Below are 64,607 nucleotides of genomic sequence, written 5' to 3'. Positions count from 1 at the left end.
TGGCTAACAAGCATTTATGTATGCAGCTCCATAGATGTGGAGTCTGCTACAGTTTTTCCTTGTGGTAATCTCATGTTGTGGTTGTGTGTTTCATATTGCTTTTTTGGAGTTGCATATTTTATATTTTGTATGTTTGTTCTATGTTGCTGCCTGTCTTGGCCAACACACTTTTGAAATGGGAGATTTTTAATCTCGAGAGGTTTTCCCTGTTGAATAAAAGTTAAATAAAACAAAGGAGGAAGGAAGGAGGAAGTGCTGCTTGGCTCTGATGGCTGGATGGTGAGGCAGGTAAAAGTACAAGAAAGGGTCATTATTAAACGCTGATGAAGACCTAGAGTCGATACATGTTGGTCTGTTGATAGATGAAGTGTCTTGGTTTCTATTTCCATCAATGTCCTCATTTATTTTAGACTGCTGGGATCTTGTTTTTTTATGTCGCTACAACTACTGGATGGATGGATTGCAGTGAAATCTCCCACAGGGACACATTTAATCTTTTATTCTTTATTAGCTCCATCGTCAGGTTCAAATTCTAATTTGTCAAATACCTGCAAAACAAAAAACATTCCCATCGGCCTCAGCTGCACTTTGGGTTTACCGCTAAACAGCAAATGTTAGCATGCTAACACGCTAAACTAAGATAGCTAACATGGTGAACATCACACTAGCTTTTAGCTCACAGCAGCACTTTGCCTGAGTGCAGCCTCAAAGACTGAATCCAGATGTCCACCCTCTGGACCTGCAGGCCGAGCCCTCGCAGACTTCAGTCGTACGCTCTGTGACAACTTCACCATCATCACATAAAATCTGAGGGCAGAGGCCGCAATCTAACAGAGAGCCCTGAAGACGGTTTTACTCATTGCCATGGAAATGCTCAAGCAACAACTGCAATCAGTGTCTGTTCATCTGACCCTGCAGATAACAAGATATAGACCTCACATACAGGGCTGTTCTGTGAGTCAACAAAATAAAGTCTGTACAACATGCAGACTGCAGACATTCAGATACAGAGGTGTTTATGAATCAGGGCAGAGCTAGGACTAAATAAACTGGGTCGGTCTATTTGTGACATCACAAGATCTTTTGTTGTTTTTCAGACAGTTTTCTAGCCTATATATATATTCAGCATTACACTGCACATAGGCTGCAATAATACAATTCATTTTGAGTCCCTATACATGTCTCTGTATCATGATGTTGTTGAATATTATTTCTGCTCTACACCATTAAGGTACTTGGTTATTGGGCCACAGTAACTGTTTCACAGATCCGTAAGTTTTGTTTTTTTCGGCTATTGGAGAAATAAAACAACGTCACGTCCACACTGCAATAAATTGTGGGCAATTAAATCAGTGAGGTCTGCTGAAGTCTGCACCCCAAGCAGACTCTCTGGAAGTCTGCAGAGAGTCCGCTTTAGGCCACTTGTGGACTGGAGGAATTGACCTATGGCTAAGCCCCACCCCCAAACATGATGAGCCAATCACAGTGCGTATAGCCATTCCCATACACTGGGACATTCTCTGCCTGGACGTCCATTGAAATGCATTACAGAAAGTCAGTTTGTTCGGTTTTATGAGCTTTTTCTGAGATTTGAAGTTTAAAAATGGTCAAACGGTGTGCATGGGGTACATGCAACTCTGACACAAGGTATCCTGAGAGGCTGGGCGACCAGGTGTATTTTTACACTTTAAACCACATCTCAAGCGAGAAAAGTGTCTCCTTTGGATAAAGTTGTGTGGTAACGTTAGACCACAACATCAACTCAACGTGAATAAGATTAACAATGATGTCTACATCTGTTCTAAGGTAAGTCAACATTGTGTTTGAGGCAACATATTGTCACTTTGCTGGAAAGAAATATAAAGTTATCTTTAACATCTCTAGCTAACGTTAGCTAAAGTTAGCCTAACGTTAGCTCCTAGCTGCGTTGTTCATCATGTCACCTTGTTTGCTGGGAGTTCATTAGCCTATTTTGTTCTAGTTTTGTACTTGGTGATCGTACATCATTGTTAGCTGTTGTCCAAAGGGCTCTAGTTAAGCTAACGTTAACTTCTGGAGCTTAGCTTCATTAACTTATCTGTAATGGCAGAGATAACAAAGGTTGGCAAACGTTATGCTGAATGATTCAGTGTAAATACTGTAGCACCAAACTAACGGAGAGACACTCTTGGTAAAGATGGTAAAAAGGCCGTTATCCTTTTCTCATATTCTGAGCCAAAAACCTTAACTTCAGTGGCACTTTAACTTGTTATCTTTGATGGTGACGGCAACCAGATGCGGTTCACAAGCGTACACTGTGACCTGTAAATTTTGGCTTGTAATTTAAGCTTTTCATCGACCTTCTCAACAATAAAATGATGAATATATCCCTCCAATGCGTAGTTTAGGCCCTTTTGGTTACTTCTCAATGACATCTGATCGTTATGTCCCCAAAAATCATCAGTTGCCTCCTGTGAAATGCCGTGTACTGTGACACCTGCCATAGCGCCGGGCACTGAATGCTAATAGTTTGTCCGAATAAATGGAAGGGGGCGTGGCTTAGCCAAAGTCCGCAAGTCTGCAAGGATGGTGAAATCCAGACATTTGGATTCGGCCACCGAGCTGCTAGCATGTCGTCACATTGTTGTATGGCTACTTTTACTCAAGAGTAGGATCTGAATTCTTTTTCTGCAGCTACATGACTAATAAAATTTAAGGAAAAACACTGAAATGGTTCCATCTATGAGTTCAAACGTGACAGAAGTGAGAGGGCGGGTCTTTGATTGGGGAAAAATTGAGATTTTTGATTGACAACACCAGAAACCAATGGTTAGTTTTGCAAAATTATGAGAGCTTACAAGGGTTGCACGCACAGCTGAACATTTCTCAGCTAGTATTTTCATGTTGGGTTTGGACAAAATAAGCTCTTTAAATAGCGTCACTTTTGGTTCTGGGAAACTGTGATCGCCTTTTTGTGACATTGTCTAAAAACAATGATTAACTGATGATGAACAGTGACGGTTGGTTGCAGCCCTAGGTGCGTGGGCGTACAGACTTTAAAGGGATATAAAAAGAAAAGCAAACAGGTGTGGCAGATGTTTGTATACTGGATCATTTGCCTACGACTGAATGTGTAAAAGCAAAGCTTGTTGCATGCTGCATCCACCCAACAGGGCTTCATCGCATTTGTAATTAGGACTAATGACATTAATAACAGCTGACCATGTGACAGTGACTAACGCTCAGAAACAGCTCAAGTGTGAGAAACACTGACAGAAATGATGTGGAAAGGAAGCTATCAGACTCAGGAAGTCTGAGCGTTTATCATCTGTCACTGCGTTTCTCTATGCAGCTCCGTCCAGCCTCTGTACACAGTTTACTCTTGACAAGCTGCTGGAGTAAACTGTTAACTTTGCTGTAGGAAGAGGAAGGATTAGTCAGACATGACAGCATCGCTGGGACACGTGTGGCAGTTTGTTCAGGCCTCGTACGGTCTGAGCTCAAACGCTGACAGTGAGACATACACTCTGATGCAGCAGGTGACGAGGGCGTTTTTATTTTTAGCTCCACACATCAAAGGTGTTAACAAAGCTTCTCACGGTGTTTACATCACTTGCATCTGGTTGTTAGATCTTTATCACCTCATCAGTTCACCGCAGAGCGACGTGAACAGCTTTAGAAAACTGTTTACTGAAGGTTGGAGCCAACAACGAAAACTGGAATGGCAAAAACTTGTAGGTGGACTGAAATTGTGCCGTCCAGTGTGGATGTTACTTAACTATAACGCACGCACACACACACACACACACACACACACACACACACACGTTTGTAGCCACATCCTTTGTTTCTGTTGCAACTCATGTAACAGTACAAATTATACGACCACCAAACCCTTTCAGCACAGAACCTTTGGAACCAACAGTAACCCTTCAGACATGGTAGACCCATCATGATGTAAAGTCTATGGGCTGAGCGAGAACTTGTGGGCGAGGCCAGCAGGAGCAACACTACTGCTCAGGTTCAGTGGCTCTACTAGAATGACAAGGCGCCATCTTGTGGTCCGGTATCCAGATATTATTACACATCTATGGCACAAAGTCACAAAGCTTGATTTCCACGATATAAAATGACTCAAATCTTCTTCATCGTGGGGCCCGCCAATTTGCGAATCCTTGGATAGCAAAGGAACGGCCCACTCTACTCTGCCTCTGATTGACTCACCCTGACATTCTTACCCTGACCCTAACCAATCCAGTCAACCATGGTAGCAAGTACCAGCCCTATATCAAGAGTAGGGTGGGTCATTCCCTCGCTATCCTTGGATTTGTAAATTTACGTTGGGCCCACAGATTATGTGAACTACCGACTTCTGCCGGCCGAGCGGCTAACTTCCAGTTTAGCCCTCTGCTAGCTTGAATAGGGATAAAATAATATAATCGCACAATCAACTCCTCTCAAATCCTGAATCAGATCAAATCCCACTTGTGAAAAAAGTCAGTCTGCAGCTGTTGTGATGCTCAAAAATATGTATCCACTGATTTACAGAGATCTCTTTTTACAGTGTAAGTCTATGGGAAAAAGTCTGTCTGGGCCCCAGGGCATCACATGACGCACCCAGCAGTTTTAATTCCACTGTTTGGCCACTATGTAAAATTAGCTTCAAGGCGTTTAAAAGGCATAACAACGCTGTAATCATATCCTTTATACAGAGTGGCGAGGTGGAATAACCGTGCAACATTCCCGCCTTGAATGGGCAGCATAAGGGCCGTTTCATAGTCGACGCACACAACGTGAGCAAGCGACACAAGTAACGTATTTTCTTTCATTGTCAACACATTGAACGCGAGCGACGCAGGCAACACTTGAAATGCAATACATCGCTCGCGCAATAGGGGGTAGCAGAGTCACCGGTACATTCCGGCTAGCTAGTACTGCTGTAGCTAGCTAGCACTGCTATTTTATTAGAGTGCAGGGCACTAGAACTGTCATATAAATGGGGGTGTGCCCGTACGAGTTTGCAAAGTTTTTCCTACTCGCCCGCCATATTTCATACCTGCTTCTTCTGTGAATAACAAAAAGTGGTTAATTACAAGTACTTCGCTTGCATTACCACCCCTGGCAACGCTGCATCGTGTATCAAAAAAATGGACAACACATTTTGAGACGCAAGCACGCATCATGGCAGCTAATGCGTCCCAGTGCGTTCGCGTCTGCATGCCTTTGCGTTGACTATGAAACGGCCCTAAAGGGGGCTAGTGACAGAGCCAGGCTAACCCGTTTCCTGTCTTTATGCTAAGCTAAGCTAACAGGTATCAATGTCATTTTCATTCACTGCTGCTCATTATTATCCACTTCTCATTATTATTATTATTGTTATTGTTATTATTATTGTTATTTATCACTATTTCTTGTATTTTTGTACTTATTTTGCATGCCTAGTTTTTTAAGTTTTGTTTTTAAGTTTAAATTTTTTAAATCTTTAATCTGACTCTTTCCCCCTGACTGCTGTAACACTGGAATTTCTCAATTATGGGCTCAATAAAGGTATATCGTAGCTTATCTTATCACCTCACTTTTGGCAGGAAAACAAATGAGTTTATTTCTCAAAGTGTTACAGTATTTCTATGACGGGCTCTCAGGCAAAAAAAATCTTCTTTTCCGACCTGTCGAGAGTGAATAATCTTGTGAGCCAAGTGTTTGATAAAATAAAATAAGGTGCGTCCTCTCTACATCTGAGCTCTGAATTAAGGCCTTTTGGGTTCGTCTAAAGTTTGAACACAAATATCCTGCAAGTTAAAATGTTTTGCCAAGTCATGAATCTAATGTAAAGATGCTCAGATACTTAGAAGGAGTGAAAAGAGAGACTTGTTGCTTCATCTCCACACTGACCTCTTGTTCAGGGTCTTACCTTTAAGGTCAAATAGATCACGCCTGTGTTTCCAAAATACGTTGTGTGATCAATGTATACAGGACAGGTGTACAGGCTCACATCTGAGACAGGTAGAGGTCATAAAATCTGGATCAGTGGTTCCCTACCTTCTAACTCACGTGGTGGAAAAGAAATGTTTAGATACTTTAATTAAGTGAAAACATTTTTTTATTATTTTAATGAGTTTTTAAAAAGTATTTTGATTCTTTAATTAAGTAAAAAAAAAGGGGATGTTATATTAAGTGATTTTTGGCTGGATTAATTAATTAGGGGAAAAATTTGGATTCATAAAATACGTGAAAAAAAATTGGATTTTTTTTTAATTAAGTGAAATTTTCTTTTGGATTCTGTAATTAAGTGAAAAAAATTATTTTGATTGTTAAATTAGGTTAAAAAATAGATTCTTTAATTGTTTTTTTGTTCTTTAAGTGAAACCTTTTTTTATTCTTTAATTAAGTAAAAAAAAAAAGTGGGATTCTTTAATTCAGAAAGAAAAACGGTATTTTGTTTTCTGTAAAAATTCAGCCATAAGAGAGTCCTGCAGCCAAAATTTAAAAAGTGTTGACAACAAAATGTACTCAAAGTACTCAGAAGAAAGGACTTGTGGCCCTTACTAAATGTTATATTAAATTATTGGTTTATTATTACTGATGCTTTAACATGCAGGGACTTTATTTATTTTTATTTAGGTCATAATTTGGCGGAGTGACTTCAGGATCCTTTCAGGTGCTTCCTGGTTACTGTCATGGTATCATCTGTGGCTCATGTACTCCTGGTTGGGAATCACTGACCTACATCCTAAATGGTAAACAAGCTTTCTGCTCCTCCCATAAAAGCTTCTCCTTAGTGGGTTTAACTCAGACGTCTGTCCCTGGACTTTCCAACACAGATAAACTGCTCGGATCAGAAAAAGCAACGTCAATGTTTCTCCTCTGTTTATCTTCGTCATCCTGATAAGTGTTCAGTATGAGATGATGAGATAATCAAGCTGATACTCAAGAGTGCCCTGACAGTGTGCCTCTCATCGTCGGCGACTATAAAACCAGAGTTTCAGCTCGATGACAGAAGTGCTCCAAGTGTTGCTTCACAGAAATTCAACTGTCACGTCGTTTTCAATTCATGCTTCAGTGGAACGTTATCAGATGTCTCCATCGTAACTAGAGAATCCTGTTTCTATCACATTAATATCCCTTTCAACCAAAATTAGCGTGTATGCACCGGAAAAAGCAATAAGAATAAGTGATGGTCTCCTTTTCCATCACCAGAGAAGAGTTGTGTACACAGCTCTGCAGTAGACATGAATACCTTTCTGTTTTTTTTTTTTTACTAGTGTGTCACATTTGACATCCCATGACATCCCAGACGGGCCAGAAAACAGGTTAGTAAACAGCAGAAAGCAGCAGATCATCAAAAATGTTGCAGTGGTTACTTCTTTTTTATGTCTGATACTAACTCAGTTTCTTTCAAACTTGGTCCCGACTATGTTAGAACACTGTTCGAAGTCTGCTTGGGCGGAGACGGAGAGTATTTTCTGGTAGTGGTGAAGTGACGCATTAAAATCACTGCCAGTGGAAGCTGTTTGGAGCTGGAGCCGATAAATAACCGTGACTATGGTTGCAGCGATATACGGTTTCAAGGTATACAGTGATATGTAAGTGTAAAAAAATTGGACGTTTTAGCTCCCCTTTATTTTAGTTATTTTCTAAGGAGAGACTTTTTACACAAACTTCTATTAACAAAATGTTTTCAAGTTTCAATTATTGTAATAAAATGTTTGTTCAACCAACAATAACTTTTCCGTTTTCATTCCTTTAAGGATCACTCTGATTAAAATTAAATGTCTGCTGTCAGTCAGCCTGGTGAGGGCAGTTTGGACGGCTGCTTCTGTGGTGACATCAGTAACCACCCAATCACACTGCGGGACAAAATATGACGATGTCTGCAGCATGACAAAATTCTCCAAGTGTGTGACATAAAAGGAAAGTGTTGAGCAACACTTTTCTGTTGCAAATACGCCAGTTCTGTTGAGCAACATTTAATCTTGATAATCTACATTAATTAACCTGTGATCACAAGAAAACAAGCTTTATTACCTCAAGATAATGAAATAATTAACTTGTGATCTCGAGATAACAGCATTTAAAAAAATAAATAACTGCAAGCACAGCTGTTCTCGACTTCTGTAGCTCAGTGTTAGTTTTAGAAACTACTGAGAAATAATATTGGAGAAAAACATTTCAGCATTTTACTTAAGAATAGACAAAAAACAGCCTGACAGGATTTAGGAAAACATCATTTTCCTTTACACAAAGCAAACATTTATCTACTAGTGTCTCTGTGCCAAATTTATCACATGTAAAAGAAGAAAAATCTTAAAATTGTAAAGAAATGTCAAACTTTGATTACAGGGTTTTAAACTGGGAACAAATGAACATAATGTTGATCTAATAAATACCACGTGTGATCAAAATAGCTACTCTTTATAGATTTGAGAAACAGCAGAATATATTCACATCACACTGATGTCAAATATATTTTGAAACCAGAACCAAGTGTCGTCTGACGGAGCAAACCACCCACATGTTCCGCTTTTCTTCTGGTGGGAGCTACATTAAGTTAAGGTGGGAAATTGTGCAGGTTAATAATCATCACTTTCTATTCTTTCTTCAAACAGCTGAGTGTCACGTCTTCATTTCCTCCTCCAAGTGCTTTCTGGGGAACCACGATGATGCAGATACATGTTGACACACAGGACAGAGCTCAGCCATGTGTCCACACTGAGAGGCGGCGACAGTTTTCTAGCATGTTCCAGTAGATTTTACACCGCCGCCTACTTCCTCTTCCTGCCTCGGCCTCTCCTGCCTCTGCCAGAGGACGGGCCTGCTCCGGCGCCGTCTGACGGGCTGGCTGCGATGTTGATCTGTCCCTCCTGGATTTCACTGCGCGCCTCTGGAGGCAGGTGTTCGATCTGCTGCTGCGTCTCCAGATAAAACATCACGTCTCTAAGCTGCTCCTGCAGTTCTGCTATCGCCATGTCCTTACATTCACCTGTGAGATAAGATAACACTTTATTTATAAAGAGGGAAAACTGGTGCAAGTGGGAAGAATGCAAACATAAAAAGTCTGAGATAACAGTAAGGTGTGAACCAAAATGTATACAATATGTACAATGAAAAAATCAGGTAATAAACTGTATAAAAATAAAAATGTAAACAGGTTAATGGCAGGAATCAGTCATAGAAATGAATGTACAACATCAGAGCTTAAGCATCGGGATACATCAGACAATACCAGATGTTTAATATATTTCAAAGACGAAAGCAAGATCAGGAATATGCTTTCTTAAACCTTTATGCCTGATTCACACCACTCGACATTTCTGTCCGTTCCGACAGTCACTAAAGGCCCGTTTCCACCGCAGGAACTTCAGGGTAATTTTACGGGGCCGGGGCCGTTGGTGTGTGTCTCCACCGCAGGAACCAGCCCTGAAGAACAGAGTTCAGAGGACTTTTACAGGGGCTAAACAAGTCCCTGCCTCGGAGTAGGTACTCAGAACGGCCCCAAAAAACTCCTGGCTGGGGCTTGGGGTTTACTTGGTGCTGACTGGATATACTCAAGGCGGGACGTGACGTCAACAGAAAGCAACAAAATAGCCGGCATTTTTAAAACTCAGCAGACGAGGAGTCGCATTTTTAAAAGGAGTCGTAAGAAGAAAAGCAAGAAATGGAAGACAAATCGTCGTGCAATGATTACGTCACATCCAGAGCCCGGTAACTTTACAGGAACCTTCCTCCTACTCCGCTCTCTCAGTGGAGACACGGCGGTTGAGAGGGCTGAGCGAGAGGACGTTCCTGTAAAGTTCCTGCCCCCCAGATAATACCAGGAACTTCTTCAGTGGAAACGGGCGTAATGTCAGATTACGCAATTGTGGAGTCATGAAATCATGCCGTGACTTGGCCGACAGACATGACATACTACACGATGGTCCACGACCAATCGTCCCCGGTCGTCTTTTACCACGTGTGTGATGTCATCAGGTTATTCTTGTCCTATTTTTATTCTTATTACTATTATTTCAGTCACAGCTACAGCTACATTTGAATTACCCCTTGCAAACTACACAAGTCACTGAATCCTCCACAACAAGTTCCTGCAAATGTTTCACAATAAAAGACTTTTTAGAAAATGAAGGGATTCTCTAAACTGAAATGAGGCTTTTACTTTGAAACAGATACAGGAAGTGTTGAGTTTGAAATGACGGCGCGATGCATTAACTTTATCAAGGCAACGGGAGCGGATAAAAAGTAAAAATTTATAAACACAGAGGGATTAAGGTCTGTGTACTTCGCGGCCATTCGTTTTTGGTTTCGAAATAACAAATGGAAACACGGAAAACCAACTATTATCCATTTTTTGTTTTGAAATGACCAAACAAAAAAAGGAAAAAAACGATGTGTCTCCCGTTTTTTATTTGATAATAAAGAAAAGAAAAACGGAAAACGAATCATTATCCATGATCCGATTTAATTTGGGAATTTAAAAAAACCCTGTGGGAAACTCCTTTCTCTATTTTTTGTTTGTTTCTGCTCTGTGACCAGTGAGTTGCATTCATGTGGTGTCAGAATAATCGGAAAAATTACTTTCCGACTGGGAAAACACACATGAACGCCTGCTCATGTCGGAAAAACAACTTGGAGATAATTTTGGAACAGGAGTTGCTGACTTGACTGAAATTTACGTCACTTTCACAGAAAACTGGCGGACGACAAGGAACGTTTGGTCCATGGTAATAAAACTTATTATTAATTCACATATTGCATATCATTTTTTGCGGACATGTAATGTGTGATGTGGTATGCCGTTAGTTGCCGTCCATGTAGAGTGACCTAGATTAGTTAGAAAAGCTATTTATTAGCATAACATGTCAGATAAAGCCATGTGTTAGTAGTTTTAGGAAATGTACATGCTCTGTATGTACATTTCATAGCTCTTACGTGCTCCATGAACGACCCGTCAAGAGATGTGTGTCATCAAAAAAAGTGTTGGTTCGCTCGTGGTGAAAAATAGAGGAAGGAGTTTCCCACAGGTTTTTTTTTTTAAATTCCCAAATTAAATCGGATAACGATTCGTTTTCCGTTTTTCTTTTCTTTATTATCAAATAAAAAAACGGGAGAAGGATCGTTTTTTCCTTTTTCGTTTGGTCATTTCAAAACAAAAAACGGATAATTGGTTGGTTTTCCGTGTTCCAATTTGTTATTTTGAAATGAAAAACGAATGGCCGTGAAGTACACGGACCGATAAATAAATAACGGCCCGTTTATAATGTAGTCTGTTTCAAATGAAGCTGGTAGCCTCTGTAGTTTTAATTTTCTTACTTTATGTCCGTTTCTTTGCTAGCTTGATGCTAATGGCAGTACTCAGCGGGTTGATAGAGTGCCTCTGCCGTTTCCTTTGTACTCTGTGTGCTAACGTCCCTACAGGAAATATCTAAAAGGCTGGGCTGTTGTTGTCGTACAGTTTCCACGGCAGCAGATCGCTCTCCTATTGGTCAAAGTGACGGCTGTGACGGGAGAAGTCGTGAAAGAAAATCAAACATGCTAGACTTTCTGTCAAGACGTCATGAGGCGTCTCAGACGTGGCGTCAGTTGTCGTCGTCACTACATGAGATGAAAAAATGTATGACGCTCGTTTCCGAGCCGACACCTTACGATGCTGCGTCAGGCTGATATCATGTAGTGTGAACCAGGCATTAGGCAGGTGAGAGGAAATGCTGTACAGTAAGAATGCTTTCAGAAATATATGTAATTGTTTATCAATTCACAAAATGCAAAGTGAACGAACAGAAAAAAAATCTAACTCAAGTCAATATCCAGTGCGACCACCCTTTGCCTTTAAAACAGCATCAGTTCTTCAGGTACACCTGCACACAGTCTGGGGCTTTATAGGATCATAGTCAGGTGTGTGATTAAGAGGTGCTCATGATCATTGATGAAACGCAGTCATTAAGTGAAACAGAAACAGCTGTGTAGGAGGCTTCAAACTGGGTGAGGAGACAGTTTGAGGTCACAGGTCATACACCATGACAAGACTGAATATAAAGTATCATGACGAAGCATCACCCACATCACATTTACAGCTCCCTGAACATGTAAACCCAAGATGAACTACCAACTCTCTGCTTTAAATAACTCACATATGCTACAGAATGTATACAACCCCACTGTGACCGCTGGCCGACACACAGCTGTGGGAATTTCCTGTTTGTACAAGAGACTGAGATAAACATTTAGAACTACAAATATTAACCTACACAGCTATAAATCATCATCATAATCAAGTACTGACAAATAAACAAGGGATAAATCAATATGTATCCTACAGATAAGCTACTGTAGCTAGCTGCTGTAAACACCCAGTGGACCTGCACTGACTGATGATGTAACCAGGCTGTGAAGACGGAGTAACGTGTGCCCTGTAGCCCGAGGAGAAGTTGTACTTACATCCTGTGCTGCTGCTGTGCTAACCAGCTAAACCCAGGATGGTGAAATACCCCGAGTGGCGTAAACTTTCAGGGAAATGCTTCACAACACAAAAACAGAAGCTGCTGAAGCAACTGATAACGCTGCAGCAGCCATGTCGGAGTCCATTCGTGTTCATCCAGAGCTGTCAGTGCAGAGCTTATTGTTTTAGGCATTGTGACGTGGCTGTAGGGATGGAAATGTTGGTGAGCTGCTGCACCACTGTGGCCCAGAAATATCTCAACAACTATCAGATGGATTGCAAGAAAATTTGGTTGAGTTTATCTGGGCGACGTAAAACTCCAGCTATGTATATTTAAAATATGCTAATATAAAGGGCCAAAACATTAAAGGGATAGTGCACCCAAAAGTGAAAATTCAACCATTATCTACTCACCCATATGCCGAGGGAGGCTCAGGTGAAACAACTTTTTATGTCGGGGCTTCAGGACACTTGGATCACTACGGACGAGCAGTATGGAGATATTTTGTGGTTTCAATTATGTGTTTTTGGACGTTTGAATCTGGGGCGCCATCAGCCTCCATTAGGTGGAGTTGTGTTGCTACCTCCTCTCCCCTTGGATCTCTGCAAGTGATGTGAGGACTCTAAAACTTCACCTGAGCCTCCCTCGGCATATGGGTGAGTAGATAATGGCTGAATTTACATTTTGGGTGCACTATCCCTTTAACAAACCCTGAGTTACAAATATTTAAACACATTTTGCAAAATCACTTCCCTCAACATAATCTTCACAGCGCAAAGACACAGACACCGCCTGGATTTATTTACACAGTGCTGATCAAACTTGAGTCACCTAACAAAGCAAGCGAGCTAATGTGTAATGCATAAGTGTAACCACAGCATTACAGGATCAAACTCCGACCACAGTCACACAAAAACAAAATTTGACAGCTCTGTTAACACATGCGAACAGGAAACATGCGGTAAATATAAAAGTGCTTATGGTGAGTGGTGGTTGTGTTCAGTGTGTCACATTAACGCAAAATCTGGATGAAACATTCTCATTAAAACAAGTGAAATGGCACAGAGTGTGTGTGTCTGTTCGGCATAAACACAGCACTCATACGCTGGGGAACATAAACAGTCGTCATCCTCAGGGCCGAGCGCTGGAGGAAAATACAGGTATGTTTAAACTGTAGACCTGAAATTTCCATTCAGACCTCTCAGCTGATTCATGTTACCCTCAGGCACAGTGCTGAAATGTCAGTGTGTGTGTGTGTGGTATAAATGCTGCTCTCAGGACGTTCCTGTTTCAAACACACTGATACAAAGAGGAGGGCTTGTTTATTAAGAAGCGCTGAGTGAAATATCCTCAATCCTAACAATTAAAAACCATGATTGTAATTGTCCCACGAGGTGGACTGAGCTGATTTAAAGACGACAATTTCTGGATACTGACATTCTTTGCCTCTGTCCACCTCCTGTCGACCTGCTGATGTGACTCCAGCTGCTATTTGTTTATGATTTGCAAATATATTGTAATATAAATGAGGAAGTGCTGTCTGACCGCTGGCCCCAGACACAAAAATAACCCGTCTATCATTCAAGCACGTACGACCCTTTTCTCTGTGAGAGTATACCACGTTCTGAACGTCTACCAGCCGAGCATTTGACACATTCCTGTTACGTATCCCTCCTGAGCGTCGTCCTGTTGCTCTGGATTCTTTAGCCTGACACTGTAAATGAGCAGCTAGCTTATCTGGACGCAGCAACATGTGAGCTGATATATGTAGAGATGCACCGGGATGTTTCAGGGATCTGTATCGGCTGAAATAAACATGATCAAGTTACTCTACTCTGCCGTGTTTTGTCCCGTTTCGTCCACCACCTTTGTGAGGTGATGGATGCAAGGACAGATAAAATGTTTACATCAGTTATCGTCGCCGCCTCCTCCTCACTCACCGCTCTCTCTCCCTTTGCGTTCCTCCTCTGCCAGCTGGGCCTGCAGCTGCGTCTGATTGGCTCTCAGACAGCGGTTCATCTCCTGCTCCTCCTTCAGCTCTTGGCTCAGCTTCACCACTCGACTGTTGAGCTGAGTGCACCTGAACATACAAACACAGAATGAGCTGCGTGTTGCCAAGTTCTCTGCACCAAAGCATCTGAAGGAGCTGATTATTACAGCTCTGGTTTCATTTTTGTAGCTCTGTCTGTAATGGATAATTTACTGGGACATTTTAACGGAGTGCATTTTGACTTGTCATAACAGGAGAAGCACAAGAGGAACTAATAATAATTTAAATGATGTGAGACAGCATGCACAATACCAACACTCTAGAAGTGACACACCTCATTAATTTATATTGTTAAACCTGTGCGTGTTCTGTTCTGACATGTCAAAATGTAAACGGTCGCCAGTCCATTGCTGCACTCTTCTTGCCTACACCTAACCAATCAAACAAGGCAACAAGTACTAATCTACCCATCAGAGCGAGTTGGGCAGGTCGTGCCTTTGGTATCCTTGAAAACACAAATTCAAGTCCCACAAACAGGACGGTGTTACCAGCAGCAATCGCGAATGAGAGGTGCTGCTAGCTAGCTCCCACCTGACCCAGGAGGTGCGCAGTGCAGAGCAGCTAAGGATAGCTTACCAACAAAGACCAGAGGGTGGGCTATGGACGCCATGAATCGATGAAGCACAAGGCTGAGAGGAAAGGCCTCTTGTATTTTATGTCATATTGTATATTTTTTTCTCTTAAAATCATGCTAATAATTATCACTTAAAGGGGAACTAATGTTTTTTCAACCTGGGCCCTATTTTCTGATCTCCTTTTGTCTAAATGAGTGATAGGATGTTCAATATGTGACATGTCTCCAGTATGAAGCTAGGGCTGACCTGCCTGCAGCCCGTGAGCGCGGGCTATATTAAATAATAGGGCACTCAGACAGCGTCAAACAACGTCAAAATACGTCCACTAAAAGTGCATTTTTCCACACAGATAGGCTCAGATTGTTAGTATAATTATCTGACAACATAACGGAAAGGAGAAATGAACGTCTGTGTTTACCTTTAGCTGGATTCAGACATGTTCCTCTGCCTGTTGCTGCTCCCTCTCTCTCCTCGTCCGCTCTTCAGTTTCAATGAGCTCTGCGTCCGTGTACGTCCGTGTACTCCGTGTTCAAATAAATACGGGCGCTCATCAAATTCAAATGGCTCATCCAGATCCAGTTGGTCAAAATCGGGTCAAAATTCAGACATGTTTGTTGTGGCAAGTCAAAACACTCAGAGAGTGAAAGTCTGGCTCTGAAATCTCACGTCTCGTGAGATTTGAGTTGTTGCAGGAAGTTACCGCTGGAGTGACCTCACAAGCGTGAGGAGTTCCTCTGTTTGGAGTAGTCATGGCTGAATTTTGACCCGATTTTGACCAACTGGATCTGGATGAGCCATTTGAATTTGATGAGCGCCCGTGTTTATTTGAACACGGAGTACACGGACGTACACGGACGCAGAGCTCATTGAAACTGAAGAGCGGACGAGGAGAGAGAGGGAGCAGCAACAGGCAGAGGAACATGTCTGAATCCAGCTAAAGGTAAACACACACGTTCATTTCTCCTTTCCGTTATGTTGTCAGATAATTATGCTAACAATCCGAGCCTATCTGTGTGAAAAAAATGCACTTTTAGTGGACGTATTTTGACGCTGTTTGACCATAGCTTCATACTGGAGACATGTCACATATTGAACATCCTGTCACTCATTTAGACAAAAGTACATCGGAAAATAGGGCCAAGGTTGAAAAAACATTAGTTCCCCTTTAAGGGTCTGTACACATGCTGCGTTCTTTGCGCCCACATATACATTGTTTTTAGTGTAGACACGAGTGCCTGTTTTTCAGGGTGTGATGACTGCACCCTGAGATAAACTGACTTTTGGAACACAGCAGTGCGCACCACGTCGTGTGACGAGGACCAACCACTCACAGCTGACAAATATTTCCCTTCTTCCGTAAATATCAGTCTGTGATAACATGGAGCAGAAGTTGATCATGTTAGTGCAGGGCTACCCAGAGCTTTGCATCTGTCCCACAGACGATAGGCCTACACACTTATAAACAGCTCCTGGAAGAAGATCAGCTCTGCACTCAGGATTCCAGGTAACTAGGCTATGATACAGTGCTTGTTAAGACTGCTTCGCAACCTCAGAGGCAACCTGCCGCCACACTCACAAGAGTAGCGCCCAGAGCCCGACCTCGTGTCTCCCAGGTGGTTGAAGATGCGTCATGTGTACAGCCCCTAATGGGGATCAGGCTAACGAAAGCAAAATTAATTTAAACTGACATCCTTATTTAAGAGCACTTATTCCTCTTGAGGAAATACAACAAACAGAAAACAGATCATGAGATAACGAGCCCAAAAACCAAAACACACTAAGTAATGCGGACAGGTCAGTCTTCACCCACTTCTTCTCCAGGCTCTGCTTGTCTTTGCTGATGTCTGCGAACCGTCGCTCCAGGTTATCACAGCGCTCCAGGGTCTCCTTAAATTTAGCCTTCATGTTGTTTATCTGAGAGAGAGGACGCATGACGATCAGAAAAAAGATGCATGAACACATAATTAGACCTACTGAGAGACGTCTGTGCTGTATGTCACACTCAGTACCTCCTCGGCCGTCTCCTTCTCCAGATGAACGATCTTATTCTCCCAGTAAATCCTCTGAGACTCCAGTTGACTCGTCAGCAGGTACGAGTACTGCACACAGGGACAACTGATTACAACGTGTCTGCGTGGATTGAGCAAACAAAGTCACAAATAAGAAAAGCTCACCTCTAGTTGAAGAGCATCAATTTTCTCAGCGTGGCAGGTGTCTCCCTCACACTCATACTGCACCATCTTCCCGTCAGTCTTACTGGCCACCAGCCGATGCACGTAGTTATCTGGAAACGCAAAGATCACCAGGTAGAGCAATGAAAAATACATATACGGAATTTTAAAGTTCTTCCATTGGATTAGAGCTCAAACAAACAATCAATTAAATCGACACTGAGAATTAATTTTTTTGGCGATTGCTTCTTTATTTTAGTAATTTATTTTGCAAAAAATGCTCCTTAAACTTGAGGATTTGCTGCTTTTCTCTGTTTTATATCTTTGTAAACTGAATATCTTTGGGTTTCTAAATGTTGGTCAGACTAAGCAAGCAGTATGAATACATCACATCTGACTCTGGGGAATTATAATTGTAATATTTCACTAGTTTATGACACATTTTATAGAAACAAATAATAATTAACTGAGAAAATAATGGTTCTACATTGACTCATTGACAATTTGGCTTGAGAGTCGGACGTTCCTCGGCGAGAACGAGGTCTTGAAGGAAATGTTTGCTCACTGAAGACGTTTTGCTTTTTTAATTGATATTTGGTCGACTTTAAAGCCCAGACACACCAAACTGACAAAGAACTAGTGGTGACAAAGGTCGACTGCTGTGTCACCTCACGTTGCCGTTGTCTTGGCCATAAAGTTGCGCTTAAACACACTTGTTTCCAGCAGCAGCACCTGATCAGCACCAAAGCAGACACACACACGGTGCTTCTCCAAGTCAAGAAAGGATCCTTAAACTGCTGCATTTCAAGGAGGCTACATCATCGAATCTCGCCAAAGGACTGTTCCAATCTCAAGGACCCTTTCAAGGAACTTTCAAGGATGCATGTGTTTATCCTCAGTGTAAATGAAGTACCCACAGTTCCTTATGCACGATCTGCTGTAACTGGAGGTGATGCACACTTGAGCACTCACTGGCCTGTTCTATTAAGTGTTCACTGAGTGCTGGCAGGGAGTCTTGCCCAGCCTCTGTAGGACCCGACTTGGAAGGACCTGTCCTAGTAAAGCAAGCATCTTTGACTTTGACAAGCACCGACTGTTAGAGACCAGCTGGTGAACACAGCGGAGCAGTTAGCAGCCACATCTAAGGATTTGGGGACAAACAAAACAGAGCTGCAGCTTCAAAGAACTTTTGTTTCTGAGCTCAAGAATCAACTCTGAATCTTGACTTATAAACCAACCAGGAGGAGATGTCTGTAAAGGTTTACTCTGCAGGACTGATTGTAAACATGCTTGCCAGTGAAAGTAAAAACTAACCCCAGATTCACTCTTGTTTGATGTTTCGCCTCACTATATTTATGGGTTGTTTTTTTTGTCTCTTTGATGTCTGCTGCTCACAGTCTGGTACCTGGTTGCTTCCTTTTTATAAAGCCCAGACCTCACCTTAGCGCTGCGGGGGTACACGCTCATAAACAGTCCCTAACAAAGAAAATAAGAAGATAAAAGCTGAGTCTCTGCAGAGAAATACTCCGTCAGTCTGAGAGTGGGTCATAACTCATGATAGAGAGGAGAGTCTATATATTGTTAATTAGAAAAGATCCTGCAGAGTATTTCTTTAAAGAGCTCGGGGGATTAGAAACTTAAACATCTACATTCCCATGACAACTGGGAAACTCGGTCTGCTTTTGATGAACCTTGTGTGACACGATGAAAATCTCCAGGACAGCTACTATACTGTTGTACTTTAACTTAAGTAAAATTCTTTAACTTCTAACAGAATATTTCTAAACTGTGCTTTTGCTACTTTTACTTTAGTAGGTAATCAGAGTACTTCTTTTTATTGAGGTGTCCTGCTGCCCTCTAGTGGCCAGAATTGATTAACACAGCATGAATAGCCACACATTCTTTGCCCCAGAGATGTTTCCGAATAGGACCCTCTTCACTTCCACTCCTTCATGGAGTGTCACTCTGTTTGTAATCACCTTCAGAGCTGAATGAAGCACTCTTCATTAGGGCGTAGAGTATAAATGAAGCAGCAAGAAACAGATCGGATAGAAGAAACCATGTAACCTTGGAGAAAATTAAAACTTACTCCCATTACGTTCTTCATATGTACAGTATCACTTTTATTTCATCTGAATGCGCTGTTATTGTTTACCTGACTTTTTGCAGATTATCTTTTGTCATTGAAATTAACAAATAAATCACTGAATCAATCAATGAATCAATAGAAATAAACTGTACATCCAAACATCTTTGATGCCATTTCTTTTCCTTGTTTTGTAAACATCTCATTTTCCACTCTGATGATGTTTAGGCTGAAAGCTGCTTAGTTTTTACAGCAGTCTCTGCAGATATATAACACTTAGCAATGAAATAAACACTCAGGTGTGAACACAGCAAAACAACCGGACCGAGACCTTCTTGAAGAGGTGGTCTCAGTCCGGTGCCAAAGGAACTCTGGTGCGGTTGGTTTGTGGTGAGAAGGTGTTCGACCTGGATGTGAAGCAACTGCAGTCACATGACACATTGTTTGGGTTAAACATGAGCATGTTACAGTCCTGGAGGATTATTAATGTGCACCTCCTCCTGTACTGCCTTAATATGCACATTCAGCACATCCAATGCATCAAAACATTGTGTTCTAGTTGGAGCCGCGCCTCGTTTTCAAACTGTATGCTTTGACTAAAATGAACAATGACAGCAATATAGTCCACGATGAGCAGCGCTAAAATCAACCTGCGTAGTTGTCCCTCCATTGTGACATTAGAAAGTGTCACATTTATCTTGCAAGTGTACTCTTCTTCAACGTTTGCTTTACTTCCTGGATTTTTCCCACATGGAAATTCTGACCAATCAAGAGCAGCTTTCTCACACAAGGCATTTGATCTGGTCCTCTTGTAAATGCTGCCGTGAGAACACGAACCAACTCTAGGCAATTATACAACTTTGGAACAACATGAGTCCCTGATTCAGACCAAAGGAGACCACTCTAGGGCTGACAGCAGCCTTAAGTAACTAGAGAAGAGGACATTTGTTCTTAAATACATTGAGGCCTTTGAGTTGTTAACATTGGTATGACAATATTAGATGTCTGTCTTAGTTTGAGCAGTTAACGTTTGTGAGCACAGTTGGATGGAACTGTATTTGTAAGCAGTGTCCTCCAAGACAAACACAATCTGGCGTTGCACATGGTCAGGAAGTCAGAATCAGGGTTTTATAACTCACGTCCACTCCCTACTAGCTGGCTTAAGATGGCTCTTGATGTGGTGGACCACGGAAATGGCGTGAGAGTGGGTAGGGAGAGAGTGTAGAGGTTGGTTTGGTTGCAATTTACGATCACCTTCCTCAACTGGCAACACGTGCCTGTTTACACAAACAAACACACACAGCTTCAGTACCTCCTGCGTAGTCCCAGACTCTGTGGTTGGTGAGCTGCATAGCGTACGTATGCTGTGTCTCCTCAAAGTGCTTGTAGGCATGCCGGCTGACGTAGCGACCACATCCGATGTGCCCGCAGATCAGACAAATCCACAGGTTCTACAGAGAGCAGAGAAACGTGAGATCAGGAAAGATTCAATAAAAAACAAAGGTGAATTAATTTACAGAGCGACACAGACGGACTGATGTCACCTACCTCCTGCACTCCGCACTCAAAGCACTTGTTCTCTTCAACAGGTTCTGGTGTTTGACAGTACCTACACACAGGACACCTGGGAAACAGAGCACATACACAGTCAGCCATTGTCACACATGTGTGTGTCCTTTGTGACACAGAAGAATACACGTTAAGAGGAGGACAAAAACAAACATCACATGACATGAAGCCCGGAGAAAAAACCAGTTGACTAAGAATCAGGTGAAAGAGCAGCATGTGATTCTGTCATTAGTGAGAAGGTTCCTTTATGTACAGGGCTGTAGATCCGTCATATATCGAAACTGTATCTCATGAACTGTGTCACACATGCAGCACAAGTGTCACACAAAGATAAAGTCAAGGCAGATGGACAGAGCTGATTGTATAGTCACATCCTTTGGAGAGAAGAGGTCAGAAATAAGCTGATCTCTGAGGTAACATGTCGTAACACAGGACAGCAGGGTAAATCCAGGTGTGTGTGTGTGTGTGTGTGTGTGTGTACAACTCACGAGGAGTCCTCCCACCGCTGGAGACACTGGCTGTGAAAGCTGTGGTTGCAGAGAGTGGTGAGGATGCCGTTAACGGACTCGTCCATTCTCTCCAGGCACACGGTGCACTTTGGCAGCTCGGTCAGCTCCATCACCGGCAGACTGGCTCCCTGAGGAGGGAGGGCGGGGGAGGCAAAGAGGGGAAGGGGAGGAGATTAGAGAGAGGAAACTACCCGTGAATCTGTCGATCCTGAACAAACTGATTTTACACATTTCTTTATAAAAATCATACAGCACTTTTCAAATCTAAATCACGAAGTGCTTCACGTGGTTGAAACTGGAAAACAAACATTTCAGCACTGCCATTAAATAAATTATGTTTTCAATGATCAATTATCACGTTGTTGCTGATCATTCTTCTGCTGACCGACATACTCTCACATGTTTCAGCTCTAACCAACCGTTACAGAATGGATTTCTATGGTTATATTTACCTCCTCAGACCTGATAACCTCGGCCCGCTCCACATACACCAGCTGGCACACTGCTTCCTCTATGGAGTTGAACTGGCGGCCATTACACGCTGTGTAAAAACTGTCTGCGTCTGCCTGAAATAAAACAGAGAAGAAAACAGCAGCATCACGTCAGATAGTGTCAGAAGTGTAGAGGCACAAACTTCCACATACAATACACAGAGTCCAAAGTCTGAAGCTGCAGACTAACAGTGTGCATGTGTCAGAGAAAACAGCCCATGGATGTTATCAAGCAGGAAACTGGGAAGTCCTGTGTGTCTGAACTTCCCTCCAGGTTATGAACACCGCACAGTAGTTACAGCTGACAGTGAAAGCTCACAGCTCAGCTCATCTTTAGGCAACGACAGGAACACAAATCACACAGTAACCTCCTGAAATCTAAAGATGATATTGGGAAAAGACCAGTGTTGTAAATTAGATGAAAAACATGTGAGGTGATTCTGTCCAACACCAGGGAATATATCAGAGAAGCCAGAGGCAAATTTATTCAATTGAAAACGAGACTCAACAGAAGGGGCCGACTTAAAGACGATCTATGTTGGAAATGCAGAAAAGAACATGGCACATATGCATTATGGGAAAGTCCTGGAGTTTCTCCCCTGTGGAGGAATGTTCTGGATTATATTGATAAATGGTGAGAATGTGAACTGCCAAGACTACATCTGCATCTTATTGAAAACTGGTCTTATAACCTGTGCTCTGATGATTCTAAGGTGTTGGAAGGAGCCTCAAACTCCTACACTTAATATAGCCCCGTCTCCACCAAACCCTTTCAGTCCAGCACCTTTGGAACCAGCAGTAAGCCTTCAGACATGGTACCTAGACCCTCGGTGTGTTCAGACAGTCCTCTTAAATGTGGGCGGGGTTGTTGTCACTCACTGCTCCGTCCAGCACTCGCTGTATTTCCTCATCAGCGGTGACACAGATGGAAGTCTGCACCTGGTTTATCGTCCACAGAACGAGGCTGCACGCCCACATTTTCACAACAAAATAGAACAGGCTGCAGTGAGAGTCTCTCTCCATGGGATATTTAAAAATAGCAGCTTTGTGCATTTAGTCCTTCTCAGGCAAGCTCAGGGGTTTAGTGTTGCTGTAGCCCACAGGAAGTGAGGATTAGAATATATGACCTTCACATAATCCGCTCCAAATTCATCTATATTTTTAAAGTCATTACTAAAAGTGTGTGTCATATAAAAACTAAAGTGATGGTCAAAGTTGTCACAGTGAAATTTAAGGTGTGCTGATGGATTCACGTCATCAACTCATGCATTGAGTAACATTACAAGTTAACGTTCCACCTTAAAAGTTGCCGGCAGTCGGCCCAGTGAATGAAGTTATTTTTTCTCAGACTCCAGCTGCTGTGAGAGGCAGCAAAACATCCTTTCATTTTATAGTTACAGTTTACTAATAAAACTCTCCACAGTATGAACAGTGGTTACATGAGCCTCAAAACCAGCCACAACTCAGCCCTGAGCAGAGTGACCGTCCTCTACTGACCAATCAGACTGCAGTGTTCACAGCTCCACCTTTTAGTATCAGATCTGTGTGCTAGGTACCCCAACAGAGGGGGGACCAAACATGGGGACGCTAAGGAACGCTTCTGTTGGGACCATCCACAACTTTTACTGTGGAGACAAAGCGAACTGAACTGAACTGAACTGAACTGAACTGAACTGCTTGGTGGAAACAGGGCTGATGTGGATAGTTCAAACAATGGAAACTACTGTGTGTGAAAAGATACTGGGAAAATGAACAATGGGACAGTTTCAGTGGATATGTGTGTCTTGGGGGAACAATCTGATCATGTAAAGACACATATGATGCTGTATAGTCCACTTTATTAGTGACACGTTTCTCTAATGATTGCCTCACCACTGTGACTGAATTGCTGCACTTCCTGTTATTGTCTGTCGATATTGTTTTAGACTTCCTGCCTGTTTGTTTTTGTTTGTCACGTTATTTCGTTAAAAAAGTAATAAAAATATGAATAACAAAAAAAAAATCTGTAATCATAGTTCTGTTGAGATCTCACCTGTGTACAGAACTTAATCAGAACCATGTACTGGTTCGGGGTGGAGTCCCGTATGATCTTCATGTGCTCCATGACCTCATTAAAAGGTGCCAACAGCTTCATGAGGTCATGGCTGGTCATGGTGGCGGGGACCGTCAGGATGCACACCATCGCGCTGCGTCTAACATCTTCAGTCAGTGATGTCATTTTGCTGCAACAACAACAACAACAACAACAACACATATTGAAACAGCAGACGACCCCTGAAGATACAAACAGACACGTCAGCTGTGACTCACTTGGTCTTGTAAAGGTGCATGATGCCGTGGATGATCTCCACTGACGGGTTCCCACTGAAGAAGGAGATCTGGTCCGGCAGCTGTTTGGAGGGGGAGTCGGGGGCAGCGCCTGTCGCCTCGCTGCTGTCCTGTGAACCCTCGGTGACCTCCAGACTGTCGGCTTCAGTCTGTGCAGCAGGAGCTTCACTGTCCTGCTCTGCTGAACCACCGGGGTCTTCACCGCCTCCTTTATCTACAGGAACAAAGCAGTCGTTACATCATCTGATTGATTTTAAGGATAAAGATGGCAGTATTCTACATTCTTGTTTTTGTAAAAAAAAAATACCATGAAAAGAGCAAAACCAACAATGTGTTTGTCGTCTCTCAATACTGTGACTTATTTTTTAAAAGGCTCAGTGATTTCCTAAAACAGCTGGACACTGTGGATTTCTTTTTGACAAGCGTATCGTAATTTAGTGTCACTGCACTATGTAATATCCAGTTCATATTCAGTTTAGTTTGAGTGTGAGAAAATGAATTTAAAGAAAGGAAAATAAAAAATACATGTGTATAGAAACACAGAAATGTGCGTTGTACTTCATAAATGGATTTGTATTTGCATCACACCTTTTGAGTCTCGTCTAACATAAGAACGATACATGAACTTAAATACATAAAGACACTGTAGTTTTTAACAAACGTTACTCAAACAGAAGGAGGTAATGCATTTGTTGGGGACTATTTTCAATGGCGGATTAATCCACATTTGGGGCGACTGGTAATGGAAGGAAAGATTGGGGCAGATCACTCCCAGCTAGTCAATTTTTTTGAGTCACTCCCCTCTGGCAGGAGGCTGTGGTTCATCAGGACCAAGAACTCAAGCCACAGAAAGTGTCCTCTCATCAGCAAGATCTCGGATCCCCACTGACACAGACTCCCACACCGCCCCATACTATCCCAGTACACTGCACATATTCTCTATACCGTGAATTCTGCACATTCCTGGACCAATATTTTGCAACCTGCATAAAACTTTACACAAGGCCCTGATTGACCGGGCCGGGGCAGGTAAAGTGCCATGTCAGGCTGGCAAACCTGTTGTCTGTGAGGGACAAGAAGAGTCTAAAGGTCTGCTCCAGGATAGTCAGAGTCCAGCAGAGAGACTTAAGCTCCCTCTGGGAGAAATATGTCGCCCAGTGTTTTGTGTTTCCCCTGTTGTTTTTCCAGCGTACAGCTGATCCCCATCACTCCTGATCAGGGTGGATATAAATGAATGAAGGAGCAGTAGTGCCGGTGCCAGTGGGCCAGAAGGCTGTGACACTGTTGTGTCTTCAAGACTCGAGTAACAAGAGAGTGCTTTCTCTTAGTGCTGTGACATATTGGTTCCCTGCTATGGGTGATCCGGTTCCCTTTTGGAGCTCGTTTTTCGTTGGTGGTCCTTTTTCTTCCTTCAAACTGGCGATTTGTGTGGCTCTCCTTTTTCTTCTTTTGAAGGATCCCTCTGTGTTCATGGTGTTACTCCCCCCATCCCCTAGACCTCTGGCGGGGACGGAACACCCAGAAAGCAGAGGGAATTATTAGCCTAATCTAATCACATCCTGTCTTGTGAATTCACCTTAGTGCCCTCAGGCCAGCATGACAAAGCACCCCATAGAAAAAGAAATCGCTATTCCAAGTCCTTTATTCCTTCAACTATCAGGCTGCTGCATTTTGACAGTAGTCTTTGCAAATCATCGCCATATTTTGAAACCACATATCGGAAGTGTATTTACTCTGTGTCCTTTTCTTTACACGGCTGACAAGCTCAGTGATACTCAAGTAAAGTGCAACGTACTGGACTGTTTATCTACATTTACTAATTTATCATTTGTGCCTAGTCAGTGTGTGAGTCAGTATGGGACCACAGGAAGTGCCAGTGAGCATCTTTTGTCCATGTTTTGTTCTCTCTGACATATTGCTTCCATAAATAAAGGTGTATATAAGATGTATTATTTCCAGAGCCATGTTGCCTGTTGGTTTTAGAGCACCCTGCATGTCCTCACCTGGGCTGGGCTCAAAGGTCTCTATCACCATGTCCCCCATGGCCCTGCTGCCAATGTGCTGGTGCAGAACAGCTGTTCTTTCCAGATCCGTCTTCCCACTCAGAGTGTGTTTGGCTACACCCAGAGCTTTCTCCTGCAGCTCCTCATCTGACATGCCTTCAGCTGGACACAACACAAACAAGACAAAGTGTCCCTTTAAGCTCTGCTGAGTATCTCAATATAACGGGCAAACATTATTAAAGTGTTTGTTGTAGCTGGGTCAGGTTAACTCAGTGGTTCATTTCTACTTTTGCAAACATTTACCAGGCTAACAGCTGATGTAAAGATCTCCAGTCTGCAGCTCTTGCCACTTGCTTGTTAGCTTCCCTGCTAACTCAGCACAAAAGCAGTGACTTTAAACGTTTATCAGAAACTTAAACTCACCAGCTGAGTACTGGAAACCTTGTGGAGAAGGAGACTGGTCGGCTAATTCCAGACGGATAACGACCAGAGACACACTCATGTGTTTTCAAAGACACGGACACTTTTACATAGAACAAAACAAACCTCGGTGACAGCTAGCTAACTGACTAGCTAGCAAGCTAATTAGCTAACGGCTAAATACAACTAGCCGTAAAGGCAGAAAAAGCTAACGCCCTTCTGTCCAGTTAAACCAGTATGTTCGTCATACTGGTTCTGTCTCCTCCGACCATTAACACAAACATTACATTTGTGTTTTCAACGCTAATGCGCGGTCTAAGACTTTAGTTAGCCTCTTATCTCTGTACTCACAGCTGTTTCTAGCATGCTGCTCTTCTTCGTGTACGACATGACGCAGCAGTAATAACACCCGGTGTTTTGCCGCCACCCACAGGACTGACTGTGTACTGCACCCGTTAGAGATTAAATATAAGGGACTGTTCTTTACTCTCCAGAGCAGCGGGGTGGCCGGTGGGACTTGTTTTGTTATTTATTTTAATCTTATCAATTTATGGATCCTTTTGTCTACAAAATGTAAGACAATCGTGAAAGTTACCCACAACAATTCCCCAGAGTCAAAGCTGACTTTGCTTTTGTTCCCCAAACAGTTCCCAAAATGCCCAAAGTTTAACGTTGGGTCAACAATCAAACATGGGTAAAAACAGTAAATCCCCATATTTGAGTAGACTGGAACCAATGAATGTGAAAAATGACTGAAATTATTATTAATTATCAAAACTGTTGCGTAATTAATATATTTTCTTTCCATAAACCGATTGTTGCAGCTCTATAACTTAAAATAACTTGGATAACCACCTCGCAGTTGTATGACTCCGCCCACCAGTCCAGTGTCTCTGACAGTCTCCATCCATGTCAGTGAAAACACGGATGCTTCACACACAGAAGATCTATACAATCAGCAGTTTCAAGATTAGAGTCACCAGTTCAGTATCTGACCAAATGTCTCCCCTTCTGTTCCTGAGATATGACGCTGAGTAATGGCCAGAAAAGTGTTTTATACAGAACTTGATAATGTCACTGTGAAGTTGACCTCTGACCTTTTGGAGATAAAATGTCATCACTTAATTATTTTATTCTATGAGACATTTCTGTGAAGTTTTGTCATAACTAGTGCATGAATTCTTACATTTTGTCCAAAACCATGATTAGTGAGGTCACACTGACCTTTGACATTCAACCACCAAATTCTAATCAGTTCATTGTTGAGTCCAAGTGGACATTTGTGCCAAATTTTAAAAACTTCCCTCAAGGCGTTCTTGAGATATCATGTTCATAAGAATGAGACGGACAAGTTAACAGTGGCCTTGACCTTTGACCACCAAATTCTAATCAGTTCCTTGTTAAGTCAAAGTAAACATTTGTGCCAAATTTGAGGATTTGCAAAGCATTCTCGAGATATCACATTCATAAGAAGTAGACACATGAGGTCACAGTAGACGTTTGTGCCAAAGAAGAAGAGAAGAAACTCCCTCAAGGCCTTCTTACGATATGATGTTCATAATAATGAGACAGATGCAAGATCACAGTGACCTTGACCTTTGACCACTGAATTCAAACCACTTCATCAGTGAATTCAAGAGAACGTTTGTGCCAAATTTAAAGAAACTCCCTAAAGGTGTTCTTGAGCTATCACATTCATAAGAATGAGACAGACAAGGTTATGAAGACCTTGACCTTTGTCATTTGACCATCAAATTCTCATCAGCTCATTGTGGAGTCTAAGTGGATGTTTGTGCAAAATTTTAAGAAATTCTCTCAAGGCGTTTTTGAGATATTGTCTTCATAAGAATGAGACAGACGAGGTCACACTGGCCTTGAAATTCAACCACCAAATCTGTTCATCGTTGAGTCCAAGTGAATGTTTGTGCCACATTTGCAGAAACTCCCTAAAGGTGTTTTTTAGTTATTGTGTTAACAAGAATGACACAGGTGCAAAGCTACAGAGGTCTTGAACTTTGACCAAATTGTTCAGTCCAAGTGGACATTTGTGCCAAATTTGAAAGGATTCCCTCAAGGCGTTCCCAAGAATAGGACAGACAACCTGAAAACATAATGCCTCCAGTATCACGGCAACATAAAACAAATAAAAAGAGCTGAAGACATTTCACAACCAAATATTCTCACATTGACTTTTTTTATTTAAAAAAGCTTTGACATTCCAGTGTTTCTGTTTTCCATTTTCTAACAAAAGAGGGTGGTGAGATGACACTCCAGATTGTCAACCATTATTCTGAACCTCAACAACAACCACAACAACAACATGTAGTCAGATCACAAACATCTTCTCTGCAGCCGCGGGTCGTTCAGACACGTGTTAAAAACAAAGGCATCTATCAGCTGATGTGTGTGTGTGTGTGTGTGTGTGTGTGTGTGTGTGATTGTAAGCGGATACAACACCAACAGGAGGGAGAGGCTTACTCACATTTTCACATTGCTCTGCCAAATTATCAACATAATAAAACAAAAACCAAACTGCACACTACCTGCAGTGGTGCATCAGTGCTTGTGGGTGACGTCTGTAAACTAGATCTGCTTTTATCGCTCACTGGTTATTTATTATAGAAGATGCTCATTTTTCTGAGGAGATGCTGAAGCTGAAATTGTTTTGGCTCATGAGACGTGTTTCAGGCAGGAGGGAGGAGGTGGGTGTCTGTAACGGGAATGACAAAAACATCAACACAGGACAAGTCTCATGGTATCTACTGCAGCTGTTTTTAAAAACACACTAATGTCCATTCACGCTGTTTTCTGAAAAGGCTGCCTCAACCTCTTTATTTACACTTAGGTCCAAAGTTTGTCTGTGAAACACACCTCTGTGGGTTTGAGCTGCTTCCCAGGTCATAAATATTCTGCAGAGCTGCAGTTTGGCTCAAAATAACTGTGTACTGGATCAGATCTGGGTCAAAGTGGACAAAATCCTCTCGGTGCTCTGCTCTGGACTGAACTACAACTCTGCCAAAACACTCATCCTAATAAATTATATTAGTTTGTGCACTTGTATTTGCCGTTGTGTCGCTACATACATGGATATCCTTTAACAGGGGGTGATGTTCTTTGCATACTGATGAATTCTGAGAGAAAGACTTCCCATGCCTGCAGCGACACACTGTGGATGAGTATAAAATGTACAGTTCTTGGTGAACATTAAAGGGTAACTTTGATATTTTTCAACCTGAACCCTATTTTTTTCTCACCTTTTTTTGCTTAGTGACTCATGGTGGTGACAATTTGTGATTTTGGTCCAACACTGAGAGAGAGCGCTGCAGCTGGCATCGATGAAACAGGCTGCATTGTAACGTTAAGGGGCAATTGCGCACTGTAATTTACGTCCACTAAAAGTGTTTGTTTTTGTCACTGACAGGCTCAGATTGTTATTCTGAGTGTCTGACAACATTATGAAAGGATCCCTACAGAGATAGAGCTTTGTGTTAAAGAGTCAGATCCTATTTATTTAACCAGAAACAGCCCTGAAGAAGAAACCATCTTGGCTCATCTCTCCACTGTTCCAACAATCACCAGCTCTGGTTTGGTTTAAATTAACCCTTAATTCACCAGTTAGATGTGACAACATGCTGCCTCTATACACACTAACATGACTGTTGATTTAAATGCAGTCTGGTGGGTTTGGTGACGGTGATTTCAGGGCTGTTTCTGGTTAAACAAAAAGGATCTGACTCTTTAACACAAAGTTCTATCTCTGTAGGGATCCTTTCCAAAATGTTGTCGGACACACTAATAATCTGGTGGCAATCATAATTTTGGGGCTGTTTCCTGTCAAACAAAAAGGACCTTTCTTATTAACAAGAACATCTTTCTCTGTAAGGACCCTTTCCTTGATGTTGTCAAACATGTATAACAATCTGAGCCTGTCAGTGGTAAAAACAAGCATTATTTAAAATGGAGGCTGGTGGGTTTTGGCTATAGCAATTTTGGGGCTGTTTCCTGTAGTTGAAAAGGATCTTGTCTTAAAAAAAAAAGTCTATCTCTGTGGGGACCTTTTCCTTGATGTTGTCAGACACGTATAACAATCTGAGCCTGTCAGTGTCAAAAACAAGCACAATTTAAATTTAGTCTGGTGGGTGTGGCAATTGTGATTTCAGGGCTGTTTCTGGTTAAACAAAAAGGATTGACTCTTTAACACAAAGCTCTATCTCTGTAGGATCCTTTCATAATGTTGTCACAGAGTTAGAATAACAATCTGAGCCTGTCAGTGACAAAAACAAACACTATTTCAATGGAGTCTGGTGGGTGTTGCAGTTGTGATTTTGGGGCTGTTTCTTGTTAAACCAGAAGGACCTTATCTTTCACAAAAAAAGCCTATCTCAGTAGGGATCCTTTCCTCCACATAGAATATCAATCTGAGTCTGTCAGTGGCAAAAACAAGTACTATTTAAATGGAGGATGGTGGGTGTGGCAATCATGATTTCGGAGGTGTTTCTTGTTAAATAAATAGGATGTTAATCTTAAACAAAGAGCTCTATCTCTGTAGGGATCCTTTCCATAATTTCACACACATAGAATAACAATCTGAGCCTGTCAGTGACAAAAACAAGCACTTTTCTTGAATGCTCTTGAAAAACTGTTGCCTCCATTCGTCACTCGGACACAAAAACATGGGAAAATAGAGTCCAGGTTGAAAAGTACAGACGTTACCCATTAATATTAAAATGGTCTCTTAAATAATTATAATCAATCCAGTCTTAAAGGATTCTGATTATTTGATCCATGCCTGAATATATTGTTGTTGTGCTGAAACAAACCCAATTCCACAAGAGACATGTTTACAAGCACCACTTCTACTGGTATTACAAAAAGAAAAGAAAGAATAGTGGCAGACAATTCAGATAAAAAAAAAAAAGATAAGTCCTTTAACTCAACCCACTGCTGCTCTTTATAATACTGCAACTACAGGAGGTGGTTCCACTTTCAAAGCGACACACAGGATACACAAAGCAAAGAAAAAAGAAGAAGAAGACGACAAAATAAATGTTGAATGGGGGGAACTTCAGTCTGCAGGTAGCCAGGTGTCCATGTTTCCAGAGGGCTCATCAGTTCAATGCAAAATTGTGCCTGCTTGCTCTTGACGGAGAGAAACAGCTGGAAAAGCAGCACATTGAAATAACTTTCCTCCTTAGTGTTAACAGTCCCTGTGTATGTGTTTGTGTGTGATTGTTCTCACCAGAGAAACATGGTGAGAAATAAAAAGAGGAAACGTAACTGACAAACAGAATAGTGGTTTATTGTGTCTTATATTCTCATTTAGTCATTGAGAGTTGTGGTAGTTGCTCTTTACTATGTACAATAATTTATTAGATTAGTTCTTCTAAAACTGCGTATTCATTTTTCCTAATTTGCTCTATTCTTATCTTTTAAAGGAGCATGTCTTTTTTTCCTCATTTTTCATTTATAACTGCTGCTGTATAAATTCATGAGTTTACTTACAAGCTCGTGTGCTATAAGAGTTGCAAATGTTCCAGAGGTGTGTGTCGAAGGGAAAGAAAAAGAAAAATCCAGATTGAGAGCTCACAAACGCCGACTGGAGAAATATGCAGGAGGAGAGGAGGCCGGGCGGGTTGTAGGTAGGCTGTAGGAGTCGAAGGTTAGCTGGTGGGCAAACAGACGGTGGTGGAGAGAGGGGGAGCTGATGGTGATGATGATGGTGGTGGTGGTGATGGTGGTGGTGGGGGTACAGTCATCATTATTTGGGGTGTGTGATGGTGCTCAGATCTTGAGGTTCTTTATAGTTTCTGCTCTCTTCTTGAGCAGATCTCCCACCTCCTGTAGTGAGCGCAGGTAACTGCTCTGCACCTTGTCCATAGCAGCCTTCGTAAACGACGCCTCCTCCTGAAACACAGGAAACGAAGAGGGAGCCCGTCAGATGATTGTGCATGATGTAACAATATTCCTTACATCCAAGCAAGGACATCAGCTCCTGCCTGATGTACAAGCATTTAACATTTTTACAAGTACTGTATTTCATGTCCTCAAACAGGGTTGGCCAATTTGTTCAACATTCTCTCGCCATAACTTTTCATTCAATATTTGACAGACTGTTGTAAGGTGGAAAACGATTAGTCGACCTGTGATCATTGGCTGCTAACTTTCTAAAATGCATCTGATTCGTTGCACAAGTGAGGCAGAAGGGGCCGAATGAATACGTCCACATCAAGTACACAAGAAGAAGAAAAAAGAGGAACTCCGAAAGAGCCCAGAAGCAAAAAAACAAAACAAAAACAAAAACCCATAAAGATCATGTGCAGCTCTTTGTTCACAAATGAGTGAGAGGAGGGAGAGATACTCTGCTCATGTGTCTGCACACTCACCTGTGTGTGTCCTTCCAAACTTAAACTGGCCAGTTTAAGGGCCGTCATGCCAGTCTCCTGCCCCTTTATATGCTCCAGAGCCTGGGTGAGCACGTCCTGCAAGCTCCCCGTCAGCTCCTGGAAGCCACACACCACCGCTGGCTGCAACACACACAAATAATCAACTATATAGAACACTGCGTTTCTCACAGACGAGCACATACATGCATGGATGTAAAAGAGGAGGATTAATAGGAAGATCTGTACCAGAGCTGTGTTTGCATCCTTTTTCTTCTTCTTCTTCTTCTGTAGACTTGTCTTGAGTGGTCGGAGGATCTTGGCACAGTGACTAGCCATCCACAAGACTATGCACACCGTCTGCGCAGAGTAATGGTATCACGTTACAGCTTTAACACATCAGATCCAGAGTGTGTCTCTATGTGTGGAAGCAGAGATGTCTCACCTCAACAAAGAAGACTAGGTTTTCTAATAAGGAGGGCCAGGTTTTTAATGTGCTCTCTTTCAGTTCCAATAAATCCCCTTTGCATTTATTCAGTATTTCTGTGCAGAGACAGAAGGAAAGATGAAGCATGACAGACACAAAATAAACCTCTGAAGTTTACTGATTCAGACATCCTGCTGCTGACTCACCTTGAAGCTGAACTACTAATGATTTGAAACCGTTACAGATCTGGGTTTGAAGCTCTGACGACTCATCTAAGAAGGAGCAAAGACAAAAGAAGGGATGAGTATGAGGCATGAGGCAAAGTCATTGATCTGCTTCATGTTCCTGCCGTCTCTTCTTACCAAGTCCGACGGTCTCCAGCTCCTGTAGGTGGACAGACAGCTGGAGGGCTGCAGCCTGGCACTGACAGCTCCCACTGGACAGAGCTGGGGCCAGGCGGGTGGAGGGGGGTCCCAGGAATGGATACTGCAGAGCAACAAAAACATCATTACAGCGATGTACTCGACACATCTCAGACATTAAGTCACTCAAACGTACACAAAAGATTTTCTTCTTTTTGACAACAGAATGGTGATCATGTAGAGATGTTTGTTTTGGTTTGAAACTAGCATGGTCATGGAAAGTTTTCCAGTAACCAAGTGTCCTGATTTTTGGCCAACTGTATAAACCTAATAAGGGAGCAATAAATGGGTCCAAACGTGTCTCTCCTGGCTCCCTTACGTCTGGAACACACTGCCTGCATGAGCAGCAAGTGGCGGCCACCTTGCTGAACTGCTGCAGCTCGCACACCTGCAGTGTTCACACTGACAGCGTTGTTGCTGCAGTGCTGCCAGCTGCTGTATCTACTGTATTGACAATATTTCACAATAAAAAGCCTTGTGTTAACACATGAAGGGATTCTGTCCGCAGAGACGCTGTCAGAGGGGGTTTATTTTGAAATGAAGACAGGAAGTGTTTAAGTTAAAAAGAAATGACGGATTAAAAACTCTAGTGAAAGGCGGTTTAATGTCAATATAATTATCATAAGACCACTTTCATAATCTTTTTTGTTGAAAACAGCACGCATCACCCAGAAAAATAGGCGAGTCTTTATTCTCGAGATGTTCTACAGCTGAGTCAGGACTAAGGAGCACTGTTCACATGGGCAGTGTGGCTGCTCTAATCTGTTAACACATGCAGAAAAAAATAAAATAAAAACAAACAAACAAAACAAAAAAAAGAAAAAAATGAGAGATTCTGCGACACACATGCTGCTCACGCAGGCAGTGTGGCTGCTCTAATCTGTTAACATGGGTAAAATAAATAAATAAAGTTGAATTTAAAATAAGTAGTTCCACAATGCACACATGCTGCTCATGTTCACACAGGCAGCGTGTTCCAGGCGTTACAGTCAAGATGACAAAAAAGATAACAAACAAAGATTTATTCATCTTGTATTGAGCCTAACCTTTGTAGATCATAACATGGTATGGAATTAATCTGCAGATGCTCTGGTTCAAAATGAGATCAAACTTTCCTATGGATGTCAGATTTTGAGCCACGACAAAGGCCTAAATGTGGCCTACAATGGATGGTAAGACTTGTGGATTTTAGCTGAGCCGACTGCCAGAAATGCCTTTTGCTACATGATTTTGTCGAAGACTCATAAGAGGAGTGAGGAGTCAGCAGTCAATGATGGTAAAACAGTTAAAAAACAGAGTTTTCAACAATGTGATGTGAATCACTGCAACCATAAGACATTTGTGAGCATAATGACATGGAAGTGCACACAAAATATGAGGCTAATTGGACCAGTAGTATGTGAGATTAGCTGCAGAGGGACAGACACTTTTAGTCATCACTTAGGGAGTTATATGAGCACACATTAAGATAAACTTTAAGACAGCCACGAGGAGGATGGAGGGTTCTTTCAGTCAAGTTGTACATTTTATTTTTGGACATTAAGTATCCTTAAATTGGGACTTTGGGTTTGTGCATAAAGAAATATTCCTGCAATCCAATATTACTAGACTCTCTAATCTGTGCCCTGCTGCCACTGAGCAAGCTCTGTGAGGATAGGCTCTTCAGATTTGGGGTGCGACCTGCCTAAAGGACCTTTAGAGAAGGTAGTTTTGTCTCAGATCTGATATCTACAGGTTAGCCAAAAGAATATTTCTCTCCATTCCTTGAGGCGATGCAGAACAGATTTATAGAAGAATGCCTGAACATTGACTGTTGCAAAAAGAGCACAGGATCTGTTTTATATGAGACAATTCATGCAGCTGCATCTCGATCCTCACTGAGCTGCAGAGGGAGGAGGAACTCGGCTCACACATGTCAGTTAACAGTTGGTCTGGTTCATCCCTTATCAGTATGTATCAGGCTCAACCAGAAAGTTTTGTAAGATCTGACAACTTTTTCCATCTTGATTTCAAAATTGGACAAATCCCAGTCCATGTGTGAAGCAACAGTTTCTTATTTCTCTCTTCTTCTTTATTTCCTGTTGATGTTATTGGGTATTTGTGTTAAACATACCTGTACGCGTTTTTCTGCTATCTGAGCGGCCGTCTGCAGAGTCTGGTTGAGCTGCGACAGCAGGCTGCTGAGGATCAAGGTCTTGTCTCCCACTCCGTTTTCGTTGGTCACCTCAGAGTTCTGTTGCGATGGCGTGTGTCCCAGAGCGGCCAAAGAGGCGAGGAGGCGAAGCGTTAGAGAGCGTATCCTCAGCCACACGGACTCTTCCTCCAGAGAACGACGCCGGTGCTCCTCAGTTAATTGGCTGTGGAAGGAGAGAACAAAGGTTGATTTCGTTTAACCTTTATTCCACACAAAATTTGAATGTTAAGTTAAAGGCGACATTTTAAAAACAAGAAGTATGACAAAATGTACTACAACTTTTCTCAAGAACTAAAACTAAATTCTAATACGAGAGATGGATGAATGGATGTATTTTTCTTTTTTTTAGGCTTTTCCAAACACAAGACCACCAGCATCATACACACCATTTTTGTTAGTTTACTTTCTTATTCCTGAAAGTTGGTCCCTACCACCTCCTTTCCCATGACATCACACGTGTCATGAAAGACAGTGGTCGTCTCTCAACCAAGTCACAGCAAGATTTTATGAGTCTATCACTAGCGCATCGTTTGCCTGGTTTAAATCATCTCTCTGGCCGTACTCACTTTGTTCAGCTTAGAAATTTCAAATCCAACTATTTTCCAGTTACTAGTGGTGTTCCGCAGGGCTCTGTCCTAGGCCCCTTTTTATTCATATTTGTATTTATACCTACTTATAATCTACTGATGCATTGCTGCTTGTTTGTTTTTTTTTGTTTTGTTTTTTTTACTGTGTGTTTTAAGGTGTGGCTTGACTGCTTTGAAAGGCACATATAAATAAAATACATCATTACTATTATTATTATCATTATCATAACTGCCTGATCTGACACAGTGACCATTGTAACAGACAAAAATACTGTGCTGTCTGAACCAGGCGTAAGTCTTTCTGCAGGGACGTCAAGAGGTATCCCAGCTGCAGCATCAGTTTATGCCCATTGTTGTTCCTGATCCAAGCAGACACCCTTGTTGGACAGGTTGGCCTTACTGGGCTGATATCATGTGGTCTGAACCACAAAACTACCCCACCAAAAAAAACAAAACAAACAAAAAAAAAAAACAAAAACCCCTGAGTCAGAGCCTTTATTTTTCCCACGATCATGCAAACACTTAACTATAAGATAAGATTTTAAGATATATAGTGAATAAGTAGATACACTGCACACAAGAGAGCTGAATTGCTTCTTCTTTTGATTTAGTCTTCATTTGAAATGTTACAAACGTGTTTCGCCTGTGGCTTCATCAGGGTTAAGATATACTTCACTAATCCTCTCAGGGATTAGTGAAGTATATCCAGTTCCCAAGCCAAGTCCCTATGAACTGAGCTACTGCCGCCCCTATCTGGTGTAAACAGGAAAACAATACATTTAATGCTGACCTTGCAATTTGCAAACAGCTCAAACTAAAACTGAGGCTGGAACCGGACTGAGACCACCTCTTCAAGAAGGTCTTGGTCCGGTTGTTTTGGTGCACACCTGAGTGTGATTGCTGTGTTCACACCTGCCCAAACGAACCGCACTGAGGGGGCAAATGAACTTGAGTTTGATTGAACCAAACCAAACGGGGCAGGCGTGAAAGCAGCCTAAATCTAATCAGGTGCCACCACTTGAGATTTACTTCTTATTCCTGGGATCGTTAGCGACAACATGCACCTCGTTTTTGCCAGAATATGAAACAGTGATGTACCTGTCTTTAGGGTCCCAGCTGGTAAAAACAGTAAGGTCTCTGTTGTCCCTCATATTATCCCAGGGGATGTCATCCTCCTCTGGAGACAAAGACATGGCCTTCACGCTCTCCTCCAGACTCAACACACTGAGAGACAAATTAAAAAACAAACAACTATTAAATAAGAAGACTTTGCAGCACAAGTAGCTTTAATGTAGTGTTTCATGTTTTGAGCATGTTCTCACATATCGGCCTCGAGGAACAGGTCCAGCAGCATCCTCTCAGTGCGGACCTGGGCAAAGTGCAGCGATTGGTTCAACCTGTTCCTGAGAGCGATGAACTCTGGGATTTTCTCAAACGCTCCGTACTTATACGCCTGGATGATATACTCTGAGGTCTGAGGAAGGAGAGATACATTACAGAGGGAACTGAACATAAGTACAAATGTGACCTCGGCTTTAAAGTGTTTAGAAATTGAATCACAAGGTGGGATAGACTTACATCTTTCTGGTTAGAGTGGAAAAACCTGAGGGAGAAATTACAGGACTGGGAGGCTGCAGCGAACTGACCCAATGACTCAGCGTAGCGCGTTAACAGAAATCTGAAAATGAAAAAGAAAGAAGCACTTTTACACTCAAATCTCTGAGTGAATAGTAAACACTGTTCTGGGCTCATATTTATCAAACGTCTCAGAGACAGATATCAGTCCTAGCTGGTCAAAACCTCCCATTTAAACACATTTTTGGTTCAACTTTTAGGGCTAGGAGTAAACTAATGTAATCAATTTATTTAACTCATGCCTGCCTTACGTCAAACAACCCTGCAAACGACTTCACTGTGCAGACACAGACTGTGCCAATAGTGAAGTTCAATGATGTGGATATGGTCAACTTATAGCTGTGCTCTCTCCAGCACCAAACAGGAAGTAGCAAACCAGTGAACATGGAGGGGAAAGAATGTGAACAACTCTTGGTTCTGTTCTTTGGGACAGGAGGAGAAACTGGTGGAGTCGTGGAGTGAACAAGAGTTGGTAGACGGTGTTTACTTTAGTGAGAAATCTTAATTTTTGGAACAGTCCACCTCTCATTCTCACAGTCTCCTCCCACTAAACTAGTGCAGCTACCCAATGGAGGGTGGTTGTGAGTAGAGACGACAAAATCCAAAATGTAAAGTTTGAACATAAACACAGTTTATACCTACAATTCTACTAATGCCGAATTGACAAGACGTGTCGACATGTGACGCCTTTTATCTTGTGTTTCTAAAGTTATGTGTTTTTGCAGACACATGAGGAAACGTTAAAATGTTGTATTTATTAAAGTGAGTTTGACGTAACATTTTCCACCAGGAGCAGGATGGGAATTAATCTAAAAAAAAAATCCCAAAACCTTCACTAAAACAGTCTTCAGATGTGAGAGGGCGTCAGACTTTAGTCTTTTAAAAGTATTTTCAAAGTCTTAGGTCATGTTTACACGAAAACGATGCACTGAAAACAGAATCGTTTCTCATTTTTGTTTTGAAAAAAGTTCCATGTTTAGATGACAACGTTTTGATAACAATTGCCGTGAACACGGATCTGCACAAATGACCAGAAAACGCTGCAGCTTACGCTTCCTTCTACAGAGTGGCGATGTATAAACAAACAAAATGGCAACCGCACCAACGTTTGTCTGGACGGACGACGAGGTGGAGTTGCTCTAGTAAATCTACACTATGATGGGGAAGCATTGATGAATTCAACAGGGTGAGCAGCACAAGCAGAGCTCGGGAGTCCACCATTGTTATTGTGATGGTCGACTTTCTCACGCATGCCTCGTGACTGGAAGTGTAATGCTCATGTGCGAAAGTCTCCGTTTTCAGAGGGACTGCATATTGCAAGTTTACATGACAACGGAGACGGTGCCGTTTCCAAAAAATTGCACTCTGGAACACGTTTTCAAAACGTTGCGTTTTCAGGCACCCAAAACGCCGCTGTCGTGTAAACGATCGGCCAAAACGCAACTAAAGTTTACTGTTTTCAGTTGAAATCGTTGTCGTATAAACAGGACCTTATAGTGTATAGCAGGCATTAGGTCATCCCTCTTATCTGTGGGGATAATTAGAAGAGCTCCAGAGGTGTTGTTACCTGTGAGGAGCTGCCAGATGGTGTTCAGGCAGAGTGTGCAGTCCATGGTAGAGGAAGTATCTATCAACAATGAGCTTGTTAAAGGTATATATACTTTTTTTCTTACCTTGAGCAGGGAGCAAGAGAGAGCACGTACTCCTGCCACAAAAACCAAGGTCCTTATAAGTAACGTATAAGTAACTTAAAGTAATGAATAAATAGTAGTTTATGAAACTTTTCTGCTTGTTCAGCTCCTCCGAAAAAAGCAGTTCATGAATTTCCCCACCACTTAGTGTGAAGTGATGATAAAACAAGCTGTATTCATGCAAATCCTGTGCGTGTATATTTATTAAATTCATCCCATCCCAGCTATTTGTCAGATGTATGTTCAGTGTTACAGAAATAAATATTTTACACTCTTTATTGCCTGTTCTTTTCATGATATGTGCATTTATTTTAAACTACACACCAGTGGTTGTTCACTGTGTTCATTTACAGCCTGATGCCTAATTACTCCTGCATGAATAACGTAGATAGTTTAGTCACCTATATTTCAATTTGAGTCAGTGTAGGAAGTTTCAACTGTGTTGCTGTACTGACCCTATGGTGTCGTGCTGTACATGCTTGGCGTCCAGGCTGGAGTAGAGGTCCACCACAGGCTCAAAGGCTCCCAGGTGACAGTAGACGAGCAGCAGCAGCAGCTTGAACTGGGCGTTGGAGGGACTCAGAGACAGACCCTCCTGGAGGACGCCCAAACACTGCCACACCATGCTCTCATCCCCTGCAGCAGCAACAACACAAGGCGACACAGTTAGAGACATTACCAGTGACACAGAGAGAAGCTCTGGAGGAAGAGACGGGAAAACTCACCAGTGTCTGTCCATAAGTCGATGTATACATGAGCTGCCATGAGACAATACATATCAGAGAACTGCAGCTCCGTCTTCAGAGCGTTCTTCCCTGTTAGACACAAAAAATACCATTAAGAAAACCTCACTGTTGGGCCAGATGCCAACGTTTTTTAACAATTAGTTCAAGTTCACAAACAAACATCGGACCTTTAAGAGTGACTAACTTACCAAACTTGAGTCCGTGCCGATAGTGAGCTTTGAGCTCTGCGATGAGCCGCAGTTTCCCGTCCACGTTGAGAGCGTGATGCAGCCCGAGCGCTCGACTCAGCTGGCACACGCACAAATGCCTCTGCAGCGCTTTGGTGTCCTCTGGAAAAGCGAATCCCTCCTCTCCCTGCTCCCCCAGCGGGACCGCTTCACTCAGACGGTTAATGAACTACAACAGTTGAGGAAGAGAGGAATGTGTTTCACTGGCCAACCCTTCACTTCACCTGCGTGTGTGCAACAATGCTGCTGTAACTCACCTGCACGTGCTGTTCAGGCGAGAGCAGATGGAGGTATATTTTTAGGTCGGTGATGCAGCAGGGTTTGTCTCCAAACTTCCCGAAGAACTGCACCATTAGCTCTAAAGGCTCACCTGTTCAAAGCCACATGAAGTCACACATAAGGAACACCCGGCAGAGGGTGAAGCTAAAAAAAAAACACTTAGTTGCATAGTCCATGTGTTTTACCTAACAGGCTCTCTTCAGGACAGCCCCTTTCTCTCAGTCTGTGCATTAATTCAAGACGAGCTAAATAGGGTCCTCTGAGTGATCGGGAGTCTTTGCCATCCTCCCCTTTAATTCTCTCATCCACGAACCTCACCACCTCAGCCACAGTGTGATGTACCGAACCCTCCGAACAGCTGGGGACACACAGAAACACATAGATCAGAGCTGGACATTCATCTGTTTAGCAGAACTCTGGTGCTGCCCTCTAAAGTTTAGAGGTAAACAACAGAACAGCGCCACAGGAGCTCACAGCGACTCAAGGACGACTCAGCAGGTTGTGCACAAGGTGTTCCAAACTCAGGTTGAAGGATGAGCTCCGTAAACACTCAGCAACTTTGTCATTTTAAGGCCGTCATACAGCCGAGAGCAGGAAGTAAGAATGGATTTAAACTAACATTCTGACTCTGATGAAGGCTGGATGGATGAAATGTTGTGACTGTGCGTTGTGAACACAAAGAGCCTGAACAAATATAAGCAGGACGATATTATCGGACGATTTCAGCTTTGTAGTGCAGTGCCTGTTCAGAACGGGCGCTCATGTGTGCCAGCGAAAGCACGTGAACACACATGAAGGCAGTGTCCATGTCTCACGGTCGTGTGCGCGGTGCACAGTAGAGCTACAGGCTACAATGAGGCTAAAAACAGAGTTCAAATGAGGTTTTTCCAAACAACTTTTTATGTCGGGGCTTCAGGACACTTGGATCACTACGGACGAGCAGTATGGAGATATTTTGTGGTTTCAATTATGTGTTTTTGGACGTTTGAATCTGGGGCGCCGTCAGCCTCCATTAGGTGGAGTTGTGTTGCTACCTCCTCTCCCCTTGGATCTCTGCAAGTGATGTGAGGACTCTAAAACTTCACCTGAGCCTCCCTCGGCATATGGGTGAGTAGATAATGGCTGAATTTACATTTTTGGGTGCACTATCCCTTTAAGATGAAACTGGCAGAGTTCCCACAGAAACTGTGCACCCCACGGCCTTGCACTGGGTCTTCAAGTTTGCTTTCACTCGCCTCTGCAGCAGCTGCTTCTCTAATCTGATCCATCAGTTTGATCTGATCAGCTCTGATCGATCCAACCACAAACAGATCAATTCTTCACCCTGCAGCTCAAACTCCACAAACTGCTGCAGAGGGGAAAAAAATCTCATTAAGAGTTCTGCCTGTGCTGCATTCACAAAGGGACACACACAGAAACAAAAAACATTTGCTGATTCATCCCATTTTTTTCCTGCATTGTGTCCTCTGAGTACACGCCTTGATCACAAGTCTCCAATAACCACACGTGAGGAACGCTTACCAAAAATGTTTATGTTTCGTGTTTCTGTCAAAGTATTATTTGCCCATGTATCCTCACAGAATTTTTGAGACCCTCCAATATTTAAATGGTCATCTGCCGCAAAACCCCCGACACTGGTCATGCTCAAACACACTCAGTCCCACTTAAAATAAAACTTTATACTCACTGCTCTCCTTCTTCTGGTGGACTCCACGACTGGTCAATCAGGTGGAAGAGAGAGTCAAAGTAGGAGGGATAGAACTGCCAATCATCAGGGCTATGAACACAAACACACACAGGTTTGTACCTTTGTCTCGTGTTCACAGAAGTCTCATCTTAAAGAGATGATACTCACTTTTTGAGCAGCAGCTTGTGGGCCAGGGAGTTACACTCGGGCCAGCGCTGTAGCCTCTGGTAGAGCATCATACACTTGTTTTCTCTGCTCTGCAGCTCGCTGGTCAGCTTCTCTGTGGACGGACGCAGAAATATACAGTGAGGAGGGATCTCTGTGATTTAATCAGTTTAAACAACATTTCATTTGGGTTTATATTTGGTGGTTAACATTGTGTTTCATCTGTGTCTCACTGCTGTGGGTTATTAACAGTGTTCCTCATTTGTGTTCTGTTGCTTAGCTACAAATGTTGAACAGTGGATGTTATTATATCACTGCATCAGTGTTTTCCTGCTTTCTGCTGCCCTGAATGATTTCTGCTCTGTCCTGCTCACTTAACCTGCAGCTTCATTGATTTTAAGACATCTTGCCAAAAGCACTGCAGCTGTAAATCAGCGGGCTGACGACCAGCGTCACAGAGATGTTGATTAATTATCTTTAGTGATAGAGAGGAGGATTTTTCAGGCTTTCCAAGAACACAAAGACATACACCTACCTCCAAGTGGGCCCCTGATCACCTCGAGAGCCTCGACACACTTTCCCAGGCGCTCCAGGATCATAAAGTACAGCTGCACCTACAGTCACACATAAAAAACAAAACACAAACAACTGTAAATAAAGCCAGCAACTGACGATATTTTACAGTTAATCAAAGTGGTTACACAGGGTGTCTACAGGTGTAAACAGGTTAAATTTAAGACTTTTTAATACCACTTTAAATCAAATTTAAGACCAAACTTGTGCTGGAAACACAAACCAAAAGCGAACACATAATCTAAGACAGTATGAATGACCCTGATGACACTTTCTAGGTTCTGCATGTGCGATTCCACAGCTCAGATCAGCTCATTTTACCACGTCGTGTTTCTTTTTCTTTTTTCTTTTCTGTGACTAAGCGACCAATAAAATCTTGCAGCCCTCCTATATATACGATTTATACTGTCTTTAGATGAAGTGCTCCTTTAACTCATATAATCCCTCAGGCCACCTGTCTCACCTCTGCTTCTGCTTCGATCTTCTCCTCCTTCACCATTTTCTCCACCATGCGTTCAGCCAGAGGCAGGAACATGGTTTGGGCCAGCTTCTCATCTTGTGCTGAGATGGCCTGCACAACACACAACACGTTATCTTCAGCATAATGACAATATTTAGTGAATGTGAACACCTGTCCCATCCCATACCTGCATCACCAGACTCATGACAGACCAGAAGTAATACGGATTCTTGGGGACGATTTTATACAAAGCCATTCCTGCCTGTAAAGGTACAGAGAGTCAGCCATTAACACCCTCTGCATGTTTCTGATCATATCTTTTTAATCACAGTTAGTCATGTGTGTTTGCACGTTTATGTGCAGAGCGTGGACGTCAGCTTTCCAACCTGCTGCATCTTCTTGTACTCCCCCACACGAGCGTAAGCCATGAAGAGGTGAGAGTGATACTCCTCGCTGAGAGGAACCTTCTTCACTGCAGCTTCATACAGCTTGGTGACCAGCTCAGCTGTCAACAACAGGAACAACACTCACCATGTAGCTACTACTACCAGCCTTCATATGTGTGTGTGTGTGTGTGTGGGCATGTGTACTCACGACGATGCATCTCCCTGTACAGAATAGTCAGAGCTTGTAGTGAGTTGTCATCAGTGGGCTCCAGAGTGGCCACTTCCTGCGCCAAAGTGAAGGCTTCATCCTGCTTTCCAGTCCTCTGAAGGCCAATGGCCTTTAGGACCTGAGAGGAGGAGGAGGAGGAGGAGGAGGACAGAGAGAAGGATGAAGAGAGACAGAAACAACAGAGTGAGGTGATGTTAATGTCAACAGCCTGACTTCCCCAGAAAACAACGCTCACGCAGGATGTGTGACGGCCAAACTGACGTCTGGATGAAGCTTTTCAGATAACTGCAGCCAAACTAAAGCGTGGATTTGGTTTCTGTGCCTCTCTGACCACCTCATTGTTCAGAGCATCATAAATTATCAGTGTTTTCCTTCCCAGTCACTCACAGTGACGTATGAGACAGACATCCTCACGTTTAATACTTTCAGCCCAGTTCAGACCGAAGACTCACGATGAGACGAAACTGTTTTCAAACGTTGCAGAGAAAAGTGTCAGCGGTGTGACCTGGCCGGTCTGAGCTCGACTCAAGCCGGCTGATGGTCACCTGACACTCAGCTGGTCAACTGGCCGGTTGGTTTGGTTTTAAAGCACGTCGCCCGTTTCAACAGGTGTGACTTGGTGTGAACCGACAGGTTTTTAGAACGTCTGGTCGCGTATCTTTGGTCTGAACTGGACTTTACAGTTTCTCAGAAAGGTTTTTGTGGTCTAACGTTGGTCTGCAAAATATCATCTGAAATCAATGCCACAACTAGTTGTCAGATTTGAAACTTTATGTTTTTAAAACAGGGCTATCCCCATTTTAAAATTCCATACTCTTCCAGACTACAAGGTGGATTTTTCAGACCATATCTGACGTCTGATTACAAACAGCTAGATGTAAAAAAAAAAAAAAAGGTTTAAAATCCAAGACATGACGTGTGTAACACTCTGACTGTGCTCTAAATGAAAAATACTGTCGGGAGGCACTGCAGCTCAACCCAACAACAAACCCGGACAAATCCACCTCTCAAACTCCTGCTCTAAACACCATGAAAAACACTCTGCCTGTATGACCGATTTTTTTTTTTTTTGAAATTCAGAATTTTAAATTTTAGACGCAGCAGTCCAGAGCTCAGGCATGCAAACCTGTACACAAGGGGTCAGACACAGATATTTACGTTTCAAAGAGTCATAGCATTTGACTAAGGCTCTCACTGAAGGACAGCTCGGAAAAGGTTTTAACCTATCATTCTTACAATTATCCTGAACTCGTCAGACACCAGCACAACGTAACTTCCACATGTTCATCTGGTTGTTTGTCTGACAAAACTATAACGAATGGCTATTTTCAGCTAACTCAAGGACACATTTGAAATACTACAGATTTGCAGCCTAATACAATTTGAGGTGATGGTGACAGTCTGGTGGCCATCAGGCCTAAAGATTATTCACTGGGTGTTTTTTTTGTTTGCCTTTAATGATAGCACAGCTGAAAATGGTGATGACATAGAGCAGAGGGGCCACGGGTCACAATTGAAGCAGACTCAGCCTCCATGGGGCACACACTCTACCAGGTGAGCTAGAGGTCGCCCCGTCCATCAGGTCACAGCTCGCCTGACCTCTGCAGCATCAGCATGTGTTCATTCATGAGCAAACTGCTGCACTGTGACTCGCCTGGTGAAGTGTGCCAAGTCGATTTTATGTACATAGCCCAATATTGCAAATTTGTGTCAGGGGCTTTACAATGTGTACAGTATACAAGACTCTCTTTGGATGAGGGAAAACTCCCCCAGAAACCTTTTATGGTTGCATATGTGTTTTTCTGAGTCATTACATGCAAAGAGAGATTATGACTGTACTGAGTAAACAGCTGACATGTCATATAATATCAGATAGAGAACATTTTAAGGGTTACATCAGTGCACTAGCAGCTGCTTTGTATCAACAGGTTCAACATCCATGTAAACTTGTATTAACAGTAGAAAACAACAGGTTTGAGGAGAACTCCCTCTCAGTCACTCACCTTGGCGCAGTGCAGGTCCTTGTGTTTCTTCAGCAGTTTATCTGCCTGCTGTATTGCCATCTTATTGTTGCCATTGTCAAGGTAATCTGGGGAAACACAGGGGACAAACATTAATGATGGTGATTGGAAATACTAGTCTTCAGCTCAGCATACATTTGGGCAACAGTGACTTGTCATAAACCTGTGTGTTACCATGTAAATACTGGAGAGTAGTCAATCAATCGATTAGCTGATCATTTTGATACTTCACTCATTGTTTAAAGGTCCAGTGTGGAAGATTAAGTCCTGTCTAGCAGCGAGGATTGCACATTGCAACCAGCTGAAACTTCCTTGCACCAGGAGCCAAATTATCCTCAGAGGTCTCTTCCTCTCCAACACACCAGGGGTCTCATTTATGAACACTGCGTACACAGTAAATGAGGCCTGAAAGACGCAAAAGTTGTGATCTATAAACACAGACTTGATGGGAGAAGCTTTGACCCAGGCCTACGAACATTTTGGAGACGGGGAACTGGCGACACAGATGGTGAGGTGGAAGCCTGATTGTAGAAACTGTCCAATTTTTTTGGGCCATACCATTTTTTGACAGTTTATGTTTTTGACTAGTGATTAAACAAAAAATCAACTGGAAGACATTTACTTTTGCTTGGAATAGACTTTTGTTTTTCTGACCAAACGGCTGACATATTCATTGAAAGAAAATACTCAGCAGATAAACAGATAATACAAGTCCCAGCAAAGCTGTCACCATAACTCTTTCTCAACGCCTGGTAAATGTTGAAGTGTGTCCACACACACACACACACACACACACACACACACACACACACTAACAGAGACACCTCAGTTCAGCCTCTTCAGGACAGCTGGCTGCCAAAATTAACCGTACCAGACAGCACACTGTGATTATGTCATGTCTATTCTCTCTGTTCAACCCGTCATCACAGGGCAACCAAAAGTTGACGAAAGCCGACACAAATGTGAGGAACATGAACTCATCACTCAGAGCATGTGAGGTGCCATATGGGCGCACCACATGTGAACAAACTGTGCTGGCAGTGACAGGAAGTAAATATTAAAATGGCCTGCTCTGAGAGAGGGCCATACATATCACATGTTTCAGACCCATCTCAAACAATGGCTTAAAGCAAAACTGGACTTAAATCACCACCAAGGAGTCGCTAATAATTTTGTTTTTCCTGCCTCTCACCCAGTGTCAGCTGGGATAGGCTCCAGCCCCTCCGTGACCCCCAACAGGATAAGTGGAAACAAATGAATGACTATTTTCTGCAGTTAAACATGTGATGAAGATACATACGTAATAGAGGCAGGAAATCTTATTCTGCATTACATTCTGATGCCAATGTGTCTGTTAAAGGCCAACATCGGCTGATTTTTATCAGCTTAACGATATATCAGTCGGGTCCTATGTAAAACAGCCGAACAGGTCGGAGTGTGACCATCAATCGCTCTGAACCTATATATCGATTCATTGATCAACAATCCAGTATCACTGCAAAGTGAAAACATGGATCCATATCTTTATTTCCAGGATGCACTTTTATTTTGAAAGTCTGTGTGACCATCAAGTAGCAGCAGGCAGATGAGAAAGACAATGAGGATAATGTTATTTACTCGAGAATAAATCAGCAGCGTGGAAATAATCTGGATTTCAGAGGAAAAGGGGGCCAACAGACACATGCTGACGTGCACAAGAGATACAACACGAGCGTCTCATGCCGCTAACTTCTCCCTACAGCAACATCAGCTGCTGTTTCAACAATGTGCAGCTGAAATTCAACCGAGGTGTTCTGTCGGGAGTCGCAGTGACTTAAACCAGCGGTGAGAAAGAAAAATACTAACGTTACATGTTAAGTTATGTGTTATATGGGAATTTAATATTGTCTCACATCGATCGCAGGCCTCTCAATCACACTGAATCAAAATCATATCCTATCATGATGAAACTGGTGATTTACACCCCTATTACATACACACTTACAGCAGCTGAATGTCACAAAGTAAGTTTATGCAAGTGCTTACTACTTAAGTTCAAATTCAAGGTACTTTACTCGAGTGTTTCCATTTCACACAGCTTTATACCTCCACTCCACCACATCTCAGAGGGAAATATTGCACTATAACTCCACTACTTGTGTCTGACAGCCTGTTCTGATTAGATTTTAATCCTCTTCCTGTCCATGTGCTGATGTTGAATGATCTTAAGCTGAATAAACTCTTTAAAAACCTTCTAGGACCAGCTGCAAAATGCATCGTCACAGAGCTGGCTCCATGGAAAGGTGAGTTTTTAAAGATGCATAACTCTCACACATGGCCAGGCTGCAAACATACAATGGTCTGACAGATTATGATGCATTGCAGTAGATTAAACTACCCAACAGTATATAGAGGAGCTCAACCTGAAGCATGTACAGCAGTACAATGACACATTAATGCAGCAGGAATATTCATTAAAACATTAGATAGAAGAAGAGAAACACTGACAGCATGGGAGCACATTCTGCTGCTAATACTTGTAGACTACTTTAGCTTAAACGGGGTTTTAATGCAGTACTTTTACTTGTAATGGAGTATTTCTAGTGTGATATTAGTACTTTTACTCAAGTAAATAATCTGAATACTTCTTCCACCATCGCTCAACAACAAAACAGATAGTAACTGTCTGTTATTTCCGTTATTTATGAGCCCCAAAGAGCTCCGTGAGCTGTGACAGCTCCATGCTAACAAGCTAGCCGGAGTTAGCTTAAAGCATTGTCCTTACACTATTATGATCCTGATGCTAGCTGGAAGCTAACCGTGTAACGTTTAGCTAGCCACACAGCAGATTCAGACTGAGCTCAGACAGCTGATCACAACCTAAACACCTGTCAGCACGAGGCGTTTAACCTGCACACATACACAACTTTTATTTTCACACACACACACTGCTGCAGCATGTGTGTGAGCTGAGTGAGCGAGCTAGCTGACACATTAGCATGCTAGCTAGCTGTCAAATAGCGACCGTTAGCAAAAAGGAGTTCGACTTTGACAATGAGAAGAGTCGACAAACATTTCCGCGCCGGTCACAGCTGTAACACCACCGGGAGTGGGGACAGGTGGGACACCGGGGACACTCGGTTTCACCCCGACACCCGTGTCCTGCCCCGGCTCGGTGGCAGACCGGGTAAGGTGCACTGTCATTGGGCGCTGCAGGCAGCACAGTCCGTGGTTGGAGCTGGTGGGGCCGCATCGCTGCCCTCACACTCCAACACCGGCAGCTTTACCGAACATGCTCCAGTACACAACACCGGGACGTGCCCCGGAGCCACAGACGCGCTTCAATATACCGGTCCCCATTGAGTCCTTACCGTATATGGGTCTGAGTCTCCTGTCGTTGGGGTCCTGCACATGGCCTCTCGCCGCCATGGTGGAGTTTACCTGCTGGGTAAATGTTCGCGCATGCGCAGTGTGAGCGGCACTGAGGAGCGATTAAAGGACTTTTGTGTCCTGCACTGCAACAGAGAGGAAGAGCAGAGGAAGAGGAGAAGCTGCTCTCATCTGAGCTGGGTTACAAAACATCTGTCACTGGAAGTGCAAAAAAAATAAGTGTTGACTTTTCTCAATTCTTCTTCTGCTTGTTTTTCTTTTATTTCAAATGTTATGATCATGGGTGCAGATCCCGGGGGGGACGGGGTGACATGTCCCCCCAAATTCTGAAAAACACAAACTGTCCCCCCCAATTCTAAATAGCTTAAATGATTGAAATTGAACAAATGTATACAGTAGTCCTATATACTGGGAGAAAGGGAAGATGATGAGGAGAAATGGGAATCCGTGAGAGACGAGAGATGAGAACGTGAGTGGACATAACATGCCTGAGACCCTGAAACTAGAAGTAGCATTAACTAACAGCGAAGCAGTGAAAAGGAGGGTGATGGCTGGTTCCACGTACTACTGGCTGTTTAAGAGAAATAAACAGTAAAGGTAAGCATATGATTCTCTTTGTAGTGCTTTTTGAATGACTTGGTGATGGTGATGAGCCTCTATGAAATCGTGAAATATGCTGGCAATCTCAAGCGCTCCGTGGGCATGATTTGCACGCGTGCAATTAAAAAAAAAAATCACAACTGATTGTGTCCCCCCCAAACTTGTCATCAGATCTGCACCCATGTTTATGATAGTGTTTCAACACAAATATAACAACACACAGTGGCCACAACAACTAAACATCTGAGGAGGAGAAAGGACGATAAATAAAAGAAATAGCATGACTGGTGAACATGCTGGATGTGGAGGTCCTGGGCTGGTGTGGTTACACGTGGTCTGCGGTTGTGAGGCCGGTTGGATGTACTGCCAAATTGTCTGAAACGCCTTTGGAGACGGCTTATGGTAGAGAAATGAACATTCAATTCACAGGCAACAGCTCTGGTGGACATTCCTGCAGTCAGCATGCCAATTGCACGCTCCCTCAAAACTTGCGTCATCTGTGGCATTGTGCTGTGTGATAAAACTGAACATTTCAGAGTGGCCTTTTATTGTGTCCAGCCTAAGGCACACCTGTGCAATAATCATGCTGTCTAATCAGCATCTTGATATGCCACACCTGTGAGGTGGGATGGATTATCTCGGCAAAGGAGAAGTGCTCACTAACACAGATTTAGACAGATTTGTGAACAATATTTGAGGGAAATGGTCTTTTGTGTGTATAGAAAATGTTTTAGATCTTTGAGTTCAGCTCATGAAAAATGGGAGCAAAAACAAAAGTGTTGCGTTTATATTTTTGTTCAGTGTAGGTGTACACCTGGATAATAACTTGGACTGGTCCCTAAACACAGACGCTCTCTACAAAAAGGGGCAGAACCGCCTCTTTTTCTTGAGGAAGCTCAGATCTCTCAACATCTGTAGTAAGATGCTGCAGATGTTTTATCAGTGGTGGCCAGTGTGTTGTTTTATGCTGCAGTCTGCTGGGGAGGAAGCATCAGACACAAAGATGCAAGGCGGCTGGACAAACTAGTCCAAAGAGCTGGCTCTGTGATTGGAGTCAGGTTGGACACACTGGAGGAGGTGGTGGAGAGATGCACACTGAAGATGTTCGAGGCCATCACGAACAACCCAGATCATCCACTCCACAACACCTTGATGGACCAAAAAACACTGTGGTGGTCGGCTCCTCTCTCTTCGATGCAGGACAGAGAGACACAGAAGATCCTGTATACCAACAGCCATCAGGCTTTATAATTCTTTGACATTTAATAGATGAGCTGGCAGATAATTGAATTTCCCCTTGGGGATGAATAAAGTTAATCTTATTCTTAATACTCTGTATTTGTAAAGAACACACATGCTCTCAAAGATGTTTATGCTTTTATATGTTCCCCAAATGTTCAATTAAACAAAAAAGATTTGAGTGAAAAAAAAAGTACTCAGATCTTATACTTCAGTAAAAACAGCAATACTACAGTGTAGAAATACTTTGTTACAAGTAAAAGTCCTGCATTCAAATTTTTACTTACATACAGCTGAAGTAGCGTACCAAAAGTAAAAGTACTCAACTCCCATTTCAGGATAATATACTTTTTTAATTATCTTTTTTTTTATTGGGAACCAGTATTGTACGTGTTTTCAATGCAAAGTAAAAAGGTTTTTCTATTTTTTTATTTTTATTTGTGAGAGTGAAAACATAATTTTGTTTTTTTGTTTATGTAAATATAGTTACATTTAGTTACATTGTTTGCAGGCAAGGACATGACAGGGGTTGAATCAATTAAGTATGGTTTATTTTATTTTTATTTTTTATATGGTGTAGCACTGTGGTAGTCATAGAAACGGCATGTTCTGTTAGACTGCACCTTAAATACAGGTGTGTGCCTCCTGCTGTCTGTGGCAAGCAGACACCATTGATTTTATCCAATTATATAAATAATTAACACTACAAATGCAAATTAAACTCTACTACAATAATAAAATCAATTGCTTTTTCAGTCCACTAGATTTTGCTGCAATAAAAATTTAAAAAAAAAGTGAGATGACAGACTGAAAACTTAGAGATGAGATCTTATTACATGAAACAGACATGGACAAAAAACAAATTCTTGGGCAGGGGATCTGCAGTTAAATGTTTTTTTTTTTTTACAATATATATCAAATATTATATCACAATACTCAGCATTTTGTAAAAAATTTAAAATCACAGCAAAATTGTGACATGACTTAAGTATAATGATAATATGGTATCGTGGGGCCTCTGGTGATTCCCACTAATTTACTAACCTGAATCAGCAAAGTAAATAAAGTAATCATGTAGTATAGAAAAAGTACATTTGCATTAGGTATTTATTATTATCATTAAGTGCCTTAAAACTGTGTTTAAATACAGTATTTGAGTAAACCTACTTAGCTAGTTTTCACCACTGAAAAAACTCTTCTACTCCACCGTACAGTACATTCTTACATAGAATCAGGCCCAATTTATTCCATCATAACATTTTAAAATTTTTGTTCAGCCACACCCGCTGTATTTCCTCTTTACAGTCCTCCATCAGTGAATGTTGAACATGAAACTCACAGAGCATGCATCAAGAAGAGTTTAACTCTGGTCAGGTCGGAGTTGCCAAACAAACTACTAAACCACTGTGTTTCTCCTCCAGGATGTCATATTTCAGGGTAAATAGAAAATCAGAGCATTTTTTAATCATCAATCAAAAGATGAACAGAGCCTGTGGAAGTAGGCGAGTGCAACTTCTCCCTAGACAGTGATGCTGCTGCTTATTTCAGCGTCAGGATTTTCATATCTCCAAAATCACTGTGGCTCACTGAAGCAATTTCTATCAACATAAGACAATAAGGGCCACATGTGAGTTTTTCACATGGCTCTAATCCTCTCTGTACTTACCCATACTCACTGGCCACTTTATTAAGTACACCTGTTCAACTGCTCCTTAACGCAACTATCTAATCAGCCAATCACGTGTCAGCAGCTCATTAACATTTAGTCATGTAGACATGGTGAAGACGAGCTGCTGAAGTTCAAGCTGAGCATCAGAATGATGAAGAAAGGTGATTGAAGTGACTTTGAACGTGGCATGGTTGTTGGTGCCAGACGGGCTGGTCTGAGTATTTACTGGGATTTTCAGCACAACCATCTCTAGGGTTTACAGAGGATGGTCCCAAAAAGAGCAAATATCCAGTGAGCCAAAATGCCTTGTTGATGCCAGAGGTCAGAGGTCATGGCATGGTTTAAACACCACAGCCTACCTGAGTATTGTTGCTGAGCGTGTCCATCCCTTTATGACCACAGTGTACCCATCTTCTGATGGCTACTTCCAGCAGGATAACACACCATGTCACAAAGCTCACATCATCTCAAACATGACAATGAGTTCACTGTACTCCAATGGCCTCCACAGTCACCAGATCTCAGTCCAATAGAGCACCTTTGGGATGTGCTGGAACGGGAGATTCTCATCATGGATCATCCGTGTGATGTCATCATGTCAATATGGACCAACATCTCTGAGGAATGTTTCCAGCACCTTGTTGAATCTGTGACACCAAGAATTAAAAAGGGGGTCCCACCTGGTACCAGCAAGATGTACCTAATAAAGTGTATTATAAAACTAAACACTCTCTGAGAGACAGACGTCAAACACACACACACACACACAAAACAGGAAACAGCACGTTGATTCTCTTATTTGTTCAAATTTATTAGATATTCTGTTATGTTCCATTGTCTAGACCTTCTGTCACAGCGTGAAGCCGTGAAAAAGAAAAAAAAAAAAGGAACTAATTGTTTTACATTCACTACTAATTCCCCTGAATGTTGCCTTATCAGAAAAGAGAAAATCGAATACATTGTGAATCTTTGTCTTTCAAAAACAAAACATTAAAGAAAAAAAAAAAAAACAGTAGATTTTGCAAGTGCTTATTCATGATTACAATAAAAGAAAAACAGTATTTTGGACTCCATCTGTTCCCTAAGCTTCTATCCCTCCCCTCACAGTCATACCCTGGCTGGCATCACTGGTAATGCTACAGAACTGTACATCACACAGCCTACTCTAGTCTACGGGCCGACTCCCGTCATCGTCAAACTCAGTCAGGCTTTTCACTCCTCAAGTTTTAGTCTGAGGTCCAGCTGACTCCAGTTTGACTCTGAGGGGAAGCCGCCCTCTGAGAAAGGATTTCCCTTCTTGTCTGATGCAGTTCAAGAGCTTCTCAAAAGCACTGATGTCCTGATCAAACACACAGAGACGAAAGAAAGGAAAGAAAAGGAAGTGTTGAGCATGCAGATCCAAATTTTGTTTTCGTAAATCTCCCCTCGTGTATCGATGATGTAACGGCTCCATGTCATGCCTGTACAGGTGTGAAACAAGGTCCTGCAGCTCAGAAACATCCTGCATAGTTTGACACATCTGTCTCCCGGCTGTACATTCATAAGCATGGATGAGGTACGGTTAAACAACACGTAGACAGTCTGCTCCACTTCACACACACACGCGCGCGCACACACACACACTGTCCACAGAGCTGACATCAGCTGTTCTCACAACGTTAAAGTTAGCAGTGCTGAATGATAGACCTGACAGCGCCGAGTCGCTGTGAATATTCCATTCAAGTCAGTGTTTGTATGTACAGTTTGTCCATTTCTATAATTATAAAGTACACTTATAACTCTCTTTACAACCTGTCCACACACAGCACGCACAGATAGGTCACGACGAAACCTAAGAGACACTCACACCTCATCCGATACACAACCACAGATGGGTAACTGCACTAAGCTACGTCATGATCGTAGAAAACACCACCTACAGCCCGACGGGATCTGCAGTACGCACAAAATAAAGATGTGAGCTCTCGCTGTGACGAACTGCTCGACGCAGCGCAAAGAAATAAAGTAGCGATGCAGGAGAGAGCAGGACGAGGACGCCACCTGTTCAGATCAAGGCTACGACAACCGTCTAAATGTTTTCGCGGAGAGATTCATCCTTAACTAGACTGACCTCATACTTTGAGCTAAGGTAGATGAAAAGCTTTAAAAAAAGAACCACTATACACGGTGAAAATAAAAATTAAAACCACAACAAACATCACAGATCTGCCTGGACCCATTTGCTCTGTCAGGTGAGAGGAAGTGGTAGTTTGAGGAGAATATAAAAAAGATTCATGCACGCAGCGACGCACAGACTCTCATCCTCATTTGTTTTAGTCTAAAAAAAAAACAGAAGAAGAAGAGTGGAGGCTTGTGGGGGCGCTCCAGTTAAAGCCCTAGCCGAGGAGAAAGGACATGCAGCGACAGCATGAGGCAAGTTTGACGGGCCGGCGGTGGGGCGCGGGCGCCACGCACGGAGCCTCGATATTAAGCTTCTCCGTCTCCAGAGTGACAGTCCTTTAAGAGCGAAGGCAGTTGATAACGCAAACGCAGATGCACACACTGACACACACACACACACACACACACACACACACTTGTATTGTACAGACTCTCTCTAATCAACACAAACAGTCCGCTTGAGCGCAGCTGCATTGCAGCGACATGCAATGACAGTTTTAGCGAGGAGTTGCTGTTGTCCACATGCACTTGTGACAGAGGAGGAGGAGGAGGAGGAGGAGGAGGAGGAGGGCTTGTGTGCATGTCCAAATGTGTGTGGGGGGGAACGATAGCAGAGTTTATCCATCATGCATGAAATTTGCTTCGAACCCTAAACAGGCATCAGCCTCCAAATTAAACTATAAGAAGAAATTAAAACATCAGTTTTCCCGACCGACTGCCAGACAGAGGGGACAGCGAGACAAAGAGGGGACGAGATCTAGACACATTTATACCAGGACAAGAATATAGACGATACTGAGGGGAGAGACGAGGAGTAAAGTAGAGACAGACAGTTATAATACACAGGAAGGGGTGGGGGGGGGGGGGGGTGAATGGTCCAATACCTGCTAAAGTCTGATACCAATTATTGTGGGAACCTGTTTACTTAAAAACAACATTCTAATTAATTTAAAAGGCTTGACTTTCTGAGTCACGGTTTAGACACCTGAATAAAAACAAAGCCCATTGTAATAATCAACTAACAATTACATATCAGGCAATTTACGTTCTGTGCAAAGAGTTTTTTTTTTCTTTTTATATGTATGCAAAACCATGTTTTTTCTGTTGTGAACAGGAGGCTTGTGATTGGGGTAGAATCTGTACAGTACTGTTGAACCAATCTTGTCAAACCCCCCAATGAATCATGTGAGACAGGAAGAGAAGAGGTCGACGTCAGGGCCACTTCCTCATCGTGGTGGACGTGTCTCTGATGACATCATCATGACAGGGTTTGGTTGATTTGCCTCATTGCTCATGAGCAGCACTGGTGCCTCGAATCGGACCTTTATTACGCAGCTGGAGATGGAGAGAGAGAGAGAGAGAGAGAAGGTTGGTGTGTGGGTTTGGTGGTGAAGACTTCAGGAGGTGTTTAAAGGGACAGTGCAGAGTTTTTGAGGTGGGGTTGTGTGAGGTACTTATCCATAGTCAGTGTGTTACCTACAGTAGATGGCGGTAGGCACACCACCAGTTTGGAGAAGCAGACAGGAGTGCTGCCACAGAAGCTAAGCAATGTACTGCTGTGGACGAGGGCAGCAGCAAACGTATTTTACGCAATATCAGTTCACGTTCACGCTGTATTCTGAATATTTTCACTGCTTCATCTTGCAGTCAGACAGTCCTGTCCGACGGGGAACTGAAGCCGCTATCTACGCTCTCTTTAAAGCCACCGTACTCCTCTGACGAAAACAGTTATTTCACTTCAGAGTACAGGAGCTGTTGGTCACCGCTGCCTCCACACTGGGGTGCTTCACACCTAACCTGTTTGGTTCGGTTAAAACAAACTCGGGTCAGTTTGCACGGTTAGTGCGGTTCGTTTAAGCTGGTGTGAAAGCTGTCAGTCAAACCCTGCTGCAGACAACACAACCAAACTGAGACTACTTGAAAAGTTGGGTCTCAGTCCACTTCTAAACAGACTCTGGTGCGGTCAGTCTAGATCCACAGCAGGAACAGGACAGCAGCTCACATTCCCACTGTCACACCATAAAGCACACGCCTCCTCTCCTCCTCTCCTTCTCTCCCAGAGTCCTCTGCTCTGTCACATAAGTGTATAAAAAAGAGCCTCCTGGTTGAATGGAGCTCTCCAGGATTTAGCCAAATTTCAGTCAATCAAAAGATATTAAAGTTCCTGATTGGAAAGTGATGCGGCACGCAGGTCATCCAGTTTATTATCCAACACCTGTACGATGGCTCGCAGGATGCTAGATATTTACGTTTGGAAACCTCGACCTAGCTAGCTATCAGAAGTCAGCAGAAGAAGAGTTTACAGACTGATGAGTTGATTTCCTCATCCTGATGAGTGACCCACAGCCACACGCCATCGCCATCCAAAGCCAACCACAGAAAGCAGACTTACAAAATAGACATAAGAGCCTAAATTTGGCACAAATTTAGCAGAGCTAACAGAGAGGTGACTGGACACGTCTGTGCCTTTACAAGCGGTCACAGTTCAGCTGTTTGGTCTGCACCAGGGTTCGACTCACAGCTTTTACACCGGCCCAAACGAACCATACTAACCACGTGTTAACAATAAAGACCAACGGTAGTGACGGCAGGAAAAGGGAGTGTACGGTAATGATTCGGGGCTTATTACTGTGAGATCGCTGTCACACTTTTTAATGGACTCAATGAACTGACGAAATACAGTCATATCAAAGCACAGCAGTTCCAACATGTCTGACTCATTGATCAGGGAGAACACTCGCGCTGATGTGCACACGTGTTTGGTTACCAAATGATTAGCGTAAATAGGTTATATAGATGGCCTTATACTGATGAGTCATAAGATCACTGTCACGATCAGCAGACGGATTTATAGGTGGTTTAGTTTTTGAAATAACACTTCAAATACGTCTGCTATAATTAAATCCTGTGGCTGGTTCATTTGCTTTCACATCTCAAGCGAACCGCACCTCAGTCTGTTTTCAGGTGGTCTTGGTTCAGTAGTTTGGTCTGCACGAGGGTTCAACTGACAGCTTTACCACCAGCAAAAATGAGCTGTACTAAACAGACAAACAGGTTGGGTGAAAGCACATTTAAAAGGTCTGGCTGTCTGACGTTAAGATAAAGCAGTGAAAATATTCTAAATGTAGCGTACACCTAAACTGATTTTAATTTTTGTAGGTGCCTAAAATAAACTTCCTGCTGCCCACGCCCACATCAGTACATTGCTGAGCTTCCGTGGTGGTACTCCTGCCTGCTTCTCCAAACTGGGGGCGCCCTGACCGCCACCTACTGCAGCAAGTACCTCATGAAACCCCACGTCAAAACATTTGATCTATCCCTTCACATTTACATCAGTTAGCAATAAGCCATGCACATGCAGAAGAATCAGCTAACTCCACAAACATCTCAGTGAGGTTCTCTTTACTCCCACGATCACAAAACATCAGGAGGAAAACAAACAGAGCACAGAGTGAAGCGTTGGAGACGAGCGATCGAGCTGCAAGAGAACGTTACCATGAGAGTGAAGATGACAAACGTGAGTGGATGAAGATGATTTGAATGAAAACAGAAGATTAGAAACAGAAAGAAGACACGGGGCTGAAAAAACAAACTGGACAGATAACAAAAAAAGGAGGAGTGAGTTAAGACAGCAGCCTGAGAGCAGAATTAAGAAAAGGGTGGAGAATGATCCATGCAGCGCCACCATCACCCCTCCTGTGATGAGACTTACTCAGCCTGCCTCTAGTGTTTGACCTACAGCGACGGGCCTCTACTCGTCTGTTGCAGAGGTGCCTCGCACATCTCCCTTCTGACGCATCTGATGTGAAATTCAGGAGTAAAGGGTTAAATCAGGTAGATCAGGTGTGTAGAGTCGTCTCCAGCAGTCCGGTCCAAACAGAACAATCATCACTTGTACCATCATTTATCATTCACAAGAGAAAAAACACTTCTCTATTTTTAGGTCCACACGTAGCGGTTTCTACGCTTGTTGGCTTTTCACCCACACGCAAACTGCATTTTAGGTCACTGAAAACTAGGGATGCACATGATTAAACGTCTGCCCCCTCGCTAGTCGGCACCAGAAATATTAGTCAGTTAAACTAATTAGTGTTTTATTCATGTACAAGGCGATTTAACTGTCATGCAGCCTCCCACCACTAGTGGGTGCTACAGAGCCGCCAGACAGCAGTCCTCTCACAAAACCAGCGCGGTTTGGCAGCACTTTGATCTAGAAAATGAATTCAGCAGCAATCTTTTTTGAGACGTTATATCATTAACAATAGCTTTAACAGCAGCTTTTCCATCAGGCTTCTGATTGCCCAACATCATTTTCTATGCGTGGCTTCAGTGATATCGCTGCCTGTTGGTTTGCCGTGCTCTTGACAGCGCTTTTTGCGTTTTCATTTAGACGGAGACGGAAACCTTTTTTTCAGAAATGCTCGCTTACATGTGGACTGGGCCTCAAAGTATCTGTAAACATGAAACAGATTAAAACAACTCTACTGAATTCTGTGTTCAAAGTTAAGTATCTTTACAGCATTCCTTACATCCACCCAAACCAGGAAGAAGACATGACCGTCCAGTATGAGTCTGATATGATAGCTGGTCAGTTATTTACCTCCTCAAGCTCTTTTTGGGTCTCCTCTTCCATCCGCCTGATGTCCTCCATGGTCAAACCCACCCATCTGTCGATCCAGCAGAACAGCTGGCGGTGGAAGTTGGTGAAAATACGCTTTTCTTGCTGTGGAGAGATAAAAAGGTATAAATAAATTAAACTTACTGCTGCTGTGTGCAACCAATAGGTGGGCTACAGACTAATAACTCAGGTGGGAGACTCTTGTTTCCTGCCTTCAGTCCATGTTGTAGACTTTGAATGTTTTTCTGGTTAAATATTTGCACCTGCTAAATGTTTCCTTTGCCACTGTCCCTCTCATCTCATCCCAAACTGAACTACAACTGCTCAGTTTAATTTTCTCTCCCTCCAGTTTTAAGAAACACTGAAAAAGGCCACGTCTCCCTCTGCTGTCCAAAGCAGAAACAACACCTCACTGGCACATGACCTCCAATGGCAAAGACCTTGTAGATGAATAGATGTGCTGCTTTACCCTGTGGATGAAGTTTTCCACTTTGGTCTGCAGTCCCCACCATCTGAACTTGACAGTGACCAGTTTGTACGCACACATGTAAGGACAGTCTGTCTTCAGCTCGTTCTGTGAAGGCACAAAACACACATTAATCACTGGAGTGACAGAGGACAGACAACATGGGACAGGACAACATCATCTCTGCTTTCTGTTGCTGCGTCTGGTACCTTCCATTCAGGGCCGAGGGGTCCTCTGCCCGTCTTGACAGAGTGGAAAAGAGCAGGATCTTCTTCTGGTTTATAGTCCTGGCAGAGAACAAAAGGACGACACAACGTTAAGATCCTGAAAGAAAACAGACTGAACCTGAGTCACCTGTCCAACACAGCTGCTACTGTCGATGAGTCTGTGCTGAGGGGTCACAGTCAAAACGTTTACATGACCTCAGAGAAAAATCTAAGATTAAAACCGGACTTTTAAAATCCATGTAAACATGTTAGTCCGACTGAAATCATACTACATAAAATTTCTCGAACGCAGATAATGTGAGTGGAGTTGAACTCCTCCTGCATGTATACAGTCAATCAGACCCAATCTGGCCGAGGCGCTCTGAGCATGCTCCACAGTTTCCGCCCCGGGCTTTGACCCAGAAGTCCAATAGCATTAAATGTGTAAGAGAAGAAGAAGCCGGTAACAACATGGAGAAATCTACATCCAGAGCCGTGACTTTTTGGACGGACCAAATGTACAGAGCTGTAAAGTTGTCCACCATGGTACCAGTTAGCTGCTAGCTAACCGTAGCTAACTTGTTTGTCCATTGTTTGGTCTGTGACATAATAGGTCAACAGGAAAAAGGTCCAATACTAACAAGTTGAAAGGGGGCATATCTCCACCTATCGTAGAGGGGTCGCACATACTTGGCTCAATAAATGGATTCCCCTCCCATGCTTGTATACTGGGACAAGGACAGTAGGCCAGTTAAATGTCCTCGTCCAGCTGGAGCTGTAGCTCCACTTCACTGTGCATATAAACGCACTGAATGCAGTCCAGGAGCCTGTTGACGCATATGTTATATGTCACAGAAGATGTCGATGTTACACTCGTCACACCTCTTCTGCTTCAAGAATGCTGGTTTGCTGTCTTAAAATCACACACCTGGGCGGCATTATACTGGCGTTATTTGGTTCTGAGTAAAGAAATAAAGTCGGCATAATTAAAGGTTGTGAATGTGGCAGTATTGCAGGATCTCTGTGTAAAAAGGGCTGAAGAGAAAGAGCCACAATATAGAAGCTTTCGTAGCTTATTAGCTGTGTTTCAACATCTATATTAATTTAACCTTTTCTGCTCCATAAAAAGCTAATGGTTAGCAGACAGGACTGCACAGTACAAATATGTCCCTTCAATAAACTGTTCTGATTGTTGTCCCAACAGCAATCCATGGAGGCATGGAGGGATTTTTGTCCCCCTTTTTAAGAACTCTTTATTGAATGAAATGATGTTCATTCCTGAGAAAACAAAATGCCAGGGGCTGTACACGCTCCAGCACAGAGAAAAGAGCTGGCTGGATGTTGTGTTTGTCGTCAGCTCGCCAGCTATCCTTGTGCATGTTAACGTACTGACTGAGTCCAAGACGACGTTTGTGCTAAATCTGAAGAAATTCCCTCGAGGTGTTCTTGAGATATCTTGTTCACAAGAATGAGACTAACAAACCCAAAACATAATGCCTCAGGCCGTGGGTATCGCCGGCACGCTTACATTTCATCTACTATTACTCTCCCTCATTTAGAAATCCTTAGTATATGACCTTGAACTTGCAACTATTGAAAAATATATTCTCGTGTGTGACTTGGAAGCCTCACACTTATGTAAGCACATACTAGAGCACGACTGGCTGGCCACAAAATCACGTTCATACATCCATGTCTTAGACTCAGAGTCAAGGTGAGCACAGAGGAACTTTCTGTCTTCAGCAGATGAATGTAAAAAAACTGCACATGAATCATTCTGCACAGTGAAGCTCAAACATCAAGGTCAACGAGCAAGACGAAAAACAGAGAGGGACTCTAAGCGTTCAGATATCCTCCTACTGATCAGGATGAATAAACCATTTTAAATGTTGTTTGATCATCTGAAAGAACTAAGACAAAACAACACTGTCACAAAGCTGAAAACAGGAGCTGTTTTTCTTGGCTTGTGGGAATTAATTCCATGTGACTGTTTAGTCAGACTGCACCCTTCCAGGCCGTGTTCAGACTCCCGTCCAGGAACACTGAATCAGCAACCACAAGATAGTATTTTTACTACAACCCCCAAATCCCACCGCCGAGCTCAAGGCTCACTGTGCTGTTTTAATCCATTGGGTGTGCTGGGGAAGAGCGCTGAATACCTGGAGCAGATGGACATTCAGATTAAGCCTGGGCCTCAACGCTGATCCACTTAAGTCATTATTGAACAGGAGCTGGTGTAAGAAACGCTGTGACCCACCTGGATGAAAATGGCTTAATGCCTCCTTTAAGATTTTAAACCACGGGCGACATGATGGTTTAGGTATTAAGTGACTGACAGGCGCCCACGACTGGACTGGTAAGAGGGTTTAACGGGTAACTTTGGTGTTTTTCAACCTGGACCCTATGTTACCCTGCTCTTGCGCTGAAGTGATTAATGGGGACAATCATTTTTTAAATTGGTGCAGTATTGAGTGAGACCACTGCAGCAAGCAGCCGCAAAACAGGCTGCAATGTAACCTCTTGGGGCATTTGTGCATCATTATTTTACGACCACTAAAAGTGTTTGTTTTTGTCACTGACAGGCTCACATTGTTATTCTAAGTGTCTGACAACATTATGAAAGGATCCCAACAAGGATAGAGCTTTGTGTTAAAGAGTCAGATCCTTTTTGTTTAACCAGAAACAGCCCTGAAATCACCGTCACCAAACCCACCAAATCAACAGTCATGTTAGTGTGTACAGAGGCAGCATGTTGTCACATCTAACTGGTGAATCAAGGGTTAATTTAAACCAAACCAGAGCTGGTGATTGTTGGAACAGCTGAGAGATGAACTAAGATGGTTTCTGGGAGTTTTACTTGGTTTCTATTGACTTTGAATGAAGTGTGTTGAATGATGATAAAATCACTATTTTTTTAAATGGAGTCTGGTGGGTTTGGTGACGGTGATTTCAGGACTGTCTCTCTTTAAAAAAAGGTCTAGTGGTAACTCTGTGTTGTCAAAAACTTATAACAGTCTGAACCTGTCAGTGGCAAAAACAAACACTGTTAATGGATGAAACTTGGCGATGGGAACATGCCCTGAGTCGTTACACTGCAGCCTGTTTTGCTGCTGCCGTCTGCAGCCCTTTCACTCAATACAGGAACGATACTCTTGTCAGTTCCTTTGGGTTTTTTTAATTAAGAGCAGAACTAACATTGCTTCATTTTCTGTGTATGTAACTACAAAATATAAGCCCCTTTTACACTGCCAGATTTCCCGCGAATGTTGGGCCATTTTGCCGGCAAGCTGCGAGTGTTTAGACACACAGAGCCGGATTGGCAAGTTGATCCAAGGTGCCCAATTTTCCTCCTCGTAGGGTAGACATATTAGTGGAACCCTTTTATTTTAAACAGACCAAGGCGCCCTTCCGCCACGGGAGGAACTGTTGATGACGCTGCACGTGCGAGCCACTGGTGGTGGATAAACAGGAAACAGCTGATAGCAGGAATTAGCGAGCAGCTAGTAGCAAGAGGGAAACACAAACCTGACAGACACTGTAAAGATGAGCAACTGGG

General features: G+C 42.7%; 3 protein-coding genes across 3 annotated transcripts in view; all 3 read right to left on the bottom strand.

Moving 5' to 3' along the window:
- Positions 1-8,133: 8,133 nt before the first annotated feature.
- On the bottom strand, positions 8,134-26,998 carry brap (BRCA1 associated protein). Its single transcript, XM_033647561.2, has 13 exons — positions 26,619-26,998; positions 26,196-26,357; positions 24,175-24,406; positions 23,897-24,086; positions 21,826-21,939; positions 21,353-21,501; positions 20,844-20,919; positions 20,608-20,746; positions 17,213-17,322; positions 17,048-17,137; positions 16,849-16,952; positions 14,354-14,493; positions 8,134-8,959 (listed from the first exon to the last, which is right to left on the bottom strand). Exons 1-13 carry the CDS (start codon positions 26,695-26,697, stop codon positions 8,742-8,744), a joined length of 1,803 nt encoding a protein of 600 aa, XP_033503452.1. The 5' UTR covers positions 26,698-26,998; the 3' UTR covers positions 8,134-8,741.
- A 1,792-nt stretch (positions 26,999-28,790) lies between these two features.
- naa25 (N-alpha-acetyltransferase 25, NatB auxiliary subunit) lies at positions 28,791-50,175 on the bottom strand. Its single transcript, XM_033647415.2, has 24 exons — positions 50,075-50,175; positions 46,707-46,792; positions 44,683-44,821; positions 44,475-44,593; positions 44,276-44,350; positions 44,092-44,199; positions 43,591-43,669; positions 43,059-43,170; positions 42,891-42,980; positions 41,389-41,561; positions 41,182-41,294; positions 40,886-41,093; positions 40,677-40,766; positions 40,407-40,587; positions 38,204-38,303; positions 37,948-38,099; positions 37,724-37,849; positions 35,958-36,201; positions 33,785-33,908; positions 33,629-33,694; positions 33,441-33,538; positions 33,245-33,355; positions 32,999-33,139; positions 28,791-32,519 (listed from the first exon to the last, which is right to left on the bottom strand). Exons 1-24 carry the CDS (start codon positions 50,130-50,132, stop codon positions 32,397-32,399), a joined length of 2,916 nt encoding a protein of 971 aa, XP_033503306.1. The 5' UTR covers positions 50,133-50,175; the 3' UTR covers positions 28,791-32,396.
- Positions 50,176-54,392: 4,217 nt separating this feature from the next.
- Positions 54,393-64,607, bottom strand: part of pitpnb (phosphatidylinositol transfer protein, beta) — a 35,868-nt gene continuing 25,653 nt past the window's right edge. The window contains exons 8-12 of the mRNA XM_033646957.2: positions 61,055-61,132; positions 60,849-60,953; positions 60,362-60,484; positions 59,474-59,560; positions 54,393-57,096 (exon numbers count right to left, since the gene is read on the bottom strand). Of these exons, the coding sequence (XP_033502848.1) occupies positions 59,513-59,560; positions 60,362-60,484; positions 60,849-60,953; positions 61,055-61,132 (354 nt within the window). The 3' untranslated portion in view covers positions 54,393-57,096; positions 59,474-59,512. The remainder of the gene's footprint in view (positions 57,097-59,473; positions 59,561-60,361; positions 60,485-60,848; positions 60,954-61,054; positions 61,133-64,607) is intronic.

The sequence above is a fragment of the Epinephelus lanceolatus genome, chromosome 19 (genome assembly GCF_041903045.1).
Source record: "Epinephelus lanceolatus isolate andai-2023 chromosome 19, ASM4190304v1, whole genome shotgun sequence".
Lineage (NCBI taxonomy): Eukaryota > Metazoa > Chordata > Actinopteri > Perciformes > Serranidae > Epinephelus > Epinephelus lanceolatus.
Note: the sequence above shows the minus strand (reverse complement) of the source record. Positions and strands in the feature narration are given on the sequence as shown.

Excerpts from the sequence above, each read along its gene's own strand:
- brap (XM_033647561.2), bottom strand. The coding sequence starts at position 26,697 with ATGAGTGTGTCTCTGGTCGTTATCCGTCTGGAATTAGCCGACCAGTCT. Across the intron at positions 24,087-24,174 it reads ATGCACCTTTACAAGACCAA|CAAAATGACATCACTGACTG; the intron begins GTGAGTCACAGC and ends TTGTTGTTGCAG. Across the intron at positions 17,138-17,212 it reads TTGATGCTCTTCAACTAGAG|TACTCGTACCTGCTGACGAG; the intron begins GTGAGCTTTTCT and ends CCCTGTGTGCAG.
- naa25 (XM_033647415.2), bottom strand. The coding sequence starts at position 50,132 with ATGGCGGCGAGAGGCCATGTGCAGGACCCCAACGACAGGAGACTCAGA. Across the intron at positions 44,594-44,682 it reads GTACAGGGAGATGCATCGTC|CTGAGCTGGTCACCAAGCTG; the intron begins GTGAGTACACAT and ends TGTTGTTGACAG. Across the intron at positions 38,100-38,203 it reads TCCACTCTAACCAGAAAGAT|ACCTCAGAGTATATCATCCA; the intron begins GTAAGTCTATCC and ends CTCCTTCCTCAG.